Here is a 60,000-nt window from a genome sequence, read left to right as displayed (position 1 = left end):
TGTGTGTGAGAGAGAGAGAGAGAGAGAGAGAGAGAGAGAGAGAGAGAGAGAGATAGAGAGAGAGATTCTGTGTGTTTATGAGTGTGTGTTCATTTGTTTGTGTGCTTGCATAAACATACCACTGCAGATGCTCAAGTATGTCACAGGATCACACACAGGATCACACACACACACACACACACACACACACACACACACACACACACACACACACACACACACACACACACACACACACACACACACACACACACACACACTCTCTATACACTCTCTCACACTCTCTCTCACTCTCTTTCTCTCTCTCTCTCTCTCTCTCTCTCTCTCTCTCTCTCTCTCTCTCACACACACACACACACACACACACACACACACACACACACAAAGACATACATGCTGCACACACAGGGACTCACAATCTCTCTCTCTCTCTCTCTCTCTCTCTCTCTCTCTCTCTCTCTCTCTCTCTCTCTCTCTCTCTCTCTCTCTCTCTCTCTCTCTCTCTCTCTCACACACACACACACACACACTCACACACACACACAAACTCTCTCTCACACACACATACACACACGCGCACGTAGTAATAATAATAATAATATGTTTCTCGTTTGCCCATGTGTTGCAGTCCTTATGGCCCGGCGTGTCCCTGAGGAAGAGCCGACAGGAGGACGCTGCCCCCTGGCGCGGAGATGCGGCAGTGCAGGAGAGTCTCAAGACACCTGTGTCCAACAGTGACACCAGGAGGAGAGATGTGGGACTGCAGGAGCGCCATCCCCAGGACACCCTCAGCAGCAACCCCCAGAGGAGAGATCAGGACACTTCCCACCACAGGAGAGATGAGGTGTCGCAGGACACTGCCCCCCAGAGGAGAGATGAGGTATTACAGGACACTGGAGCCCAGAGGAGGGATGTGTCCAGGCGGCCGCGGTGTGGCGTGCCCGACTACCCCGCTCAAAGAGGCCCGCTGGCTAGCAGGAGACCTGACACTGCCCCCCAGAGGAGGCGAGAGGTAGCGCAGGCTGGCAGGAGACTCAAGCGCTACGTGCTGTTCGGCGGGCGCTGGGAAAAAAACGACCTCACCTACAAGTAAGCAGCCAAAGCCAGAGCTCTCAGGCAGGGCTTGACACCGGCCTAAAACTTGGCTGTGGCTAGTAACAGTTTCAGTCTCACTAGCCATGTTGGCAGCAAATGTATTCTTTGGGCTGACAAATCACAGTAGTTGCATCAATAGTTTGTATTTAAATGCAAGAATATTCTAAAGAAAACACCAAAACCCTGCCTAGCAGAAAGGTTGAATGGCTAGTGACTCAGGAAAACCACTAGCAAAATTTCTGGTAAATTTCTTAAGCCATTGTGTGTGTGTGTGTGTATGTGTGTGTGTGTGTGTGTGTGTGTGTGTGTGTGTGTGTGTGTGTGTGTGTGTGTGTGTGTGTGTGTGTGTGTGTGTGTGTGTGTGTGTGTGTGTGTGTGTAGAATTCTGAGGTGCCGCTGGCAGATGGAGCCTGGTCAGGTGTGTTGTGTGTCCCCAGAGGCATATTCATGTGTGTGTGTGTGCGTGTGTGTGTGTAGGATCGTGCGGTTCCCCTGGCAGATGGAACCGGCTAAAGTGCGTCGTGTCTTCCTGGATGCTCTGCGCGTCTGGAGTGACGTCACACCTCTCACCTTTACTGAGGTCACCACAGCTGAGGCGGACATAGTCATCGACTTCGACAGGTAACACACACACACACACACACACACACACACACACACAGCCCCACCTTAATATCTTTGTGGGGTCCTCCCATTGACTTCCATTCATATTAACGTGTGCGTGCGTGTGCGTGCGTGTGCGTGTGTATGTGTTCTGCTGTGTTCTCCTCATAGGTATTGGCATGGGGATAATCTGCCGTTCGACGGGCCGGGAGGAATTCTGGCCCATGCCTTTTTCCCCCGGACACATCGAGCTGGTGACATCCACTTTGACTACGACGAGGCCTGGACTGTCGGCAACGACATGGGTAATAAGACATGAATAAGACTTTAAAAAATACCATTAATAACACCATAGACATGAGTACCTTGTATAGACCTTGTAACAGGTATAGTATTGCATGTTGCCGTGCATGAGCTTGGAAGTGTGTTAATGTGAGGGTGTTGTCTTGGCTGTGTGCGCGCGTGTATGTGTATGTGTGTGTGTGTGTGTGTGTGTGTGTGTGTGTGTGTGTGTGTGTGTGTGTGTGTGTGTGTGTGTGTGTGTGTGTGTGTGTGTGTACAGGTACAGACCTATTGCATGTTGCTGTGCATGAGTTTGGTCACGTTTTGGGGCTGCAGCACTCTCTGGAGCCGGGAGCCGTCATGTCGCCGTTCTACAATTTCTCCTACCCATTGGAGCTCAGCCCAGACGACATCCAAGGCATCCAATACCTGTACGGCCCTCGGCCTTATGTCCCGCCCCCGCCACATCCAGGAAGTGTAGAGACCAATGAGCTGCCACCCCATAAGGTACACAAAACAAACATGGCTACAGTGCTGTGCAAAACTACTACGTGCCCCCTTACGGATTTGTTTTACCTTTTTGCACATTTGTCACACTTAGCCTTTTCATATCACAAATGTTAACAGTAAGCAAGGATAACCCAAGTAAACATAAAATAGTTTTTCTCAGTGATTATTTCATTCGTTAATAGACAAATCTCATCCAAACCTGAATAAGCCAGTGTGGAAAAAGTAATTTCCTCCCTTGTTAAATGAGGAGTTATCTGTGATTGATCATATTATTTTGTACAACTGAGTTATAGTATTTCACAGCTGCCCAAGTCTTACTGCTACCAGACCTTTCAAATCAAGAGATAATATGAATAGAACCTGTTTGACAATGTGTAGTAGTTCATATTGAACCTGACATCACACTGTGATACATGAACATTCAGGAGCAGATTATAATAAAAAATAATTAACATGTCTCTGACTGTAAAAGATTACAAAGCTATTTTTAAATCGTTGGAACATCTGCAAACCATGGTAAGAGCCATTACATCATCCACAAAAGGAGAAAGTATGGTGCAGTGGTGAACATTTGTAAGAGTGGCTGTCACACTAAAATTACCCCAAAAAGACAGTGATGGTGAATCTAAGAGTTCAGAATTGAACTCAGAACAACATCTTACCCACTGGATGTGTTAATTGCCTCCAAAACTGCAAATCGAAGTGTTCATGACTCAACGATAAGAAAGAGACAAACGTTGAAAGAGGCAAACATTGCATGCACGTCGGAGTTCCAAGACCAAAGGCGCCTCTGACAAGGAGAGCATCACGGCTTGTCTCAAATTTGCTAAAATTAAAAAAAAAAAAACATACATGAATCAGAAACAAAGAAGTCCATTCAATTAGGTAACTCAACAGACTGTGTGAACAAATGTTCTTGTAGTTAACTTGGTTTGAGTTAATAAAAAACCTTTGGTGAAGGGACAGTTGCGATGACGGTTACTGACACTGCCCAGACTTTATTTTAGGTAGCCTATGTTAGACCCTGCTGTGTAGGCCAAACTGAAATAACAAAGGAGACAAAGGGCTGTAGAAATGCTCAGCAGTGCAATTAGACATCTTGTCTCAAACATACTATATGAATGTGTTATTATAACACACACACACACACACGCACACACACACACACACACACACACACACACACACACGCACACGCGCACACACACACACACACACACAGGTATACTGTATATATATGGGGGTCAGCCCTTTTATTGGAGGAATTTGGAAAAACCCTCGGGGACTACAATAGCGGACTGCAATAGAGGACCAGAGGACAGAGCTGGTTTCGAAAAACCCTGCCCCCCGGAGGACAGAGCTGGTATTGCAAAACCCTGCCGCCAGGACCGAGCTGCACTCTTCATATGTACGTGTGTGTGTGCATGGCCGTAACTACCTTTGAGGACATAGAGGTCATGTCCTCTGTATTTTTTTTTAATAATGTAAAATGTATCTATGAAGTAAATCGACATATGATCAACAATGATAAATTCAGTCTGTATACGACACCCCCATTTATCGGCAAGGCATTGATTAATTAAAATTAGGAGTTTGACTGAAGTGTTTGAAGCATTCTAAATGTACACTATGCAGTACCGCACGCAGTATTTGACCTCTGTATTTGAAAATGTCTGGTTACGGCCGTGTGTGTGTGTGTGTGTGTGTGTGTGTGTGGCTGGATGTGTGTCACTCAGACTTTGACGGTGTAATATACTTACAGTATATAGTATAGTCATAATACTGTATGTCTATGTGTGTGTGTGTGTGTGTGTGTGTGTGTGTGCGTGTGTGTATAGCCGGACGCGTGCCACTCGGACTTCGATGCCGTGTCTGTGATTCGTGGCGAGCTTTTCTTCTTCAAGGACGGTTGGACGTGGCGTATCCGTGACGACCGGCTGCATGACGGCTACCCAGCCCTGGCATCCCGCCACTGGAGAGGAATCCCAGAGCGCATCGACGCCACATTTGAGGACAAGGCGGGAAACATATGGTTCTTCCAGGGTGCGTAGAGTACTTATCTGGTAACATTTGGTTCTTTCAGGGTGCGTACAGTACTCATCTGGCAACGTGTGCATCTTCCAGGGTGGGTAGATATCTGGCATCATGTAGGTCTTTAAGGGTGGGTAGAGCTCTGGCGACATGTGGGTCTTCCAGGTTACAGGGTACAGACCTGGAAACATGGTAGAAATCTGGCAACATGTGGGTCTTTCAGGGAGGGTAGAGGGTACTAGGGCCTTCGAGGGCAAGGCTGGCAACATTCTGTTGAAACTAGAGGTTCACATACATTTTATGTAAGGTATGAATATAGAGTGCACATATTTTTGACTTTTCCTCTGACTTAAAATCAGATCAAATCTATCCAGTTTAAGGCCCCCTCATATGTCTTCCTGTATGTCCACTCTAGGTTGACTGGCTCTAGATAAAGGCTTCTGATTGGCTCTAGGAACCCTTTCTTTCTACATAAAGGCTTCTGGTTAACTGTTTGCCCTCTCTCCCACTACATACAAGCTTTTGATTGGCTCTAGGTCTCCTCTCCCACGACATAAAGGCTTCTGATTGGCTGTTTATCCTCTGTCCCGCCCTGTAGATCATCTCTATTGGGTGTTCGATGCAGAGCAGCAAATCAAGGGCCCTGATTGGTTGCAAAGTTTGGGGCTGCACGACACACGTGTGGAGGCGGCGCTGCGCTGGCGTGAGGGGGCGGGGCATCATATCTACTTCTTCTCAGCCGGCAGCTATTGGCTCTTCGACCCGACGCAGAGCCACATAGACCCTGCCTTCCCGCGCCTTGTACGCCAGGACTGGCACGGCATCCCCGAACACATCGATGCAGCCTTCCAGGACCAATATGGTACGTCACACACACAAATACACACGCACACGAAAATGCTCTGCTGTGCCCTGACCAAAAAACATGCCTAACTCTAACCTGTCAGTTAGGCAATACTTTTGTCAAGAACAGCGAAGAGAAATGGCGAAATTGTGCCCAGACCAAAACCATCCCTAAACCTAACCTACCACATAAATGGACTAAATGGACTGCATTTATAATAGCGCATTTCCACACACACAAAGTTGTCATGCAACGCGATAGACAGTTCAAGTTGGCGTGTTATGTTAACGCTCTGGTATTATGCCATGTTGATATAGCCAGGCTGTGCCCTCCTAGTGACGCAACACTTTCAGCATTGCAACTAGTCAGGTCAAGAGCAATGCAAGTACTTTCTGAGGTCCCGCAAATATAGAAACTCCTCCCACTTTGTCGATAAGCAAACAACCAAAAGCAAACCAAGGGAGGCAGGTCAACCATGCCGTTTGGGAAACGTTAATTGTTATGCTCTTGGTCAGACCAAGTCTCGAAGAGATTTGAACATCGATGATAATCAGGCTAATGTTGATATGTCTCTACAGGTTATGCCGTGTTCATTAGCGGTCGCCACTACTGGAAGTTGGACCCGGTGGGCCGGCGGCTGTTGCCTGGATACCCGCGCCTCGTCAGCACCGATTTCTTCGGCTGCCATGGTGGCACCTAGGCTCCAGGATGGCAGGAGGACATCAGTAGCACATGTGCCTCCCTCACACACACACACGCACGCACGCACGCACGCACGCACACACACACACACACACACACACACACACACACACACACACACACACACACACACACAGTGACTTTTTCATACACACACCCACTCATTTCCTCAACAAATGCCTCCACCACACACACACACACACACACACACACACACACACACACACACACACACACACACACACACACACACACACACACACACACGTTGACCTGTCTCCACAATGTGGCCCTATAGCCACCAGTCAGGTGCAGTTTGGGTGCTTGCTCTGCAATTGTCACAATGTAATGTGTTCATGCTTGTTAGTAGAGAAGTACAGTATTTCATGTTTGTTAGTGGAGTAGTACAGTATTTTGATTAAGATGTAACATTGTTCTCCTCAGTTTTCATAGACTCAACAGACTTTTTTTTCACACACACACACACACACACACACACACACACACACACACACACACACACACACACACACACACACACACACACACACACACACACACACACACACACACACACACACACACACACACACACTCTCTCTTCATCAACTCTTCAAGAATATTCCGCAGCTTTTTGTCCTTTTCAGGATCCCTCTACACTACAGTGTGGCCTGCTACATAAAGTGTGCGTTCCAATATGTGACCTTGCTTCCTCCACTTGTGCTTGTGGCCTCGTACCAAGAAGTAATACGCTGTGATGATATCACTGACAACAGCATTATATTTCAATATCTCGTAAAAGCTCACTTATAAAGTCATTTTCTCATTTGCAAACTGGATGGTGAATGAAGAATAGTCTCCCAAAAATTGTTGTGGCTATAGGCTGACAGTGGGGAAACGTAATTGTTTTCTCCACTGAGGGCATCAGCAAAACGTGAGGCCACAAGCACAAGTGGAGGACGCAAGGTCGCATATTGGAATGCACACAAAGGCTTCTGATTGGCTGTTTAATCTCTCTCCCGCTACATACAGGCTTCTGGTTGGCTGTTAATACTCTCTCCCACTACATACAGGCCTCTGGTTGGCTGTTTATACTCTTCGGCTACATACAGGCTTCTGGTTGGCTGTTTATACTCTCTTCCACTACGTACAGGCTTCTGGTTGGCTGCTTATACTCTCTCCCATTACATAAAGACCTCTTATTGGCTGTAGCTTTGTGCACTTCTCAGGACCCCTCTACAGTGCAGCAGCCTCCTGCATCTTCCTGCCAGTTTTGCCAGATTGGGCAGTTTCTCGACAGTTGGGCTGCTTAGGATGATGTCTGCCGGTAAAAGTGGGCATTTTGTTGTTTTTTTCTGCATTCTGATTCATGGCCATAGAAATCAATGGAACTTAGTTCAAATTGGGTGGGATTTAGTGCTTTCAAGTGGGATTTGAGCATTTATTTGGGCTAGAAAAATCATCTGGCAACCCTGCAGTGTGACAGCCTGTGTAGACAGTTTGTGTTCATATATGGCCCTTGAAGGAAAAGGTTCCCCATCCCTGTTCTACAGTACAGCAGCCAGCTGTAGCCTCCTGCAGCCTTTAAAGCAGTGTTTCTCGAACTATTTCAGACCGAGGACCACTTTGTTCCCCCCAAACATGTTCAGGGACCAGCTGTCAACTGAATTGACAGTTGACGTGCTAATTTGACACTGCTAACTTTGATGCAGATCGCTTACTTTTTATTCACATTAGAAGAAGCCTGTCTTATTGTGGTGACAACTAGCCTAGCGCAGCCAGACCCGTACAGCAAAAAGCTGTACCAGGGTCTAGGAGGGCTGGGCGGCAGTGTGGGCGGGATAAACGGTTGCTTCAGCACTCAACGTCACGCAATAGGATGGTGGAACAACCAATCCCCACACACTTCTGTGTAACGTCACAGCTGTCTTTCACAACGTACACGCGACACGCCCCTTTGTAGGTGCAGCGGCAACTTCGAGCCGTCGTAGCAGTGAATTCGTGTGATGACCACAGCCACAAACAAGTTTCCTAATAAATCGTGTTTTCACTTATACAGTTCAAAAAAGCATCGTTTTCAACCACATGGCCCTAATTGATCAATCAGCGAAATGTCGAGCAATGTGGGGCTTGTTAAATGGTTATATTTATGATTGTTGTCAACATGGCATGTTCGGTGTCAGCTAGCTAGCTGTATACCCATAACTAATACATGGCTAGCCGCTAGCTCGGTAGACTAGATGTCATTCCCATCTATTTAGTAAGCGACTTACAGACTTTCAAAGCTCCCAAATGTCTCGTTTTTAATGACATGGATCTTATTAGAATTTGGGGCAGGCATATAATACAAGGCTGGATACCTAGCTCTGTTATTGACGACAGGTTAGCTAGCCACTAGCGAGGGCCTCTTTGTAGGTGAAGCGGCAACTTCCAGCCGTCGTAGCAGTGAAAGCGTGTGATGACCACAGCCACAAACAAGTTTCCTAATAAATCGTGTTTTCACTTATACAGTTCAAAAATGCCTCGTTTTCAACCACATGGCCCTCTATGATCAATCAGCGAAATGTCGAGCAATTTGGGGCTTGTTAAATGGTTATATTTATGATTGTTGTCAACATGGCATGTTCGGTGTTAGCTAGCTAACCCATAACTTTCCCTGATTGCTCCCAACGCAGGACGCTCCCCGGTCAGCTCGCTCCCACTAGCCAGACTATCGATCCCATCTATTTAGTAAGCTTTTCAAAGCTCCCAAATGTCTCGTTTTTAATGGCATGTGTCTTATTAGAAATTTGGGCCGCAATTTCATTCTACACCTACAGTAGTGGTCTGATAATAGCGTGTGACTATCTGGTTCTGTAAAATGCTCAACTTAGCTTACCGAGCTAGTTTAAAACATCGAATGATCAAATGGTAATGTGTTGAGATCTATTTGTGCCCGATAATTTCATGGTGTATTATTACATCAATCCATGTCAGCCACGAAATGTATTATCATCCAGGCTTTTTAAACACTTTCGTGCTGTACGTAGCACGAACGGACACCATGCTTCTTCTTAGAAAGTTTCCTGTTTACTAGGTAGCCCGGCCCCCCTCGCGATTTGATTGGCCCTGTCATCGGATAACTTTCAGCCTCGCAAAACGACCGGGGTCCGCTAGACTGCCCCCGGGAGCAAATTCAATTTGCGGTCGCTAGGGGCGTCTAGATTTCTAGGCTAGGTGACAACATGACTTCAGCTATGTTTAGCTTTGTAATAATGTTACCAATATAGCCTACTGCCAGCTTGCCTTGGAACAGTAGACATCCCCTCACAGACCACCTGAGCTCTGTTGCGGACCACCAGTGGTCCCCAGAATCACTGCTTTAAAGGGTTAACAGCCTCCTGCAGCCTTTGAAAGGTTAGCAGCCCCCTGCAGCCATTGAAGTGTGATAGCCTCTTGCGGCCTTTACAGTGCACCTTTTGCCGCCTTTAAAGGGTTAACAGCCTCCTGCAGACTTTGACGTGCACCTCTACAGCCTCCTAATGCAACCTTTAAAGGGACACTGTGTGAGATTTTTAGTTGTTTATTTCCAGACTTCATGCTGCCCATTCACTAATGTTACCTTTTTCATGAATATTTACCACCACCATCAAATTCTAAGTATTCATTATGACTGGAAAACATGCACTTTTCATACATGAAAAGGGGGATCTTTTCCATGGTCCGCCATTTTGAATTTCCAAAAATAGCCATTTTTAGCTGCAAAAATGACTGTGCTTGGACCATACTAGAAAATATTTGTTTATTACTTAGTAAACTTTCATGTAAACATCAAATTTGGCAATAGGGAGCCCAGTTAAAATGAGCAGAACCTTTTTTGACCATATCCTGCACAGTGTCCCTTTACAGTAAAGTGTGATAGCCTCCTGCAACCTTTGAAGTGCACCTCCTGCAGTCTCAGTGTGGCAGCCTCCTGTAGCCTCCTTTGTTTATCACCTTTGTTTGAACCATTTTTAGTGAAATGTTTGTCATACTTTCGGTGAACACGTGTTTCACATGTGTGCACTTCTGTAAATAGTAGCCTATGTAACAATCTATTATACACATCCTCCAATCCCTGAATCCTAACCTTATACCCTAACCCCATCCTCCTATCGCTCCCCAAAAGGGAGCTGATATTGTGGTGCTACAAGATAACCGTTCAGGAGAGGTTAGGGTTAGGAGATGAGAGGAGGAGAAAAGCGTGGAGAAGGGGGAAAATGATAAGAGAAGGGGGCCGGGAAGGGCAGGAGAGGATTGAAAGAAGAGAAGGAGAGGAGAGGAGATGAGATGAGAAGAGAACAGGAGAGGAGAAGAGCAGAGAGAACAGAAGAGGAGAGGACAGGAGATGAGAAGAGAACAGGAGAGGAGAAGAGGAGAGGACGGAGAGAAGAGAACAGGAATGGCGAGAACAGGTCAGGAGAGGGACAGGACAGGAGAGGTCAGAAGAGGAGAGGAGAAAAGAGGAGTGGAGAGGAGAGGTACTTCTGATTATCAGTGCTGGACACTGAGTGTGTGTGTGTCCGTGTGTGTGTGTGTGTGTGTGTGTGTGTGTGTGTGTGTGTGTGTGTGTGTGTGTGTGTGTGTGTGTGTGTGTAAGTTGTGCCTTTTGTATGGAATTCTTGTTCTGAATTGTTTTTATACTGACCTCGAAACTACTCCAGCTTATTTCCTTGGAAAATAGTATGGTGATAAATAACTGTCGTATATTTGAATGGGATATGGAATTGGGCATTCAATGGAACAATCTTGTCACTTTTAAATGTGTTTTATTGATTATAACATTTCATGATGGTTTCAATGTGATTCATATTTACTATGTAAATAAACATAAATATTCTGTACTTGATTGTGGTACAAATAAAATGTGTATTACACAAGGCAGAAATTAGTGTATTTGTCTCCAAGATCAATCAAAACTCTTTACAGACCAATATCACATGACATACTATGGGGGCACACTTCATAGCCACCAGGGACTGGGGTAGAGAGAGAGAGAGAGAGAGAGAGAGAGAGAGAGAGAGAGAGAGAGAGAGAGAAAGAGAGAGAGAGAGTCGCACAAAACACAACACTTACATCGGACAGAATGGGCACATAACACAGAAGTAGGCCTACATGACTTGATGGCAATTGTTGGGCGAAGATACACAACATATACACAGCACGTGTATACGTGTATATTTACACAGCTCAAATGCTACATAATGCCATGCTAATGATTCTTCCAAATGAGTTTATCATAACCAATGAGTTACACTTTTATCATTAGGGCCCCTCAATGAAGACTATTCCAGGTTACCTTTTGTGTTTCATCAACCGAGTTGAGTTCACAGGTAATAAAGAATAACATCGAGAGAGAGAGAGAGAGAGAGAGAGAGAGAGAGAGAGAGAGACTACCCTCATCCTATAGCCTCACAGCCAATTCCCCTTAGTCAGTCACCAGGGCCACATGTATATAGGGGGCCCACACACAGTCCGGTTTATGAATATGGCATTCCTGCATTGCATTCCTCCAGCATGAATTCAGTACATATGCTACATCATGAAGACGGGGAGACCGGGTATGAAAGTAACACTTTTTGGAAATCCCCTCAAACTACCATTTATTTAAAAGCTACAGATCTAAGAATTTTTGACACAGCACCCACATTTGTCTATTACAATTACTTAAATGTCCTCAATTATATCACATAACTTGTCAGATCATGTGAAATGCAGAGTGTACCTTTGTTACAACCTACCAAACTACCGGGATGGTTGCAACACCTATTTGGGTAGGTTGTAACATCATAGAAAACAATGGAACTCTATGTGATATTACAATTTCTGCATTAAGTTGTAAAAATAGATTCACCATCATGCATCTCATCCATTCCTCTCAAAGGCAATTAACAGCATGTTGATATTATAAAAAGATTTGAAACACAACATTAAAAAAACACAACATTTGTACTTGTTTAACAGTATTGATATGCAATGCTAATGCATTTTCGGCCTATTGGCTTGTATGGGAAAGAACTTGTTACAACCTACCCCACCACTGTCATCCATGTCTTAACTGCTTGTAGTGGCAGGGTGCTCAGATATTAGCAAGGGGCACAGCAACCGTTATTATCTAGAGGAGCTGCAGTTTTACCTGATATACAACATTATGAATGACAGTAAAAACAGTAGACGAAAAGTAAAAAGAAATAAAAAATTACTTTCTTGACTCAGAAATGATTTTTTCCCTCTACCTCTAAAATTATTTTTATATGCCTATTAACTTGAAAATGTCCATGAGAAGTCATAAAGTAAGTCTTGTGACATTGAAAGTGTATCTTTTTCCTAACTGGTGACATTAGTGGTGTTACAACCATCCCTGAGTTAGGCCTACTTTCATACCCGGTCTCCCCAAACTGGAGGTTGTTGTTGGTCTGGTAAACCAACGCCTGGTAGGCTACACGTCTGTGTACACACTCTTTTAGTGTTTCTCAAAGGGGGTGGTACAGCCCCCCTGGGGGCGTTGGGGAGACCTAGGGGGGCGTTGAGAAGGTTACTGTTGAGAGGCGTGGTGCTTAGTTTATTAGTCCATTTAAAAAATGTTATAGTGAGGGTGGGCGATGGCAGGCTTAGGATAAAGTGCAGGGGGCATTTGTCCAAAAAAGGTTGAGAACCACATGGTGCAGCTATTGGTACAGTACTTTTTAAAATTTGTTTATTTAAAAAGAAAAAGTTTAGCAGAGTTTACACCTCCTGATTGAAAAGACTCCTTAAGAAGCTAGATCCGTTATGATTCTCCTTCTACTTTTGGCCTACATTGTTGCCCAATGTCATTATGCACTACGCAGAGGTGGTCAAAATGGACTGACAGAGGAAAAAGTCATTTTCCTCTCCTTTCCTTTGACCTCCTCCAAATTCTACAGACAGAACAGACACGAGGACAACTCGCGAATCGAGCCTGTGTAAGGTCAACGGAATGTCTTCATGAACAGGTGCAACGCTAATGGCGAAGGGCTAATTGGTACTAGCCAGCCAGCTGTCAGTGATCAGGGCTTGATTAGTATAGTATTAGCCAACAGCGTTCAAAGAACAAGGCGGATAATGCAGTCAAGGGCAAATTCATTGGTAAGATTTAGGTGTCTTTAACTTGCTGTGGCATACTGTATGTGTAATTAGGCCAATAACTGTTACAGTTACATAGTAGCTATCAAACCTCTCCTTTGCTAGCACAAAAATGAAAGAAAATGTCCACCAGGACATCAAAAAGACAGGCTACTGATGGACATAAACAGAAGTGTTAAATTATCTGCCTATAAAACTCAAGAATAAGAACATTAAGCATGATTCCTGCAAACAACTGCTACTTGTTCAACACTCCTTCTAGAACTAGTCTAGCCGAATTTATCAAGCTATTAGCCACTGGCACGTAACATTGTGATTATACATGAACTAACTCATACGTGACTTTTTCAAAACTAGCTTCTCTTTTCAGTGTAAACTGTATCTCTCTGTTATCGACGATGTCATCGAAAATGTCCGAGAGCTGTTTCTTGACGAAGGAGTGGATGAGGGCGTCCTCACTGAACTTCATCAGGTTTGTTTTTGTTTTGACAGGAAGGAAGTAGACTGACCAAGTAGTAACATTGTTTCTTCAGTTAATTTGTAACGACGTATTCTAGGCATTTGATACTTTGATATTAGGCTATGCCGTGAATGCCATCGCAGCCCTTGATGAAAAATAGAGCTAGCTACTGTTGTACAAATTTAAATTATTATTTTTTTCCGCACACCTCAACACCTTGCTGTTTTGACAAATTGAAGTGGCTGGTTGTCAGCCCAGGCCAATGAGGTCTACTGTATCATTGACCCAGGCCCATTTAGATATGTTATATGAAGTGAATCAAGGCCAGCCTCTGACAGCACTGATGATGTTAACTGTAAATAACATTCAATTTTATTTTATTAGTGTTATAAAGGCTTATTGGCACCAGTCCTGCCAACTGACCATGGCTGTGTTTCCCAAAAACTTAGTAAAGCTTAAGTAGTACTTAAGTATGAGGGACCCATTAGCAATACATCAGAAATAGGTTTCACATCATTACTAAAAGTTTATACATAAACTATTTTACCTCACACATGCACTTAGCGCAAGCATTTTTATTGCATGTACCAGAACAAAACATTGTATGTAGGCCTATTAAATTATTGTATGCATATAGCCTAGCGAGCCAGACCCGTACAGCAAAAAGCTGTACCAGGGTCTAGGAGGGCTGGGCAGCAGTGTGGGCGGGATAAACGGTTGCTTCAGCACTCAACGCCACGCAATTGGATGGCAAACAACCAATCCCCACACACTTCTGTGTGTAACGTCACAGCTGTCTTGTGAAGCGGCAAGTCCGAGCCGTCGTAGCAGTGAATGCGTGTGATCACCACAGCCACAAACAAGTTTCCTAATAAATCGTGTTTTCACTTACATAGTTCAAAAATGCCTCGTTTTCAACCACACGGCCCTTCTTGATCATCCAGCGAAATGTTGAGCAATTTGGGGCTTGTTAAATGGTTATATTTATGATTGTTGTCAACATGGCATGTTCGGTGTTAGCTAGCTAGCTGTAATACACGGCTGGATATTAGCTCTGTGTAATTGACGACAGATTGGCTAGCCGCTAGCTCGGTAGACTGTAGGTGTCATTCCCATCTATTTAGTAAGCGACTTACAGACTTTCAAAGCTCCCAAATGTCTCGTTTTTAATGACATGGATCTTATTAGAATTTGGGGCAGGCATTTAATACAAGGCTGGATACCTAGCTCTGTGTTATTGGCGACAGGTTAGCTAGCCAGCGAGGGCCCCTTTGTAGGTGGAGCGGCAAATTCGAGCCGTCGTAGCAGTGAATGCATGTGATGACCACAGCCACAAACAAGTGTCCTAATAAATCGTGTTTTCACTTATACAGTTCAAAAATGCCTCGTTTTCAACCACATGGCCCTCCTTGATCAACCAGCGAAATGATGAGCCATTTGGGGCTTGTTAAATGGTTATATTAAGACTGGATAGCTCTGTGTTATTGACGACAGGTTAGCTAGCCACTAGCTTGGTAGACTATGCCATTCCCATCTATTTAGTAAGCTACTCAAAGACTTTCAAAGCTCCCAAATGTTTCGTTTTTAATGGCATGTGTCTTATTAGAAATTGGGGCAGCAATTTCATTCTACACCTACAGTAGTGGTCTGATAATAGCGTGTGACTATCTGGTCCTGTAAAATGCTCAACTTAGCTTACCGAGCTAGTTTAAAACATCGAATGATCAAATAGTATTGTGTTGTGATCTATTTGTGTCCGATAAGTTCATGGTGTATTATTACATCAATCCATGTCAGACACGAAATGTATTATCATCCAGGCTTTTTAAATTAAGTGCACTTTCGTGCTGTAAGTAGCACGGACGGACACCATGCTTCTTCTTAGAAAGTTTCCTGTTTACTAGGTAGCCCAGCCCCCCTCGCGATTTGATTGGCCCTGTCATCGGATAACTTTCAGCCTCGCAAAACGACCGGGGTCCGCTAGACTGCCCCCGGGAGCAAATTCAATTTGCGGTCGCTAGGGGCGTCTAGATTTCTAGGCTAGTATGCATAAACTTTTAGTGATGATATATTTCCTAGGTGGCCCCTCATACTTAAGTACTACTTAGGCTTAAGTGCTACTTAAGAGTTTTTGGGAAACGCAGCCCATGCTAACTTGGTGAAACACTTGTTACAGTGGCCAATGAACAACAACAAAAACATAATTAACATGTCAAACCCTGATAAGTAAATCTGTAATTAGTAAGTCAGTATTATTGGAATATTATAGGCCTAAGTAGGCCGAATGATGAATATGAATTAAAATGAATCGTATAGTGATGTGACTTTGGTCACGTTTTTCTAAATCTGCCTTTAGTTGTGGGTGACAAAGGTCATGCAGTCTAAAGCGGTGGAGGGCTTCCGGAAGGATGCGATCAACCCTTCAAACTTTTCCCTTCATCTGCCAGCCAGCTACACACAGGCCCTCCAAAAACAAGCTGGTGTGTAGAGTTATTTTGTCCTGTCTGCGTTCTTAATTCACCCATTTCTCCCTGGCCACTAAATAGTAATGAAGATGGCAATCATTTTTGTCCATAAGGTATATGAGAATTATGAAAAATTATTTTTAAAGACCCATTACTTCATTCAGAGCATGGTGTTGCAGTGAAATCAGAAACATTTGTATTAAAATGTTCCTGGCAGTGCATGGGGCACCTAAGTCACGCCCTCTACTTCCTGGTTCATGGGGCAATAAGTTGCAAAAAATTGAATGGAAGGGAACGAGGCGAGTCGTGGTGGATTTGTGGTGCATAGGTGGAGGTCCAAGGTTTGGATTGGTGTCGAAAAACCACTAATTTCAAGCCCAGTAATTATTTTTTGACTCCCCATGCCCCATAAACTAGGAAGTAGAGGGCGTGACTTAGGTGCCCCATTGTTCTTCAGTGGCTTCATTTACATGGTGTTTTTAATTCTGAATTAATAATATAGAATTAAATAGTTCAGTGAAGTTTACATTGCACTTTCATTTAATTGAGAATTGTGAAATGTTTACATGATGTTTTCAAAGCGGAATTAAGGTTTATTCAGAATTAAATTGAGTTAATTCTGGATTAAATATCTCATGTAAACTAGTCAAGTGTATAATTTCAATGTCTCTTGAAACATGATTGCCATTGTTTTTCTTTGTTCTATAAAAGGAGCCTCTATCATCCTCCCACCTGGCCAAAGTGTGCAGAGCTTTACAGCAAAGACGGTATGTTATGTGCATTGCTGCACAACTGTACATAAACTTGTAGCATATGCACAGGAAATGAAATTGCGTGTGTATTCAGTGTAGATAAATGGGTTGTCATGTGGGATGTGCCATAGAAGGGATTGAATGGGATGTGATGGTTGGTGGTGGGTTGTATCTTTTGCTTGTTGAGCAGCAGTTTCAGTGGAATTCATTGTATGTGGGTGTGTATGTGTGCATGTTTACATGAGTCCAGTTGAGTTCATTGAACGTGATACTATAACTTGCGCACGTGTGGTGTGCAAGTCCAGTGGGTTCTGACTTGCTGTTAGCCACGGCCTCTTTAGCATGCTAACAGCTATGTGAGGCTTCTACTGTATGTTGTGTCTGTGGGGAGCAGGAGGCAGGTGAGGTCAGTGTGACACTGTATTAAACATACAAAAGGAAGCAGCACCACTTAATTTAGATATAAGACGCAGGCTGAAAAAGCAGGGCGCAGGAGCAAGCGAGGGAGAGAGGGGAGGATGAGAGGGAAGGAAGCAAAAAAGAGAGCCAGGGAGAGATGACAAGGATGAATTAGGCCAAGAATATCCTCCATTTGTGTGAGAAGGGATGGTACACATACTGTATACACACACACACACACACACACACACACATAGACAAACTAATACGGAAGCTTCCTTGTCGCACACCTCTGAGGCTGTGTCAATGAGCACTGTTTTGTTGAGAGTGTGTGCTTGTTGTGGTGCCCCTGACCCCACGGGTCTGCCCTCGCTGATCATTGTGTTTCTCAGTTATAATTATGCGGCTGGCTGGTGACTCCCAGCCGTATATTACTGCTAGTCACTCACTATTGTGTTGTTGGATGATGAGTGTCATGACGTTTTTTTTCTGTTAGTGTTTGGCCTGATGAAGCATACTGTGAGGGGTTGCAAAAATAACAACCTGCCCCTGCTCGTCATCACTGTGCAATGAGTTAGGCTGGCCCCTAGGTGGGGCTGTGGTTGGGGAATGGCACTGTTAAGCATTATGGGGTACGGCCACTGACACCGATTTAGTCTACTGCTGCAAAGAAGTCCAAAATGCTGAAGTTAGAATCAGGATGTTGTAAAAGGTGCTGCAATGTTCAAAGAGTGAATATTCTGATTGTCAGTGAAATCGGTTGACGAATAATAACATTCTGTAAAATTCTGTTCTTGCTGAATGTTTTTTTTCCATTATTATGGTAATGTAAAAGGCACCTGTGCATACTGAGAGGAGCAAGTTGTATGCCAGTCAGTGCAACTCAAAGGAGCCTACAGGTATGATCAGGCAGTTTTTAAATTCACTGTTAATTTGCTTATGCTGTTGGCAGCTACAAATTGCACTGTGGGTGTGCACTGTGTATTAAGCCTTTGCTTAGTAGGGTCTTGGGAGTTGATACAGATAGATTGCACGCAGCCTCTTGTTGTCCTGTTGTGTACTAAATCAATGTGTCCCACAGTGCCAGTGGCAAGAATGTGGGTGGTCTCTTTCTTGCACTCTCATCCAGGGCTGAAGTGCCCTTGAGCAAGGCATCCAACTCCACATTGCTCCATGGACTTTGCCCTGTACATAAATAACAAAAAGTAATAAAAATGTCTGCTAAGTAGGGCCTCGGCTGTGTCTCAACTAGTGAAGACAACATACTGTTACGCTGGTCTTTGGCTGGGCCTTTGATTTTGTCCAAAGGCTGTTTCCCGATCCTCTCCCATCTCTGCTCACTCCCACTCACTTCCTGCCACACTCTCAAACTGTCCTGTATGAATAAAGGCTTACAAGCCCAAAACATATGTTTTTAGAAATGTTATGTGGAAAAATGTTTTTAAAAAATGCTAAGCGTAATTGTCTCGTAATTGCTAAGTGTAATTGTTACTAAAGTGTCTTGTCATCTGCTAATGCGTTCCAGAGTGGAGGTGGTGCGGTGACTACTTTTTCTCTCCCGCCTGGAGTCACGTATCCAGTTCACATCCCAGCAGGAGTCACACTTCAGACCGCCTCAGGTAAGTGACAGAGCCGTGGAAGTTAGCCGGATAATCATCGACTTTCAAATCTCTTCGAGAACCAATATTTGTATTGGTTTTGGCCTGACTAGAAGCAACGCTGAAGGTGTTGCGCCACTAGGAAGGCACGGTTTAATGGAAGTAAGAGTTAGGCTAATCCCATTGACTTCAAAGATGGCAGCTCAAGGAACCTTTGACACACAAATCTCCATTGACATAGTTCCAAAATACAGTGCCCTCCATAATTATTGGCACCCCTGGTTGAGATGTGTTTTTTAGCTTCCAATTATTTAATTTTTTTTCTAAATAATATGGGACCTTAATGGAAAAAAAGAGAAAAATCCAACCTTCAATACAAGTGCATTTATTCAGTGGGGAAAAAATCCCACATAAAGAAATAATTATTTGACATCAAATAATGTGTGTCACAATTATTAGCACCCCTGGTGTTAATATTTTGTACAACCCCCTTTTGCCAACAAAACAGCACCTAATCTTCTCCTATAATGTTTCACAAGATGGGAAAAGACATAAAGAGGGATCTTCAGCCATTCCTCTTTGCAGAATCTCTCTAAATCATCCAGAGACCTGGGTCCTCTCCTCTGTACTCTCCTCTTCAGCTCACCCCACAGGTTCTCAATGGGGTTGAGGTCAGGGGACTGAGATGGCCATGGGAGGAGCTTGATTTTGTGTCTGGTGAACCATTTCTGTGTAGATTTGGCCATATGTTTAGGGTCATTGTCTTGCTGAAAGACCCAGTGACGACCCAGCTTCAGCTTTCGGGCAGAGGGCAACAGATTTTGATTTAAAATGTCCTGGTATTTCAAAGCATTCATGATGCCATGCACCCTAACAAGGTTCCCAGGGCCTTTGGAAGCGAAACAGCCCCACAGCATCACTGACCCACCCCCATACTTCACAGTGGGTATGAGGTGCTTTTCAGCATGCGCATCTTTCGTGGTACGCCAGACCCACTTAGAGTGTTTGTTGCCAAAAAGCTCAATCTTGGTCTCATCTGACCAAAGCACACGGTCCCAGTTGAAGCCCCAATACCGCTTGGCGAACTCCAGACGCTTGCGTTTATGATTGTGAGTGAGGAAAGGTTTTCTCCGTGCATGCCTCCCAAACAGCTTGTTGGCGTGTAGACAGCGCCTGATGGTTGATTTGGAGACTTTGTGACCCCAGGATGCTACCATTTGTTGTAATTCTGTAACAGTGAGCTTTGGAGATCTTTTGATTTCTCTTACCATCCCCCTCACTGTGCGTGGTGGCAAAATAAACTTGGGTCCTCGTCCAGGCTTGTTTACCACTGTTCCAGTTGTTTTGAACTTCTTAATTATTCCTCTCACAGTGGATATGGGCAGCTGCAGTTGAGTGGCAATCTTCTTGTAGCCTCTGCCTGACCTGTGAAGGTCGACGCACATCTGCCTCACTTGTATGCTGTGTTCCTTTGTCTTTCCCATGTTTAAAGGGACAGTTTGGTCAATTTCAACATGCAGTTGTATTGCTCACGCTACCCTTGACTTGTCAGTACCTGGTGATGCCACATTTTTCGGCTCAGCCCTTTCCGAGATATGAGCAATTCTAATGGGGGCAGCGTTTGTTTACATTTTTAAAAAATGAAACATAGGCCAACTCCAAATATTTTCCCAAAAGGTACTGCTGTTTGCTAGTTGTCTGCTGATGTTTTATAACCTTTTGGATGTTTTTGGGAATAAATAAAAATGTTTTTTTGAAATGTAAACAAAGAGCTGCCCCCATTACAATGACCAGGATCTCGGAAACGGCTGAAGAAGAAGAAAAAAAAAATCTCAGGCACTGACAAGTCCAGGGTAGTGTGAGCATTACAACTGCATGTTGAAATTGACCAAACTGTCCCTTTAAGAGTGGATAAGAGAAATGGCCTCGGTGTCACGTCATATTTATACCCCAGGGAAACAGGAAGTGATGAATTACTAATTAAATGTTCCTACATACTCTGGTAAACTTTGTAAACTACTGTAGAAAAGACAGAAATGCTTCAATTATATTTATTTCCTGGGAATTGTTAAGGGTGCCAATAATTGTGGAACAGGTGATTTAATGAAAAATAATTATTTTTCAGTCAGGGATTTTTTTTTTTTCTTACAATTCATTTGAGTTGAAGGCTACATTTTCCTACAATTTTCAGTGTGACAGTATTCTTCTGCAATAAACACTGAATTTATTTTAAGGCTTTTAACACAACTCAACCAGGGGTGCCAATAATTATGGAGGGCACTGTAGTTCCACATAAAAAGGAATAAAAATGAGCACATGAATTGCATTTACCTTCACTGCACTTTCTGTTATCTTTACTTGTTATTATGTAGTGTTCTGTGTTAGTCTTTAGCAAAAAGACAAAAATTATTTGAATTATGTGCATCATGTCACCAACCGACTTCCTGTACCCCGGTTGTCACAACTCTGAATTCCATGGCTCTGAGGTGAGCGAGGAGGACCAAGGAGCCTTAACTGGAGTTTTAAATTAAATTCATGTATCTGTCTAACTCCCTCATGTCTTAAGGGCTCTGCATACTTCACGTGCGCACTTTGGCGCGTTTGGCGCGAGAACCATCAATGACGTCATCACTTGCGCCAGACTATTCATACTTCAAACAGGCTTTCGCTCGCATTTTCGGAAGTGCCCTCTGCTGTTCATGAGAGAAACTGCAGTATCTTTCGCAACTCGCAGCGTGGGTTCTATGGATGTATAAAATAGAAAGCCAAACACGGCTGCTGTAGGGCTACTGAACGTCTGACTTGTGACTTACCACATTGAAACATAGATTTTTGTTGTAGCCTACATTGCCAGATCATTCCAAGACCATGTGAGAGCATTGTTCTGGCGGCAGAATTTATAAATAGATCGCCGAACACAACGTGCTTCTGAACAAAGTAAATAATTGTTTCACTGAACAACATTTAAGGGAGAAGATAAAATAACTCTCTAGGACATTTTATTATCCTCAAAATGATGCAGAATCCATTCTGTAGTAGCCTACAGTAGCTGTAGCCTCTCTTCGCAACTCCTGCTTTGTCTGCCTACCTACATGGTCGCTGGTGGCGCACGCCAAGTTACAAAAAATGTAGGGTGCACGAACTCGCGCCACGGCAGCTCGCGCCACGGCGTGTGACGTCATTTTGGGTCACGTGACGGCGCGCGCCATCGTCGCGAGTGAAGTATGAAGGAGGGTAGCGCCAGTCACGCCAAGTATGAATCCCCCTTTAGCCAGAAGCACTGCATGAGAAGATGAAGAACTTGTTCATGTTTTATTAACACAACTTCATGTGTCTGTCTAATTCCCTCGTGTCTGTGTTGACTCTGATCGTCGTTCATGCTGAGAAACTCCCCAAAACCAGAAATGGATGCATATTGCTCTGTTTTCATCATGTAATTTTACAAACCTTTGACCAAAATGCTGACATGACGGATACATTTACATTTGTGATCCATGCCACTGACTTTTATTTCTCGGTTTTGAAATCCATGCTTGACTGTTACATTTCCTTATGTTGCATGCTAGGCCACTTCTACAAAGTGAATGTACCGGTGGTGGTGACCCAGGCCCCCAGAGCCAACCGCGTGGTCAATCAGGCTTCCGCTGTGCAGAAAGCAGCCGCCCCGCCAGCGACTCCCAGGCCACAGCCAGCCTCCACCCAGCCTCCACCCACTGCCCCTGCCCCTGCCACCCAGCCATCCCCCAGGCAGCTCGCACCAACTGGCCAGGACACTGCTCCTGCCTCAGCTGCCCCAGCCAGCAGCGCTGATGCCCAGTCTGGGCAGAGGAGTGCCCAGACGGACCAGCAGCAGGCCCCTGAGACCGCAGCACCCCCGGTGACGCCACCAGTGTCTCAGGTATGTCCAGTGTTGGGTTATCCGGCTTCAGATGTTACAATCCTGCACCCACTATTTGAGCACCCATGAACTGGTGGCATGAATGGCTGGAATGAGGTGGATGCTGGTGATTTCACAAATTAACCTGTGTAATGAGTGGCTGAATTGAAAAGTGGGTGCAGAACTGTAACTATTGAGGCCCGATTACCCAACTGTGAGTTTGTCTCATGCTTTTCTAGGTCAGTGATGCTTCAGCAGTAGCACAAGTCAGGGTGGCACAACGACAGCCAGTGCCACTATTGTATTGATTTTTTGTTGTTTTTTAGTGGACTATCTAACAAGCATATTCATTGCAGCATATCAACCACCAATTACTAAATAATTCATGGGCATTAAATCCTGTTACTGCACCTGACGTCTGAGCCCAAAAAAGCGTCTTTCACCCTTCTGTATCAAGTCTAGTTATGTTACTTCTTAGCATGCATCATTGAACTGGATGGTACCAAAACCTGAATGAAACCAACTGGTCCCATTTGGTTCTATTGATAAATCTATGCTACTGTAGTAGTACTTTCAACAGCATCAGGAAAGGTAAAACTCAAATTATTTGACTTGAGAGGAAGCGTAAAATAAGTATTCCAACATGAGCATTTCCAAAATGGTGGACTCTCAGTATGTACATGTCAGTCCTGTGTATGTCTATGTCCTTGCATGGTATAGAGAGAAACGTAATTTCATTTTCCTTTGTATTATCTGTGCATATCAAGAAAGTGACAATAAAAGCTAACTTGACTTACTTGACTGTTCCTTTAATGTTAGGGAGGTGGTCTTGGAGGATGGTTGTGGGTTTGAATCCCAGCCTTCCATGGCTGATACACTTCTGAGCAAGGCACCTAACTAATAGGGTTGCTCGATTATGAGAAAAATCAATATCACGATTATTTCAGTCAATATTGATATCACAATATTTTTAGATAATATTAATTGTGCTAAACAATTCACAATCTTCCCTCCCTTCAGCAGTTGCAGAAACACACATTGATGTTCTGCATGAGTGTTGGGTAGCAAGTCTGTTTTGTGCTCGCAATGGCTCAAGTGGAGGCGATATTATGAAATTTGATATTTTTTGACACCAATATTGATGTAACGATATTAATACGATATATTGCACAGCCCTACTAACTAACCACACTCAGTAGAACCACCTCCGTAGAACCAATACCCTGTGCCTAAATCACTTTGGATAAAAGTGTCAGCACAACTGTACTGGTAATTATATCCCCGAAACGCGGAGCGTCGGGGATGTAATGGTTTTGCGTGCACCGTCGTTATATCCCCGAAACGCGGAGCGTCGGGGATGTAATGGTTTTGCGTGCACCGTCGCCGCCGCGTCCGCCGCCGCCGCCGCCGCCGCCGCGTAAGGTCTTTCGTGTTAATGCGATAACTTTTGAACGGATGTTTGGATTTGTCCCAGATTTGGTGTGTGAATGCTCTAGGACAGGTTCATGAGCTGATTCGAGTTTGGAGGTCAACAATTTCAAGATGGCCGAATTCAAGATGGCCGAATTTTTGTTTGGCCCATTACTTCTGACCGGGTGGATGGATTTGTCCCAGATTTGGTGTGTGAATGCTCTAGGGTGGGTTCATGAACTGATTAGAGTTTGGAGGTTAACACTTTCAAGATGGCCAAATTCAAGATGGCCGAATTTTTGTTTGGTCCATAACTTCTGACCGGGTGGATGGATTTGTCCCAGATTTGGTGTGTGAATGTTCTAGGGTAGGTTCATGAACTGATTCGAGTTTGGCGGTCAACAATTTCAAGATGGCCGAATTCAAGATGGCAGAATTTTTGTTTGGCCCATTACTTCTGACCGGGTGGATGGATTTGTCCCAGATTTGGTGTGTGAATGCTCTAGGGTGGGTTCATGAACTGATTACAGTTTGGAGGTTAACACTTTCAAGATGGCCGAATTCAAGATGGCCGAATTTTTGTTTGGTCCATAACATCTGACCGGGTGGATGGATTTGTCCCAGATTTGGTGTGTGAATGTTCTAGGGTAGGTTCATGAACTGATTCGAGTTTGGAGGTCAACAATTTTAAGATGGCCGAATTCAAGAAGGGCCGAATTTTTGTTTGGCCCATTACTTCTGACCGGGTGGATGGATTTGTCCCAGATTTGGTGTGTGAATGCTGCAGGGTAGGTTCATGAACTGATTCGAGTTTGGAGGTCAACACTTTCAAAATGGTGGAATTTTTATTTGGCCCATAACTTCTGACTGGGTGGATTGATTTGCCCGGTAACTCCTTAATTTAATGGTTCACCATTTCAGTGAATCTACCATGTAGGCCTACAGTGTAATAACCAGTGTAACAATATTTAATACCATGTAATACTAGTGTAATACCAGTGTAAAAATAGGCAATACCAGGTACAGTGTAATAACCAGTGTAATAATATGTAATACCATGTAATACTAGTGTAATACCAGTGTACAAATATGCAATACCATGTAATACCACTTACACACAAATAGCCTACATGATATAAGTACAAAATTGGTACATGGTGTCACACTGGTATGACGTGGTATTAAATATTGTTACACTGGTTATTACACTGTACCTAATGTGGTATATCCACTGTAATAGTGAACCATTAAAACAGTGTTACCATTTGCCCCATTTTTTCCTTCATTTTCACAATAGTCATTTGGTTTTAAGCCTCTGCACGTCATTGATCTATGTATATATGTGGCCTGCGTTATCTCTTTACCGTAATATTTTTTTATATTTTTAATATTTTTAAGATGTTTAGTGACTACGCCACTCTCATTTGTAAGGGTGAGAGAACCCAACCATCAAACACTTGATTTGACTTTCCCCGCAACAGGTTAGTGAATAACAAGAGATACAACTGTCATACAATTCAGAGTTCTTTTTATTTTCTTTCTTTTCGTAATGAGTCTCTGTATCTGAAAATATGCCTCACGGGCTCAGTCAAATATCAAATCAGAATATGAAGCTTTTACAGTATCCTTAGGCACGTCATCTCAATATACAAGAATGTGCAAATGTGCTAGTTATGCAAAAGTGCTTATGACAATTGGCATTTGCACGAGGGGTAGACCAAATAACAAAAATTGCACGGCAAACAAAGTTAGTAAATCAAATTGTAAAAAGAAAACAAACTGCCAAAAGGGCAAAATTGGTAATGGCCACCACACACACACACAAGCCTGTTAGACACACGTCTTTGGTCTCCCCCTACAGCAAGTATAGGTTCCAAAAGGAGTCTGAGATTTAAGATACGTCTCCCAGTAATACTTCAGTGTTCATACCCTAATCATATACACAAGCTCCGTCTTGGCGGTTACTAAGTAGAAACTTACACGAGCCCCTTCGTCTCGGATGTTAGAGTGAAACTTACACAAGCCCCTTCGTCTCGGACGTCAAAGTGAAAAGGTTGCACAGGATGAATCACTCACACAATAGGACAAAACAAAACAAAAGGTTGGGAAAAGAACAGTGATGCCCCCCTTCTCTAGTGACACTGCATCAGTGTAGTCGAAGGCACCAACTCCTCCTATGTACATTTAACGAGAAAGTTACCATTAGGCACGGCATTTATAACTCGATTCAACAGGAGTTGTGTATTGTGGAAATGTGGGCGCTCCCACAGGTGCAACCACGACACCACAGCGCGATATCAAAGGCACCACGCTGCCAGTCCCGCCATCACACCTGCGGAGCACCCCCACTCCCACCCCACACAACTCCCTACACACGTCAAGTGCTAAGCGTCGAAACTCTTACAGAAAATGCCGGCATTACCTCTGGTTCTCTCGAAGCGGCATGCAAGCAGTCAACCACACAGGACACAAAGTGGAAGAACATCACCAGCGACACTGTGATAGAGTAACACTACATCAGTCACAACAGAGACTACGTTCGCACACACGAGAGAAGCGTACAGAACGCATCTTTTACCTTGAGTTTGCCCAGCTCAGCACACCATCCCAGAACAGCAGCCGACCCCACGCCAGCCGCCGATGGACAGGGCTACAATTAAGTTAAATGGTGTCAGTAACCAACAACTAAGTACATTACAATGCACCAAAAAGAGCAATAAACCAACCGAGAAGGACGCCTACCTTTCCTGTACGGTGGCTCAACCACAAACAGAGGGACAGAGAGAGCGGTGTGCCCACGCTACACTCGACAGCATCAAAAACACGGCGTCTTTGCTAACTAGCTACCACCGCAATGATTTATGCTACACACCTGAAGGAAAGGGGAGTGTCGTTATCCCGTCAGAATAAAAGTTCGGGATGACCACCGGTTACATACACCCCCACTTTAAAAGGTCACCGTCCCGGTGACACTCCGCACTCGCACACATCCCCGCACACGCGTACACACACACCCAACAAGCACGCACGCACACACACACACACACACACACACACACACACAAGCACGCGCATCGCACGCGCATCCAACGAGCGCAACCACACGCACACTAGAGGCCCCCCAGCACATTAACCATCAACAAAGTACACATGCACATAATCATACACAGACACTGCATTATGATCCAGGATGGAGTCACGCCAGGCTGGATGGACATGGACGTTCTTCTTGGACGGTTACTCTCCAGTCCACTACATGACAGTCTGCGGTTGGAGGCCTGCCCATTGCCCCCTGAGTGGGCTGTCGGCGAAGGCTGCCGCTGCGCACCCACAGAGGCCCGTTGCCCATTGCCCCCTGAGTGGGCTGTCGGCGAGGGTTGCCACTGCGCACCCACAGAGGCCCGTTGCCCATCACGGTCTCTCACTGGGTGCCCCAGATGCTGGCTCCCCCACGTGAAGCTAGCCTCATGCGACATGGACGTTCTTCTTGGACGGTTACTCTCCGGTCCACTAAATGACAGTCTGCGCCTGCGGTTGGAGGCCTGCCCATTGCCCCCTGAGTGGGCTGTCGGCGAGGGCTGCCGCTGCGCACCCACAGAGGCCCGTTGCCCATCACGGTCTCTCACCGGGTGTCCCCGATGCTGGCTCTCCCACGTGAAGCCAGCCTCCTGCGACTCCGGTTGAGGTTGAGGTTGCTGGGAAATGCCCAGCCACCTTGACAGCACATCCAGCTGCCCTTGCTGATGCGCTGCCATCTGCTTCAACTCAGACAGTCCTTCCATGCTTCTCTCGCAGCTTGGCCGTCGGCTATGCCAGCACCCCTGCCGGTGATCTCGTCGGTGGGGCCCTCCGCTGGCTGGGGGTAATCACTGTTCTTTTCCCAACAAAACAAAACAAAACCAAATGCATACAAAACCCACCACTAACAATTGTAGACAGCTGTATCCACTTAGTTATCCTTTGCCGACTACTGCCAAATGTGGCCTGCGTTATCTCTTTACCGTAATATTTTTTTATATTTTTAATATTTTTAAGATGTTTAGTGACTACGCCACTCTCATTTGTAAGGGTGAGAGAACCCAACCATCAAACACTTGATTTGACTTTCCCCGCAACAGGTTAGTGAATAACAAGAGATACAACTGTCATACAATTCAGAGTTCTTTTTATTTTCTTTCTTTTCGTAATGAGTCTCTGTATCTGAAAATATGCCTCACGGGCTCAGTCAAATATCAAATCAGAATATGAAGCTTTTACAGTATCCTTAGGCACGTCATCTCAATATACAAGAATGTGCAAATGTGCTAGTTATGCAAAAGTGCTTATGACAATTGGCATTTGCACGAGGGGTAGACCAAATAACAAAAATTGCACGGCAAACAAAGTTAGTAAATCAAATTGTAAAAAGAAAACAAACTGCCAAAAGGGCAAAATTGGTAATGGCCACCACACACACACACAAGCCTGTTAGACACACGTTTTTGGTCTCCCCCTACAGCAAGTATAGGTTCCAAAAGGAGTCTGAGATTTAAGATACGTCTCCCAGTAATACTTCAGTGTTCATACCCTAATCATATACACAAGCTCCGTCTTGGCGGTTACTAAGTAGAAACTTACACGAGCCCCTTCGTCTCGGATGTTAGAGTGAAACTTACACAAGCCCCTTCGTCTCGGACGTCAAAGTGAAAAGGTTGCACAGGATGAATCACTCACACAATAGGACAAAACAAAACAAAAGGTTGGGAAAAGAACAGTGATGCCCCCCTTCTCTAGTGACACTGCATCAGTGTAGTCGAAGGCACCAACTCCTCCTATGTACATTTAACGAGAAAGTTACCATTAGGCACGGCATTTATAACTCGATTCAACAGGAGTTGTGTATTGTGGAAATGTGGGCGCTCCCACAGGTGCAACCACGACACCACAGCGCGATATCAAAGGTACCACGCTGCCAGTCCCGCCATCACACCTGCGGAGCACCCCCACTCCCACCCCACACAACTCCCTACACACGTCAAGTGCTAAGCATCGAAACTCTTACAGAAAATGCCGGCATTACCTCTGGTTCTCTCGAAGCGGCATGCAAGCAGTCAACCACACAGGACACAAAGTGGAAGAACATCACCAGCGACACTGTGATAGAGTAACACTACATCAGTCACAACAGAGACTACGTTCGCACACACGAGAGAAGCTTACAGAACGCATCTTTTACCTTGAGTTTGCCCAGCTCAGCACACCATCCCAGAACAGCAACCGACCCCACGCCAGCCGCCGATGGACAGGGCTACAATTAAGTTAAATGGTGTCAGTAATCAACAACTAAGTACATTACAATGCACCAAAAAGAGCAATAAACCAACCGAGAAGGACGCCTACCTTTCCTGTACGGTGGCTCAACCACAAACAGAGGGACAGAGAGAGCGGTGTGCCCACGCTACACTCGACAGCATCAAAAACACGGCGTCTTTGCTAACTAGCTACCACCGCAATGATTTATGCTACACACCTGAAGGAAGGGGAGTGTCGTTATCCCGTCAGAATAAAAGTTCGGGATGACCACCGGTTACATAGATATTAAATATATTTATTTTATATTTTGTATTTATCATAAACGTTCATGAAAAGGTGGACGGGAGTGGTAGGAATGATTGGGGACTGGAAGCGTCGCGTTTCGGGGATATACCTTAAGCAGTCGAAGGCGACTGCACAGGCAGTCTAGTTTAAATATGTTGACACGTGATATTTTTGCATATTTTTGTTCAATGTGTGTCATGTATGTGTACAGTTTGCTGGACACCTTCATGCCCCTCGGGATCAATAACGATATTGTTCTCCACACTACACAGACTATCCCTGCTGATGTCCCCGCGCCAGTGGGTGCAGCAGTGGTGGCTCAGAAGAACACCATTGTTGTTGATCCAGCACCAGTGTCCCAGGACCACTCCACTTCCAATGAGGTCCCAACAGCGGCACTAGCCTCTCGGGGCCTCTTGGCTGGGGCTGGGGCTGGGGCTGGTGCTGGTGCTGATGGACCTCAACCGTCTCCGATGCCCGTGGCGGAGAGCCCAGGGGACTTCAATCTGGACGGCATTGACTTCAGCCCTCAGGTTGGCCAGGAAAGCCCCCTGAACCTGTGCATACAGGTGGATACACACACACACACACACACATACACTCACCTATGCACAGTGCAGGCAGACCAGCTGAAAATTCTCTGCATGTCATTCTTCCACATATTTTGCTATGCATTTTGTCGATTTAGGAATTTTATGAATGGAGGAATGAATAACTGACTGAAAGTCTCAAACATCTTTATATCCCTGTTTGTTTCCCTACATGCGCACGCGCGCGCACACACACACACACACACACACACACACTAACTATCTATTGATTTGTCTGTGTGTGTGTGGGTGTATATGTTTAGACGCCCCAGAACATGGAGGTGAAGCAGGAGCAGGGGCCGCTCTCCAGCTGTCCCATGAGCGGGGACTCCATTGACCTTACCTCACCTCGCACCTCCGACTCATCTAAGCTGAAGGAGGAAGCCAAGGAGGAAGCTTCCGATGCGTTTCCTGTTTCCTGCGATGGCTCCGCCTTTAGCAGCTTGGGCAACCAATTGGATGAAGCGATAAGGGTAGGGGGACATTTCTTTTTTTTTTCTTTAAAAGGCAGTGTGTGTTTTTTTTAATTTCTTTCTAGAATGTATTCTGCCCTTTCACCAATGTCTTATTTTTAATGGATATTTACTACCACCATCAAATTCTAACCATAAACGATTATCAAAAAGATAGATTTAACAAATCATGGGGTGTATCGTACAATAGGTCAAAAAACGTGACGTGAACTGAATCGTGACAGCCCTAGTGGTTGCCCTGTTGAATTACAACGAAATGGTATTGTGTTGTCATCCTAGTAGTGTGAGCTGCCAGGTCAATTCTACTGTACTGCGCTGTGTGTGCGTGCCTGTATGTGTCAGGCTTGAACGAAATTCCGAATGGCAAGGATTTCAATTCAAAGTAATGCCATAATATGAACACTAGGTGGTGGTGTTCTATGTACTTTCAATGGGTGGTGTAGATTAAATTCAAAGAAATTCAAGGTAATGGCAACACCTAGTGTTCGTATAATGGCATTATTTTGAATTGAAATTCTTTCCATTCGGAATATCGTACAAGCCTGGTATGTGTTGCTGATCAGATGGAGCTGATGAAGGACTTCAACTTCTGCGGGCTGGAGGACCTGGTGCAGCTGGACGGGGCGTGCGACGGCAGCTCTGACGAGGAGGAAGAGGATGGTGATGATCGTCACGAGGAAGAGAAGACGAAGATGGAGCTAGAGATGGAGATGGAGATGGATGAGGTCCCGATGGGTGAGAACGACTTCCTGAGCCTGATCAGTGCCGAGGCCCTGGACGTGCTGAAGGAAGCTGGCAGCAGCGACGACGAGGGCAACGCCAGCAGCGCCAGCAGCGACACCGAGCAGCCCGTCATCATAGAGGAGGTAGGACACCTCACACTGGGTGGATTCCAATATGCTGACTCCCGTCCTCGGTCTGTGCTTGTGGCCTCTCGTTTGCTGATGCCCCGCCTCTGTGGAGAAAAGTTTCCCCACTGTCAGCCTAGCCACAACTTTCCCCACTGTCAGCCTAGCCACACTTTTCTTGTGTTTGGCTTAATGTTGAATTTGTTTCTTTGTCTTTGTTTTTTTTGTTTTTGGAGTGCAGCCTCTGTCATTGGCACCCTTGGGTCATTGCAGTCACCACCCCCTTACGCACCTGTCAGGTGCTTCTGAAAGTTTTTTTTAAGCACCACCTACCCAGGTTTGCCATATTGACTCTGAAGAAGACGTGTGAACGTCGAAACGTTAGTCTTGGCGCTTGCCCAATAAAACAAGTTATTTTCCACATCTGAAGATACTCCGGTGATTTCCTTTATTCCCCTGCATTTACAAAGTCCTTTCCCGAGACGCACCAGATTGTGAAGTGCAGGAGCACGGAGGATATCTCTCTTTGCTATATGTACTTACTGCGCTTTGCCTGCGTAGGGCAGTTTAGCCTAAGGGCTGTGGGACATGTTAACCCAGCCCTGCATGTTAACACACACCTATAAACTCCATGTTGTTTTTGCATATAAACTGCTTACCTATCTGTTTTGTCTTCTGTCCATCACAGGACCCTCTAAACTCAGGAGACGATGTGAGTGACCAGGATGTCCCAGACCTGTTTGACACAGAGAATGTGGTGGTGTGCCTTTACGAAAAGGTATACTCCATACGCTTTCTGCAAGGGAAAATGTCACTCTGTATGAGTGATTTTTCAGACCGTAATTTCTGGACAATAAATCACACCCTGGAGCTAACTCCCTTCACTTTTTGCTTGTAACATGTAATAATCTATCTATAATAGCCATATCATGGAATATACCATAAGCCACAGGGTTCAAAGCATGAGAAAAAAGTAACTACAGGTGTATATTAGGTGTATATTAAACTACAGGTGTATACAGCTCTTGACAGGAAATCTAAAATAATAGTCTTATCATTGACATTATTATTTGTTACTTCATCAGATTCATCGCAGTAAGAACAACTGGAAGTTCACCCTGAGGGATGGCGTGATGACGTATGGGGGGAAGGATTATGTTTTCTCCCGGGCCATCGGGGAGGCGGAGTGGTGAGGTCGGCGGTTTCTACGGCAGAAAACGTAAAAGTCACGTAATGTGTCTGGATATCAGAAACAGGAGGAACATTTCACTGACTATGTTTCAAAAGATTTCTGTTGTCTTGTAAATGGGCATAATATTTCCTTTTCATGTTTTGATTTCATTTAGAGTTATTCATTTATTTTACTTATTTATTGGTCTGTTTGAGTTTGTTTTTGTTGATTTAGTAATATCATTCAGCTGTCTCGAGTTTATTGCGCATTGACTGTGACTGAAACTCAAACGCATTGTTTAATTTTTTGAAAGCTGATCTGACTGAGATTGAGTGTTTTGTTTATTTATTTAAATATATTTATTTGAGCTGTACAGTACATACGCTTACATGTGATTGACATGTAATTGGGAAACAAGTTCTTCAGTTCAGTAAAGAAAAATGCATCGAAACTGCTCCTCATTGTGTACGTGTGTTTTGAAAAGGCCATTCATCACACACTTCAAATGTGTATATTCATTCATTCTTTCTGTCATTCAAAAAAATAGATGCACACATGCTTTTTCAAACTTGCATCACGTCAATTTACCCTGCATTCAACTGAAATTAACTAAGGTTTAAATCTGGCATACAGGGCATTCCCTGGTGGGCCAACGGTCTTCAGGGGTCGAGCTACCATACCATTACTCTCCTGTTCCTGTTCCCCTTGCTTTAAACTGGGAGAGAGACATTATTTTTCCTCAAAGTTGAATGAGCCATGACTTAATAATAATTGGTTGGCTAATAATAACAACAACAACAATAATAATAATACCAACAACAATAATAATAATAACAATGATAATATGGGCGAAACTGAAAGTTAATCTGAAGCGGAATACATCATATTCAATTAAACCCTGTAAGCTTTTTCACCAATCGTCTAGGTAGTATGATGTGATGATCACGTTGTGATCACGGATGGGCCTAAGCCTATTGCGCTTGCCAGCAGTAGGAACGCTTCCTAATTCGTACGTCATAACCATTGACAGTATTCTATATACTCTCAATGGGTGTCCGCCATGATTGTTCTTCGATTCACCGGTGAGGGCGAGCTGACGCACAGCATTCTGGGTCATACGCTCAGCTCGGTTCAGCTGGCCGAAAAAACTAGGGTTTTCCAGCTGTGCCGCGCCATACTTAACTAATCGAAATGGAATAGGCGGTGGCCGAGTCATGCTGTGTCACACACAAAAATGTTGTGTTTTAGCCCCAGTCCAGCCCTGTGTGTGTCTGTGTGCACGTGCACATCTCTGAGTGTGGATGTGTGTTGAGCCAGTCCCATGAGTCTGACCATGAGCCCTGAGTGAAGTTGTGCGTGTATGTGTGTGGCGTCCCTGACAGATTAGAGTCAGTTTGGTCAGGCTGCCCTGCTGTATCTCTCGACTGCCTGATAGTCTCTCTGACACCCGCTGCTGCTGCTGCTCTTGCATGCAGGAAGTCTGCCCCTTCCCCTACACCTGTGACCATTGTTTGCACTTCAAGGAGGGACATGTGTGTGTGCATGTATGCATGCGTGCGAGTGTGTGTGTGTTTGTGTCAGTCATATACACAATGAGTGTGTGTTTGTGTGTGTGTGTGTCATATGAACCATGGGTGCTCTGTCTGTGTGTGTGTGTGTGTGCTCGTGTGTATGCTCTTGTGTACATCTTCGTGTGTGCCATTGCTGCACTACAAGAGGTACAGCATACATGGGTCAGTGTGTGCGCAGCATTGTGTGTTTGTGTGTGTGTGTGTGTGTGCACACACTACCACCTGATTGGATAATTCATCTTTCAGACGCAGACTTCTAAGAATACCTCTGTCGGAGGCAAACCCCCTTCCCATTTTTTTCAATCGCTGAACTGCTAATTTAGCTGTGTGCAAATGCTTGCCTGTAAGCCCTCAACTCCTTCTAGGAAGGCAAGGTATTTGAAATGCTTGATTGAACTTGCTGCCGTATTTTGGTTTGGAAAATTTGATGTAATGATGTCAAATTAAGTGAAGTGAAGTGAAAGCCCATTGGGAAACTCCAACTCCCATTGTCATTGTGACACAACACTCCACAGCACACAAGTGAACACTGCACACAACAAAATTGCATTTATGCCTCACCCGTGCAAGGGGGCAGCCCTCAATGGCACCCCTAGGGAGCAGTGCGGTGGGACGGTCCATGCTCAGGGTACCTCAGTCATGGAGGAGGATGGGGGAGAGCACTGGTTGATTACTCCCTTACAACCTTTAGGCTACAAGTGTGACGCCCTAACCGCTTACCCACAACTGCCCTAATTATGGTCAAATCACCAAGTTGATGTTCTAAAAGCATGTACTTGACACTTGTAATTCATATTATGAAACATTTTAATTTATAAAATACACAGGATGAAATAAAATCTTAAAAACAACATTGTATTTACAGCACCGTTTGTCAGAGAGAAATGTCAGCTTATTCGTACGAGCATGTAAGTCCCAGTGGGAAAGTCTCATTGTGGTAGTGATGCAGCAGACCACGTCACGAGGTCTGAAGCTGCTGTCTATCAGTGTGACACCAGCAGTTTGTCACGTTGTCCCTTTGCTAAGCAGGCACCCTTGCATCTTGATGTGGTAGGCGTAAAACTGCAAAGAGCGGGCCTTCTTAGAGGGAGCCTTACGTTTGGGCGGCTTGAGTTGGCCGGGTGGACCAAATCCCTTGGCAGGGAAGAGCCCACCCCCGACCCCGACCCCGACCCCGACCCCGTCCTGGCAGCAGCAGCCGCATCGTCCGAGCAGCTGCCAGATGTCCCGTCGAAAGGCCCTGGTGAAGATGGTGTAGAGGAAGGGGTTGCACAGCGAGTTGATGGGGTAGAAGAGCACCAGCAGGATCTTGGAGTGCGAGACGGTGATGAGCGGCATGCGCAGCGCCGCCGAGATGGCGAAGAAGGAGATGGGCGCCATGCACAGGAAGTCGGTGAAGATCAGCACCGCCATGCGCTTGGCCATCTTGGCGTCGCCGCGGCGACTTGCCACCGACGGGTTCCGCACGCTGAGGTAGATGCGCACGTAGCACACGCACACCACCAGGAACGCCAGCACGTTGAGCAGGAGCACCATGACGACATAGCCCTGCGCGGCGGGGGTCTCGATGTCCATGGGCAGGCAGATGCTGACCTTGCTGTAGCTGCTCACGCCCAGCAGGGGGAGCAGCGCCACCAGGAGGGAGAAGAGCCAGCCCACGGCCATCATGGCCGCCACGTGTCGCAGCTTCAGCCGGCGCTCCGCCTCCATGGCGTGAGCAATGGTGTGCCAGCGCTCCAGCGTGATCATGGTGAGCGTGTACACCGACAGCTCGCTGGCGAAGACGGTCAGGAAGCCGGCGACGCCGCACCCGGCGCCCGTCTGCCAGTCGGTGGCGTGGTTGTAGTACTGGCGGCGCGAGCGGTGGTCCATGGCGGCGATCAGAAACAGGTACACGCCCATGCACAGGTCGGCGAACGCCAGGTGGCACATGAGGAAGCGCGAGATGCTCAGCTTCTGGCGGCTGGACAGCAGCACCAGCAGCACGGCCGAGTTTCCCGCCACCGCCAGCGTGGTCACCACCCAGGTGGCCGAGCGCAGGAAGCCCGAGCCAAGCAGGTCCTCGCACGGGTTGAAGTCGTCTGGCTCTGGGGTGCACCTGAGAAATTAAAAAGAAAAAGAACGAAAAAACGGTAACACGTTAGAATAAAGGTCCCTTAAAAAGCTTTGTTAACACTTAATTAACAATGAATGAACTTATAGTCCAGCGGATTGGTGAATTGATCATGCACTTTTGAGTAAAAGCATGAAAATTGGTACACATATACCTCTTCCTATGCTTATTAATATGGCCAACCCAAATTAATGAAACTACCTGACACGTTGTTGTAAAAGCATGAAAATTGGTAAATATATCCTTCTTGATATGCGAATTAATATTAGCATTGGAGGCATAGCGAAAAATGATGAAATTTCAAGATGGCCGCCAAATCCAATATGGCCAACCCATATTAACGAAACTACCTGACACTTTGTAGTTAAGACCTGAAAATTGGTACACATGTCCTTCTTAATATGCTGATCAATGTTATTGTTGGAGGCGCTGCGAAAAATGCTGTATTTTCAAGATGGCCGCCAAATCCAATATGGCCAACCCATATTAGTGAGAAACTATCATGCACTGCGTCATAAATGCCTCAAATTTGGTAAATACATACTCTATGGTGTACCTATTAATGTTAGAAATGGAATTGTTGCGTACAACCAAAATTGAAATGTTCAAAATAGCCACCAAATGAAATATGGCCGACCCATATAACAGGAATTGTATAGCAGATGAGTGAATCCATTATGCACGTAAAAGCATGAAAATGGTTACACATTTCCTTCTTTTTCAGTGAAACCACCATGCACTTTGTAGCAGGAGCATGCAATCAGCACACATATACTTAGTGATGTGTACAATAATCTATAAGGGTTCACGTGAGAAAGTTTGTGCACGCACACAGACACACACAAGTAATAGTCCTAAAAAAGATTACTCTGAAAGTGATCCTAACATAACCTAATTTCGAAACATCAAACCCTAGCCTACTAATGTTATATATATACAGTATATAGTTATATGTAGTGTTACATTTTGTGTTACAGTACATTAGTGAAACCAGGGCACAATTTGCCGTGAACGCATGAAAACACATGTATCTTTTGATTGTATTAATATCATCAAAAAATAAAAAGAATTTTCAGATGGCCCCGCATCAAATATGGCCAACCCATAGATGCATAAATGGACATAAAATATCCTATATCTATCTCAGTATACATTTTTCTGTACTTGTAGTAGAAACATATAATAACATTTGTAGTCTTTGATGAGTCAATAAATATTTTAGTCACATTTTCAATGGATTTGAGCCATTTATCATCGCAATAAAGTGTGCACAACCATCACTCAAGTACTGTAGGTAACAAAACAAAATCTTGTCCCCCCCTCAACATGGGGGTTAAATCAAATCTTATCAACTTCACCTTGCATATGACGCATAGTTTGCATACCTTGAACTACAAATACAGAAATGGAGGTTCACCATGAGCCAAATCTGGCACACCATTATTATAGCCAAAAAATGAATCCTAATACTGTACAAGTAAACTTTCACTCAAGGTTACTCAAATTTACATACCCTGAGTTGACTTTGCACCAACTGTGCCATTCACTATTCATTCAAAGTTCGTGTGTATCTTTTAATTACGCATTATTGGCAGTTTGAATGATGTTGGCCATAGGATATACCACAGCCTGGGGAATCCCATGCTGCTTTGCGCAATCGTTCTGATCTGAAAGACAGCATGGATTCCATCCCTTAGCAAGGGTACCACATCTTGGGCTCCATTCAGAGAGCGGGGAAGGGTGGACAGGCGATGACTGCAGTTTGTTTGAATAGATACAACTGACACGATTGGCTTTGTGCTATGCATATGCCAAATGAAACATTCGTTTTGCCCAATTAACGGCCATGGGTAATTTTAAACCACACCTTTCCTATGAGAAATTGCATATGTAACCTCCAGAGTATCTCACTTGTGAGATCAACTGGTGTTAACCAGGCAAGACATACCCATACAACATGCATGGGACAGGATTGCAGTTTGTTTGAAAACTTTGTAGTAATTAATGATTGGTTTCTTTTCTTAACCATGTCTTAACCATGTCCATGAATTGACAAATCAATTGAACTTTCTGTCTAGCAACCTTGAAATCTTGATCCTTTTGAATTTGTAGTCATGAGAGGCATATTAAACACAAGGCCTATGCAGGCGCCACTAACTGCTAGAGGTACTGTATATCCCACAATGTGTCTGGAGGATTAATTAATATGGATTGGCTACATTTGATTTGGCGCCATCTTGAAAATTCGGGTTTTATCAGCTATGCCTCCATTTCAAATATTAATCAGCATATCAAGAGGTAAATGTGTTCCATTTTTCATTCTTTTACTACAAAGTGGGTGTTAAATTCAAATTCAATGGTCTCATTAATATAGGTTGGCCAGATCTGATTTGGCGGCCATTTTGAAAATTAAACTTTCTTGCAATGCCTATGAAAGCATATATGCCTATGCAATGAATATAAAGAAGTAACTGGGCACCCATTTTCATGTTTTTACAACAAAGTGTGAGGTAGTTTCATTAATATGGGTTGGCCATATTGGACGTGGCGGCCATCTTGAAAATACAACATTTTTCACGGCGCCTTCAACGATAACATTGATCAGCATATTAAGAAGGACATGTGTACCAATTTTCAGGCCTTTACTACAAAGTGTCAGGTAGTTTCATTAATATGGGTTGGCCATATTGGATTTGGCGGCCATCTTGAAAATTCAGATTTTTTTGTGACGCCTCCAATGCTAATAATATTAATCAGCATATCAAGAAGGATATATGTACCAATTTTCATGCTTTTACAACAACATGTCAGGTAGTTTCATTAATTTGGGTTGGCCATATTGGATTTGGCGGCCATCTTGAAAATTCTTCATTTTTCACGACGCCTCCAACGCTAATATTAATCAGCATATCGAGAAGGACATGTGTACCAATTTTCATACTTTTACTCAAAAGTGCACGATTAGGCCCTTTTGTGTGTCTAATCCGCCGGACTATTATTAAAAAGACAAGGCATTAAACATTTTTAAAAAATGAGTTAATGAGTAAAATCCAAACTACGGCTACACAGCGGAGTGAGAATCCTCCAGGATGAGGTTGATGTGTGTTTGCCTGCCTCTCTTTTGCTCTTTGGACGACAAACTTCCAGGACTGTTGCGACTGTGTCTGCAATGTTAACATAATGTTTCTTACTCATTTACAAACATTTGTAAATGTTTTGTTGATCATTAGTTAATTATAAATATGTGCTTAAAGCTTTTTAAAGACTGTTATTCTGTTCTTGTGTCCTGGCTTCCCCCTTTTCCATCCACTGCGCTTTGTATACATGGGTTCACTGTGTTTATAAACACAATGTTGTGAGGAGGGGCGAGACACTGGCAGCCAACCATGTGAGCTTATTTTTTGACAGACAGCGGTTTGCAACAATCAGAGGATGAGTTGTGCACAGCCAGTGTCGCGCAGCCAAGAGAAAAGTAAATTTACTCTAGCAGGGTTATCCTGGGTAACAGATATTTTGTCAATATTCCAGTAGCTTTTTTATACTAATATGCTCTTTTTGATTTACATTTAAAAATATCAACATGATGCAATTTTCAGTGGTATGCCAACTGATAGCTGACTTGGGGTGTACCTCAATGGGGCGCTGGTCCCACACAGGTCCACCAGGTCGGGGTAGTAGTCAGCCATAGCTCCGCCACTGGTGGTACCAAGGTCCCTGTTGGAGAAGTAAATTATATGAAATCACACATCTACGTCTATTAGACATCCCAAACATTTCCAACTGGGACCTTCTTGTTTGATCTAAGAAAAGAACTGCGGTCTCTTTTCCCCGTCATGTCCCACACACAAAACATTTTTTGTCTCTATTCATATTGTTAAACTTTTAGTTAAAAGTATTAATACAAGTCATCAACCCATGTGTATGGGTTTCATCCACGGCATTCCCTTCTCTCTGTGACCCCCCTCCAGTTCCTCCATGACCCACCTAGGGGTCCCAGCCCTCAGTTTGGGAACCACTGTCTGCTATAGAAGTTGGCATGTTTTTTTGTTAATTATGTTTGTAGTGATGTCATGTGGAGCAGTCTCAATGCTTTCCTCTGCTCTCCCGTGGTGAACGTAATTGGGTTCATCGAGGAGGATACACTGACCTACATCTAAATATAACACACCACCACACACACCCAGGTGCACCAGACGATCATTATTTTACTGAATGAGTGAGAGTGATGGGCCAGAAAGAGGTCAAATACACAAACACATGCACACACGTACGCACGCACGCACGCTCACACATTGGGCTCACAGCTTTGGCTGGACCCTGGGACATAATCGTCTGAAAGGGCCCCCCAAACAATGCATACTATGTAATGCGGACCCAATTCTGAGCCCCCTCCCTCCCTGGGCCAGGGACAACTGTGACCCCTTTGCCACCCACAACCCTGTCAGCTTCGCGCCCGTGCGCACACACACACTCTCATAGAGCCTATGAGCAGAGTCAGACACATGAGAAGAAACACATGTTCATCTATTGTGTGATCTTTTTGTGGGGGGAATATGAGCTAACAAGTATCCAGATCTTATAATGTCACCTACGATAAAAATAAATGGCTTACATCGTCTCTGCTCCCACACCTTCGTTGCAGAGCCATGTCAAGTTGACAGGGTTTTGTCTGAGGGGAGAAGAGCAAATTGGGAAAAAAAAAGTATTAAACAAACGGTGAAGAGTCTACATTAGTGTCATGCAAAACTGCCCTTCCCCCTTCGCCTTGGTGACAGTAATGTGAAGCGTAGCATGTGTGACTGACAGCCCAAACAAAGCTGTAGCCTTCAGATGAGGTAATGAGAGGCCCTTTTCGGTTACACTTTACTTGACGTCAGAGTAATACATGCACATGACATGACAGTGTCATAACAGTGTCAAAGCAGTGTCATGATACAGTCCTGAACGAGTCATAGACATGGTGTTAATGTTAATAAAGTTTTATGGTAATCAAAAGTTGACATTGTTTGGGCTATCTTTACCATAACCGTATGTCAATTAATGATAACAGTCATAAAATGTTCATGACATTGACATAATATTTGACATATTTATGACTCGTTTCGACTGCATTACGACACTGTTGTGACACCGTTATATCAAACCTATGACGTCGATTTCAAGTAAAGTGTTACCCCATTTTCTCTGCAGTTCCAAGAATCATAATGCAGACAATGAGTGTACACTGTATCAGGTGTACACTGACTGCATCTAATGCCATAGCAGTGTTTCCAGATGTCAAAGGAACAGCAGTGTTTGGGCTTGGTATATTTCTTGAAAGCGAAAGTGAAAAGTGAAAGCCCATTGGGAAACTCCAACTCCCATTGTCATTGTGACACAGCACTCCACAGCACACAAGTGAACACTGCACACTGCACACAACGAAATTGCATTTTATGCCTCACCCGTGCAAGGGGGCAGCCCTCAGTGGCGCCCCATGGGGAGCAGTGCGGTGGGACGGTACCATGCTCAGGGTACCTCAGTCATGGAGGAGGATGGGGGAGAGCACTGGTTGATTACTCCCCCCACCAACCTGGCGGGTCGGGAGTCCAACCGGCAACCTCTGGGATGCAAGTCTGACGCCCTAACCGCTCACCCATGACTGCCCATACATACATTTCGTCAACACATTACATGACAAGATGTAGTGATATGTACTACACTACTATGCTATATAACTTACTATACTACTCAACTACATTACATTGTAATATAGTACATTTGGTATACTTTGCAGTGGCCTATGCAATTCTTGCTATGACGAAGTCATAAAATGTTTATTATATTGACATAATGCTTATGACACACTGTCATGACACTGTCACTGTCATGACTCTGTCATGTCATACGTAAAGTGTGCTACCAAACAGTCTTTCCAGGTGTGCTCAGCTCAGTCTATGCAATTATTGCCATGACGAAGTCATAAAATGTTTATTACATTGACATACTATTTATGATTATGACACTGTCACTGTCATACACTGTCACGACTCTGTCATGTCATACGTAAAGTGTGCTACCAAACAGTCTTTCCAGGTGTGCTCAGCTGCCTCAGCTCAGCTCTCTCCAGGTGTGCTCAGCCTATGCAATTATTACCATAATGAAGTCCTAAATTGTTTATGACATTGACATAGTGTTTATGACACATACATGAGTGCGTTATGACACTGTTGTGACCCTGTGTTACCAAACAGTCTTTCCAGGCAGTCAGCTCAGCTCAGCTCACCTCTGCCATGTGTGGAAGGCACAGCAGTGGCTGGGGTAGGTGAGGTGCGTCTCCACCAGGCTCTGCAGGCTGTCCAGGGGCGGCAGGGTCTTCAGGGTGGGTGTGGAGCGCGCCGTCAGCTTCTGCACCTGCCTCAGGCCGCGGGCAGGTAGGGAGCTCAGGGACGTGGAGGATACGTCACTGTAGGAGACACAGGTGCACATAATGCAACATTATGGCCAAGAGACACAGGCGTCAAAAACACACGTTACGTACACAATGCATTAGGCATACTGTAGGTGTTACACTAACAGGCAGGTAGAAAGCTCAGGGACGTGAAGGAGATGTCAGTGGGTTTAAACCGTTGACCATATAACCATGAGATGGGTGTTTACTGTACACACATACACCGCGCATTACACACACTGTATGGGACAGGTGGTGAGCTCAAAGAGGTGAAGATTACTGTATGTCACACATTAGACTGGCCCTGTTAGGCACAGATGCACACTATGCACTTTATAACCAAGAATCGTGGGAAAAGTGCCTCTTCGACCAGAGTTTTGGGTAATATTGAAGTTTGTTTAGGATAGATAGGTGTGACTGACGAAAAGCAATAAAAAAGCATTCTAATCACATCAGCTGTGCAATCACCTTGCATGTTCCCAAAATATTATTACTTAAAAAAAATATATATACATAGTATATACTGTACTAGTAATCTCAAAGCAGGATTTTCTGGGGTCAGAAAACCTTCAGACTTTAGACAAAAGCAGAAGAGAAATACAGTGGCGCTATCTTTGTATGGCCATGACCAGACCATTATTGCCCACACACACACACACACACACACACACACACACACACACACACACACACACACACACAAACAATGACAAGAGAGAGTAGAGAGCGGGTCTTGAAATGAGACCTTGGCACCTATCTATGTGTAGATAATATGAAGTCAAATACAGATATCACGTTATAACAGGGTCAATAATATTTTCAGAGTTCACACAATTTGAATGTGAAACCAGTTTCCATTTGAAGACAAGAAAGAAGAATTTACAAACTTAAAAAATGTACACATTTTAGTGAGTTTCCACCACCACCATTGGTTGCGCCCAAATTTGGTCAAAGTTTTCTGGTCTGAATAGCCTACCAGAGGTGGTATCCTAAGAACATAGTTAAGTGATAAACCTACAAAAAGTGGTAAACCTGCTAATAGATAGCCCACAAATGGGCTCTTCTATTAAATGACTTACCACTACCTCAAGATTAACTTATCCTGGTTTTGTATTAAGCCAGGCTGCGGATACTCCAGTGTCTTGCTGGTTTAACATAACACTCAGTGCGAGTAGGGTTCTTGTAGGGTGATTGTATGCAGAGTGGATAAAAGAGTGTTCTTTAGGCCCAAAGCATGGACATCTATACCAAGTAATCTGGATCCAGATGTTGGATGAAAAACTAGAGTATGAAAAAGGAACCGGAGCACAGATTGTGACATGAGAGTGCTTCCTCAAAAAGTTGTGATAGGTGCATGTCTAAAAGCTTTCTCAAATGACGGTGAGTTGCTGACTTTTTTCTGTTCTCTGACGAGACTCTGACGAGACTGTTCTCATTTTGGATCATGCATGCACACATGCACACACGCCCGCATGCACACACGCAAACATGCGCACACAAACACACACACAAACACACAGTACTTACAGAGCTACTGGACCGATCGTGCCCTCAAATGCATCGCTGTGGATTGTGTGAAGGTACCAATTGCCTTCTAAATTCCTGGAGCAAAGACACAAATCACATGCACTTGCCATGAATGCACTTCAGTATTTGACCTCTTTTAATTATCTGTCTTTTTAGACATGATTATACTGGCTTTTCATTGAAATGATAAGTGGAAAACCAAACAAAGTTCAAAGTGCGCTTTCATATCATATCTCATTTCTAAACAATTTCGGAGCCTGCTCGTGACTTTTCAAATGGTCTTGACCCTTAAAATTTCAGATTGACAGGAGCCAAAGTTAGTGGTTTGGTCTATGTTGTTTTGTGCGGCGGAACACTGTGTGACGGAGATAAATGGAAACTCATCAGTCATAATGAATGACACTGACAATGACATTTAAGGTGATGGAGCCAGTAGGTCTAGCGATGCGATGGGCGGTCACTGATAAGGACCGAAAGTATGTCATGGCCAATGGCTGCCTACGGGGTGAGCCTGATCTCAAAAGGAATTGTGTCCAATTTCTCACGCAAACCAACATCCGAAATTGCGTCCAGATACAGACGCTTTCCCTGCTGTCTAGAGCACATCTGTGGCTTCTGATTGGTCTCGCTTCAAATGCAAAAATGTCCTGCTGTGGCCTTACCAAAACCATCCCTAAACCTAATCTGTCAGTAAAGCAAATGTTTCTGAGTTGTATTGTGCCCTGACCAAAACCCCTACACTTAACCTGTCAGTAATGCAATGTTTCTGAGGTGTAAAATTGTGCCCTTTCCAATACCATCCCTAAACTTAACCTGTCAATAATGCAATGTTTCTGAGTTGTAAAATTGTGCCCTGACCAAAACAATCCTTCAACCAGATTGCCGGTTCAAATAGGCAGGGTTATCATGAAGCTCGACCAATCAGAGGGCGAATTTGTCAATCTGTGTGCGCCAGACCAAAGGGAATGCGTCGCAATCTGGATGAAAATTCAATTTTTGGTTTGTGTGAGAAAACAGACACAATTCCTTTGAGATCATGTAGTACAGGGTGCCCCCCCCACCCCAAATTATACACACTTCAAATTATTGTAAAGTAGGTTGTAAAAGTAGAACAGAATTTAGAGACATCAACGTATTGTTTTGTCACTGTCTATTCTCAAACTCATGTCTGAGGTCTATGCTATGACACCAGCATAAGTAACTGGAAAGTGAAGGCCCACCCGGGAAACTCCTATTGTCATTGTGACATACCTGTAGCACTAGCACACAACAAATGGCCATTTTATGCCTCACCCGTGCAAGGGGACAGCCCAAAACAGTGCCCCAAGGGAACAATGTGGCCGCACGGTACTACACTCAGAGTGCTTCAGTCATGGAGGGAGATGGGGTAGAGCACTGGTTAATTACTCCCCCCACCAACTTAGCAGGTCAGGACTCGAACCAGCAAGCTTTGGGCTAGATGTCTGACACCTTAACCTCACCTCTTACCCATGACTGCCAATGTGCAGTGAATGCAGCCATTGAATCTGAATGCACAAAAATTCCAAGTGAATTATGACTGACACATTGTCAGCAGCAGAGATGACACCAAGTCACTAATTTGCAAGTCGCAAGTAAGTCTCAAGTCCTTCCAATCAAGTCCGAGTCAAGTCACAAGTTACGACACATTTGACCAAGTCAAGTCCAAGTCCAAGTCGTGCCAAAGCCAAATCAAGTCCAAGTCCAAGTCTTGTTTTTTCCAAGTCTTTAACAAGTCACCTTGTATTCTATGTGCAATATTGACAATTACCTTTGGTCATAAATGCATTACCTCTCCACACTGCTTTGCATGTCCCCCTTCGCCAGTCATGTCCCGAAAATCGACCATGGTATACTATGATTTCAGTTTTTTGAGCATGGTTCGGCATTGGTTTTTGGTTTTACTAGGTTTAACTATAAATTGAACCATGGTTTTACGCTTAAAACTAACCATGGTTGTACCACGGTTTATAATTATTAGAGATGCACCGGATCCTGATTTTTAGGATCCTGCCGGATACCGGATCCACTGCTTAAGATCCTGTCGGATCCGGAACCGGATACCGGATCCTACGAAAGGGTTGAAAAACATATTCTACTCGCACACATGGGCCCTTTTTATTACGTTGGCTCAAACTACGTAAAAAATAGAGATGCACCAGATCCTGATTTTTAGGTACCTGCCGGATATCGGATCCACTGCTTAAGATCCTGCCGGATCCGGATCCTGTGAAAAATCCTATTATCCTGCTGGATCCGGAACCGGATCCGGATCCGGTGCATCTCTAATAATTATTCATTAAATTACTTTTATCTTTTATCCAACGCACATATTGGTGACAGTCCTTTGAGCAATATGGGGTTAGGTGCCTTCCTCAAGGGCACTTCAGTCATGGATGGAGATGTAGGGAGAGGTGGGTTTAAGGGTGGGATTCAAACCTACAACTCTGTGATCTTCAGCCCAACTCCCTTTTTTTGGGTGACCATGCAACCCACAATTGATCATATATTTTTTAGCATGGTTTTTGACTATGGTTGAAGGTAAATCATTTATTTTTTCTTTCTTTCATGCATTTTTTTCACACACAAAATGCAAAAAAATATATATTCATTGACTTGGAGCACAATTGCAAGTCATTGCAAGCTAAAACTGTCAAGTCGAGTCAAGTCTCAAGTCAATAGCGTACAAGTCGAGTCAAGTCACAAGTCACTCCTAATATTGGCAAGTCAAGTCTCAAGTCGAGTCATTTGTGACTCAAGTCACAAGTCAGTCCGAGTCACAAGTCACAAGTCACAAGTCCACATCTCTGGTCAGCAGTGTCTGGACCAGAATGAACAAACAGGTGGCGACAAAACATTGAAATGATGTCTGTAAGTTCTATTACACTTTAGAAATTACATGAATTTCAATAGACCACCTTCTCTACAATTATCTGTACTGTATAACAACAAACAGTCCATGAACAGAACTGATCTCGAGAATATTTTTATCCGCACTTACAGTGTATTCACTTGCGTTCCGTTGAAGGCATGGGACTCTATTTCCTTGAACCCATTTCTGACCAGATTCCTGAAATCAAAGAACAGATGATAAAATGAGAAAAAAATAAGAATAAAAGAAGTTTAAATATCTATGTGTATGCACCTTTATATTGTATTGATACTTACAAAGTTACTACATAATTGATTGCCAAATATCAACAATAAGCAAATATAATTCTACGCAAAGATGCTGTGGTTAGCCTTCATGTGCACTTACATGTTCTCATATTGTGGTATTCCCACGAAGGCGTTGGATGGGATGCCTTCCAGCCTGATATTGTCCCCTATCTCTCTGTAGAAACAACAAAGTGTTATTTTATTTGGCGCTATCACAATGTTGTTGTTACATTATCGACATGTGAGTTTTATCTAGCTGCTGCTGATATGTAGGCCTACCACAACTACTACCCAGAGTGAAGCACAGTGAATTGAGTACAGGAACAATCTTCCTGGAGCAATGGGATTTTAGACGTCTTGCTCAAGGGCATCTTATAGGTAGCCTTGAATGAGGGCCTGACTCCTTAATTATTAAAGCCATAGTAAAAGCTCATCTTTCTTAGAGCTTCATAATGACTGTTTATCAAATTAAAGTATGGCCTGGACAGACACCACAGTATTGATCAACTTATTTGGTGAACAGAACAAGTCAACCAGTAAAAAAAAATGCAGTGTTAATTCAACACTTAAGGAGAACCTTGGGACACATATACACTCTAGAACAGTGGTTCTCAACCTTTTTTGAACAAACGCCCCCTTGTTCTCATCATAAGCCTGACAATGCCCCTTTAGTATTAAAAAATTAAATGGACTAATGCCCCCTAATGGCAACTAAGCAACACCCCATCTCAACTGTATCCTTCTGAACGACCCCCTACTGCCCCCCAACACCCCCTGGGGGGCTGTACCGCCCCCGTTGAGAAACACTACTCTAGAAGATGTTACATCAACTCTCTGAGTACATCAACTCTTTGACGGTGTACTTGGTGTCAGTCATAGAGCCCGGTGGAATGTGAAGGCTGCTGGGATGGCAAGGTTCTTACACTTGGCTGAAACACATGATGAGTGGGTGGACTTGGTTGGATGGAGGAGTGGGTGGACCTAACAGTCAGCAGTAGAGCTTTTGTCGAATCTTCAAGTTCCGGGTGCACTGTGGTGCAGCCCGCTAAGCCCTCCACATTTGGGCTTGCACGCCCATGGGGACCCCGGTTCGAGTCCGACCGGGTCATTTCCCAGCCCTGCCCAGTATCTCTCTCCATCTCATTTCCTGTCTCCTCCCACACTGTCCTGTCATAATAAAGGCCCAAAAGCCCCCAAAACATTCTTTTAAAAAAAATAAAAAATTCAAGTTTCTTATTTGAAGTTATTTGAAGTTTCTTTTGTTTCAGACATGTTAAGGTTTTACATGTCTGATACAAAAGAAACTTCAAGATTTCTTATCACTTTAAGACGAAGATACTGAACATCTTACATATAGAAGAGCTTTTGGTACTCACAGAACGGTTAACTTCAATGAATAAATGAAGGAAAGATCGGGGAAATGTGTTATTCCTGTGTTGCAGATGCTCCTGAAACAGCAACGAGAGAAACAATGCGAAAGGACTATTTGTCAAAGAGTATGCCATTGCAACATTCAAATCAAATGACATCAGTTTACTAAGGTGTAAATACATGTTGTTGTTGTGGTGTATTTTCAAGACAAGTACCATGTTTTGTATATGAAGTCGAATCAATTTGATGTAGTCACATTCATTCATTCTGTAATATCAGCACATACATTTTTGTGTTAAGTGTGTTTTCCAACTTTAAAAGTTTCTATAGGAAAAAGTGTCAATTGTGAGCACTTAAAGAATGTGGTGTAGGCTAATAACAATAACACACACAAACAAGGAAATCACTGGTTTAACATATTAAAACATGTTGCCGTAGCGTACTTACAGATAGCGCAGCTGGGGTATGTCTGTAAAGGCCCCTGTCTCGATCACCTCAAGATTTTTGATATTCTGTATGGCACTGAAAAAAAAACCAGATACCTTAAACAATCCACATAAAAATAAAAGTTTACACTTAACTTGACATACAGTGACATAGCAGTGTCGTGACACGATCATGGACAAGTCATAAACAGGATGTCAATGTCATAAATGTTTTATGGTCATGAACAGTTGATATTTTTAGGGCTGTCTTTACCATAACTGAATGTCACTTAATGACAACAAACATACAATGTTTATGACATTGCCATGTGTTTTGACACATATTGACACATTTTGACGCATCTGACGCCGTCGTCAAGTAAAGGGTTATCCAATAACCACATAATAATAATTCCATACGGGTGACACCATCCTGCATGATCAGTGGTGTGTGAGTGATACACGGTGTTCAGTTTTCGTCACATTGTTACACTGATCAAGACTCCAGTGCAAGTGCCAAAAAAAGAAACATAGTTAGACAACTTTTAAAAGTATTTATTACTTTCGTCGAAAAGGGAAAAAAGTATGCAACACTTACATTTCTGTAACAGACTTCAGGGATAGGAATGCCTGGCGTCTGATCCTTTGAAGCGAGTTGCTTTGGGATATTTCTCTAAAGTGAAAATACAAGTGAAACATTTCAGACAAAGGGCCATAGCCGACAAAATCTTGAACATGCAACTGTATCAACTAGGCCACAGCTGGTTAAAATAACACATTTACATTGTAGTGTTTTGTTTGTGTGTGACTATTTTCAAATAAGATTCTGGTGATACCTCTGCCTTTTGTGGTATACACTGTCATTAACCAAAATGATGTGCAGATGGAATAGGAGACTTTCAGTACAGTGATGGTGATAACAACTTTGATGATGAATCTACAACTATGACATCTGTAAAGGTGTGTAGAGTAATAACCTGCGTACTTCAACTGAGCGAGCGAGAGAGAGAGAGAGAGAGAGAGAGAGAGAGAGAGAGAGAGAGAGAGAGAGAGAGAGAGAGAGAGAGAGAGAGAGAGAGAGAGAGAGAGAGAGAGAGAGAGAGAGAGAGCATACTCTGTCATCTTTTCTGATTGTAGGCCTACTTAAAAATAGACCACCACTCCACTTCATAACTAGCACTCTCGTAGACAATTAACATAATTCTTGCTTCTATTCTGCCCCCGATGTTCACAGCCTATTTTATTTCACTTTTCTCTCCGGACTCTCCTCCAGTGCTCAGTACAATTACTGTATGGCAATTACCTTTTCCTAAGAGCACCATGAGAGAAAACAATTTGGAAGGGGTGTGTGTGTGTATGTGTGTGTGTGTGAGGGGGGGCACAACAAAGTCTTACTTTACGTCACAAGAAGCGACCAGTGTCTGTGCCACAGTGACAAGCTAGACTGTTGCTTTTTTGTAAACACCTCTAGGATGTAGCCCATCGCATATCTGATATGTTTGATACAGCAGGCTACTAATTTTGTGCGAAATTTTCTAAGTACTACAGCCACACAGCATAGGGTAGCACAGACATGGGTCTCTCTTGCCATCACATGCATCATGCATCTACTGTGACCTTGATAACCCTCCCACCCCCACCCCTTAAAAAGTGAACAAAATACCAACCGTGAGTATACCTGAAGCTACAAACACACCTTGACATAGCCTATTTAACGTCAGCATAATACGTCTTAAGTAGCCTAACATAATCTGTTGAAGAAGATATTCCTTTGCGCACCGGGTTGATGCTGTGCGTAAAGGCGCGCGTTTCAGCGTTATCACCGCTGTCAGTCCTTGAAAATATCGGCAACAGATAGCGAAAGAGTCCGTCTGAGCGATGAAGCAAAATACCACAGCAGCACAATTAATAACTTTTTATATGAACAACGACGGGGTAACGCCTGCGCACTCCGTGAGTCGGTGGATAGTATATGGGTACCACTAACAACGAGCTCATTTCTTTCCCATTCACCGTTATCCAACACACTGAAATGTGACTAAAATGGGAACAATAGGCCTACGTTGAACATACTGAACATTGTCAATGAATCAAATGATCAGTGGCAGAAGTCGTGCGGCTGACAATATCCAAGACAGCATTTAACACTTACATTCTTGATATGTTGACCAATCTTTTGAAAGAGCCGCTTTGGATTTCCTTTTGAGGCAGTTGGAAAACCCACCTAGTAAACACAATAAAACACAGCGAGGTGTACCACACTCATCACAATGTACACCTTGTTTCCAGGCTATAAACATCTTTTAAAAGTAGAAGTATTTCGGTCAGTGAAAAGTCAAAACTTACAAGGGCCGCGATGATGGAGTCGGGAGTCTCTCCTGTGTTTCTCTGGTGCAGGACAGACTATCCGAGGTACATTGGCAGACCGATGGACAGTCGAATGTCCAGGCAGTGCTCACGTGTTGGACACTCCACAGTAGGACCACCAACACAGCAGTGCGCAAAGGCATACTGAGCACCCCCTAGAAGTTTTTCCTTCACAAATCTTATCAAAACTGGCACAAATTTCAGCCCCCAGAACTTCAGAGAACTCAGCGTCCGTACTGGCTTTCCTTGCCCTTCTCAAAAAAAATAGCCTTCTCGCGCGGCAAGCGCGACGTCACCAAGCACACTACAAGGTTACAAACTTGCCCATTCAGTCAGTGCACCGATCAAATGATTGCCATCAAATAACGAGCGCAAAGTTTGCCTTCAGCATCTCTGATCACTTAAAATTGTTGGGCTCGCCGTGGTGTTCTGCTGGTTCTCTTATCAAAGTGAAGATGTGCACTCGTACTGTGCACCTCGTGCCCATGTCTGATCAACAACACGAGGTTAATATGACAACAATCCCAAACAGTTGGAATGGAGCCAGGACGCGTGGTGCGAACGCAGAATAGCCAGTGCTGCCATTGAAGTTCCCTCCACAACCAACCCCCTTCAACACTGAAGAACTCACGAACCTCTGTGCACTTGACCTCATAGCTTTGATTTGTTTGGGCTTCGCCATGAAGGCAATCGTATCTGCCGAAGGATGACTTTGTGCGTGTCCGGGCGACCCATAGGCTACAGTCAGAAGACACGCGCTTCTGTAAGCGCATCATGCATATTAATATTAGGCGGACTGGGGATGTGCTTTCAGCCGCTCAGCTCTGATCTACCCGAATACATTCTCTTTATTTCTCAGCGCATATTTAAGTCATTTGGAACTGCAAGCAGACAATTGCAAAAGTATGTGTGGAAAAATGATACACCGAACAAAACAGGATAGGCCTAAATAGGCTTATTAATGGACTACCTACATAAATAATACGAATGTACAATAGTGTAAGGATGTTAAGTGTGTGAACACACACACACAGCGAGAGAGAGAGAGAGAGAGAGAGAGAGAAGAGATAGAGAGAGAGAGAGAGAGAGAGAGAGAGAAGAGATAGAGGATGGAGAACTGAGATAAACTGTAGAAAATATCACAAGTTTACCAGCTGCCTCAGAATTCCAGGTTAATTTAAATCCCTATTGTGAATTGTGTGAGGCATGGAATTGCAGCTTTGAGTTCAAACAACACACAATTTACAATACAGATACAGTTTAACTGAACTTGGAATTCTGAAGCAGCTAGTAAACTTGTGAATTCAAGTTAATCTGGGTCTTTATGGTAAGTTGTGTGGGGGTATGGAGTGTTGTTTTAACACAAAGCTGCAATTCAAAGTTTCATTCAACTTACAATAAGGATTTAAATTAACTTGAAATTCTTTGGGCCCTGCTGTGGCCTAACGGTAGAGCACAGGGTTACACCTGCGACCCGGGTTCGATTCCAGCCCGGGTCATTTACCGAGCCTTCCCCGTCTCTCTCTTCCCACTCATTTTCTGTCTCTTCCACTGTCCTGTCAAAAATAAAGGCTAAAAGGCCCTAAAGGAACCTTGCAATTCTTAGGCAGCTGGTAAACTTGTGATTTCAAGTAAAACCATGCTGATTATTTACAGCATATAGCAGAATTAGTTAACTATATAAGTTATCATGACTTATTAACTAATATTTTTACAGTGCGTCAACTCACGATTCGGTTCGTATCACAATTTTTTACCTATACCGTTCGAGACGACCCACAATTTTTTAATGTATCTTTCTAATGATTGTTTATACGTAGGTAGAAAAGGTTACAACGAGCTACTAATAATTTTTAAAAGTTTAAAAATAATAATAATCTTGTTTTGATGCTTGGAACCACTATCACGTCATATCCTGTGGTCGTTTCCTTTCCTGCACTAAAGGGTAACAGAACTTTGAGAGGCTGTATCACGATACAGTATCCTGACTCTGCGTATCGCGATTTCTCGGTTCGATACAATATCGTTACAACTCTTAAAGTAGCGAACACTGTAAAAAATTATGTCAGTGATTAGTCATGATAAATTATAGTTGATTTTATTCTGCTATACACTGCATTGGAAACAGCAGTTCACCAGCTGCCTCAGAATTCCAAGTTAAATCTTTTTTGTAAGTTGTGTGTGGAGTTGTGTGTGTTGTTTGAACACAAAGCTGCAATTCAGAGCCTCACACAACTTATAATAAGGATTTAAATTAACTTGGAATTCTGAGGCAGCTGATGTTTGTTACAGTGAAGTAGGGCAGAGGAAGGGGCAGGAGGGAGGGAGGGATATACGAACAGGTGGACAAGTTCAAGATCAAGATCAAGGTGACACTCGCTGAGGCTGAGACACGCTTTCCAAGAAACATGGCAGCGTTCCCAGGAAAACTGGGAACATTTTAAACAGGAGAAGTGTGAAGAAAAAAGGAGTCGCACAGAGGAGCTTAATGCTGTTCAGTGAAACTGTATTAAAAGCTGAAAAATAAAGAGAAGCCAAAACAAAAAATGGGATGCAAACGTTTCAGGTCTAGCCCATCATCAGTGTTCCCAAAATCAGAAGCCAAACAGAAGAAGTGTACAGTACACTTTTTTTTAGCAGGAAAGACAAAGCATTTGTAAAGTGGAAGGCTAGAGGTGGTGAGGTGGAAAGTACATGAAGATGGCGTGGATCCAGATAACAAACAAACAGACTTCATCCACAGTCGTTAACATGTACTCACAGCACTCGGTGTGGGAAAAAAAAGCTTTCCTGCGTCATGCCGTTTATTTTCGAAATCACCAAACCCCTCCACAGCCACTTGTCTCCCCAGGACCGTTGACAGCATTGCCTGGGTCCGGGACAGACTCAAAACACCTCTCCCCCCTACCCCCCTCAATACATAGGGTGGTGGACCCAATTCTGCCACCCCACAGGGCCCAGGACAACAGGAACCCTTCACAGACCCACTCCCCCTCTTCAACCTCTCCATCATGTGCATCCATCCATCCATCTGAGTGTGTGTGTGTGTGTGCTAAAATAGAAAAAAGGGCACACTGACCGACAGCAAACCATGGCTGAACCACTCAGGTGACAGGAGAAGGAGGGAACCTGCCGTCACAAAAGCTTGACATGCAGGTAGCCTTCTAATGAGCACAGCTGACCCTGCCACACACACGACCCTGCCACACATACGTACACACACATGAACATGCACACAGTCACATACACACACACCATACACACACATGAACACGCAGTCACACACACACACACGCAGTCACACACACACACACACACACACACACACACACACACACACACACACACACACACAAACTGAACATGCACACATACACACACACAAACACATGAACATGCACATGGACACACACACAATCATGTGACCGTGGAACCTCTCCAAGACCCCCCCGTGGAGCATGGAAACGTGGAACGTCGGAGATGTAGGCCTAATGATTTTGTGTGCGCCGCCTCGTCTGCCGCCAAGGTCTTTCGTGTTAATGCAATAACTTCTGAACGGATTGATGGATTTGTCCCAGATTCGCTGTGTTAATGATTTTGGCCTACACTTTCAAGATGGTGGAATTCAAGATGGACGAATTTTTGTTTAGCCCATAACTTCTGATAAGTTGGAAGAACTTTTTATATGCTTTATATGAAATATAGTATGCATGTGTTAGTTCTTTTATATTTTTTATTTAATATACACATTTATAAATAGGTGGACAGGAGTGGTGGCAATGGGGGACTGGAAGCATCGCCTATAAAGTACCTTCAGCAGTCAGAGACGAATGCATGCCTAGTTAAACTTTCTTTTCTGTGGTAAGCTTCGCAGATGCAAAAAAGACTTAGAAACATAACAGTACAGCTATCATTCAGAAAAGCAATCAAGAGGTTTGAAGGCAACAGTGCTTGAGGACATGGCATTCTAAAAACGGTTTTATCACATTATTATAGTATCATTAGTATTATCATTATTAGCATTTTATTTAATTTCATTTCATTTCATTTTAGTACTTTATTATGTGAAGTATACCAAATTAGCAAAAACCCTGAACCCATTGTCGTGGACGTAACTTGACTAACCTAAAAAAAACTTCACTAAAAACTAATGGAACCACAAAACCGTGCATAATATGTTAAAAGTCAGGGCTTTCTTCTACCCACTCCTACTTTGACCACTCCCATCAATCAAACTCACATCTCTGTCAGGCAACTCAGTTCTACTTTAGTGTTATCTTGAAGGTCACAGAATGGGTGCCCTACATGGGTCAACAGCCAACCGAACACACATGTATGCACGCACACCAGCTCTAGTAACCTCCCATCCTGCTCGGCAAACAGTCCCTGACCTCTACCTCCTCCACTGTGACCACCCAAGTCATTATTACAGACCAGAGGTATGGACTTGTGACCTAGAGTCGAGTCACAAATTGATGACTTGAGACTTGATTTACTAGGACAATATTAAGAATGACTGGCGACATGATTCGGACTTGCACGCTACTGAATGAGAGTTGGACTTGACTTGGCTTTGGTATGACTTGGACTTGACTTGGTCAAATGTGTCTTGACTCGGACTTGAATGAGACATACTTGTGGCTTGTAAATTAGTGACTTGGTTCCATCTCTGTTACACACTAAGGACCGTTGAGAGGTTCACTCTCTACCAGGCCTGACAGGTGTCTTGCTTGCCAATAAATTGGGGGTAAATGTGTCCCAGTCAGGACAAGCAAATAGGCTTATGCATTATTATGAATCATGAATGATTAAGCAGACTCATACTTCTGGTATGTCACCTTGAGGCTGCCTTTGGCATATAAAAACAGAGAGAGAGAGAGAGAGAGAGAATGAGAATGAGAGTGTGTGAGAGAAAAGAAAGTTAAAGGGAAGTTAGAGAGGGAGAGGGAGGAGGATCAGAGGAGGATGACACCACGTATCCACCCGCTAACTCCATGTTATCTAGTGAGGAATCTCGATAGCCTTGGACCTCCCCACAGTGCCGAGGCACACACATAATTTTACAATTACATGCGGACCCCCTGCAGTACCTCCGCAGCCCCCTAGTTTGGAACCTATTCCTCTGTCCTCTGCTCTTGTTGTTGACTTGGTTGAGGTGAGTTTCATATTGGATATTCATCTAAGTGTCATTTCACTGAAAGATAAATCTGATCACTTTTTTTGCAAACCAACTTTGACACATTTCATCATTCGCCAAAAGGTTTAGGCCTAATTCCTTTTCTATATCCCATTTGCAGTTTGTACAAACCCCAACTCCAATGAAGTTGGGACGTTTGGTAAATAGTGAACAAAATCAAAATGCTATCATTTTCAAAACATTCAATCTATTCATTAGATGGAGAATAGTGAAAAGACAACATATTGAGAGTTAAAACCGAGAAAAAATATTGTTTTGGGGGACATATGTACTCATTTCTAATTTGATAAATCCAACACGTCTCAAAAGAGTTGGGACAGGGATCAGTGAAATTTGGTGAACATCCAAATAAGATAAAACAACAAAGAAGAACATTTCAAAATGAATTGTACTGACGGACAATATAGGTGTCCAGGTATAAGATCATCACAGAGAGGCTGAGTCACTCAGAATTAAAGATGCAAAGGGAATAATTACCATAGTTATTACATACATTTTTGAATTCCCTTTGATTTACCACGATTTAGTGTATATAAGACATATTTTTGTTAATAAAATCATTGTATAGGTTCATGACATCATGAAATATATATTGGCTGTAGTCTCACTCTAGCACTCCAGGAACTAGAGCTATTGAAAATTGACCATATTAAGAATGCTTAATGCATGAAAATGATACAGGGGTGTAACATTCTCCTAAGCACCTGAGCTCACTTGAAATAGACCCAGAAGACATGGGAAACTGTCCTTTGCTTACAGAAGTCAGCAGAAGTTGTAGAAGTCCATTCTTTTTGACAATAATAGAGCATTGCACATCCTGTGCTACAGTGAAAATGGACCATCCAACTTGTGTTAGTGCTAGCTTCAAAAGTCAGCCTCCATGATGGCATGGGGGTGCAGTAGTGCATTGGTTAAGATGTTCTCACTCATCTGTAGAGTTAAATACAGTGCTGAATGGTATACATGGGTTTTAAACAGCATGAAAAGCCACTCATGCATTATATTTTGAAGGGAGATCTTCGATTACTGCCACATAGTAAGGTCAAATTGCATTCTCTACTATGTTTTAACAGTTTGGCTCCATCATAAGGACCAGCAGGTGATAAAATGGTGGGTTTTTGGTCAAGACCTGTCACACTGTAAGCACTACAGAAAGGAAAACATTGCAAAACATGACAAGGAGTACACCCACCATTTAAGCTGGTGAAATCATGTCCAAGATAGGAATTAACACTGTTTTTTATATAAAATCATCTCATCGGTTAATGTATTTAACTGTTAAGTGTTGTCTTTTGTTTTGTTTTTAGTCTTCCTCGACATTTGCTGCCATTTATTGTCCCCGTCCCAACTCTTTTGAGACGTGTTGGATTTATCAGATTAGAAATGAGTACATATGTCCCCCAAAACAATATTTTTTCTCGGTTTTAACACTTAATATGTTGTGGGGCATAGAGCATAGAGCGAACCTGATGACGCATTGGGCGAAACGCGTTGTTCGCTCCAAGAAATAAAGTTAAGAAAAGTAAGCAGTGTGCGGTGTCTCTTGACTTTTGGTTTATTGATTCACCTCCTCCTGCCTCACACCTGCACCTGCATTGAGGGGCTGTGCACAAGGACTCTCTTGTACTTAATATGTTGTCTTTTCACTATTCTCCATCTAATGAATAGATTGAATGTTTTGAAAATGATAGCATTTTGATTTTATTCACTGTTTAACAAACGTCCCAACTTCATCGGAGTTGGGGTTTGTACATTAAATGTATATCCAATGTAAAACCGAAAATGAGAACAGAGGACAGAGGAAAGGAGGTGAGTCTGGAGATGAAATGACCTCCGAAATGACCTGCAACCAGAGTGTGGGAAGTGTTAAGGTTCAATGATATGGCTCTGAAGAACCAAGAAAAATAGCTTTACATGTTGCCAGTGCAACAAAGAGCGATCAATTTAGGGGTGTGTTTCTCGAAAGCGTAGTTGCCAATTGGAAATTGCACTGCAACCAACAAATTAGCTAACAAACTTAGCAACTATGGTTTCGAGAAACACAACCCTGGTGTCCTAAAAGGGCATGACTTTTTGCTTTTTCCCCATTGACCTCCTTTCATTCTGACCTCCCGCTACCTCCTGAAGGGGCATCGCACATCATAGACATGTAGTTTAGAACTTAACAGTGTTGCCAGATGGAAAGTTCTGAAATATATTTTCCTGAAATATCTTTATCGTTTTTGGGGGCTTTTTGGGGAGGAAATTACCGTCAAAGATAATAGTTGTTTCAAGGCAACTAAATGAACTGAATGAAAACCCTGAAATTATCATACATCATGTTTTTGTTTATTGCACAGTGGACAAAATGATGGTACAAATACGATAATTATTGTACATCTGGCAACACTGGAATTTAACGTCATTGAATCCGAAAGCAACTCTTTCTGAACCATGGAGGTAGTATAAGAACTGGAGAGAGTGAATAAGTCCCCCCTAGTGAGGCTAGTGAATTCAGCCAAAATTAAACTAATTTTTCAGCTTCAAAGATGGAGTTTCATGGAGCTCATTTCTGCCGACAGTTTACTCAGCCAATTACGTGCCACGTTACCAGAGAGGACGTTACTGACCAAAGAAACTCAACAGAAGAACAATCTCTTGGGGGGAAATGCATTGGCCACGGTGTAGTACGGGGGCGTTGCCTGAGGACACGGATGGATGGAAAATTAACTCCCTTGCGCATGGTTATTGGTCAGTGGGTGCGATTTCGTACTCCCTTGCACATGGTCAGTGGGGGCGACACCATGATGGATAATTTGTGGCCAAATTAACGGCAGCTGTTGGTCAGCAGTAATTGCTGGGGGTAATTAAGGACAGCTGACAAACATTCACGCTGTCCTATGACCTGTTCCACTCCGACCCTCGCGGAAGTGTCATTGCATGCTTCCCAGGTGCTTCCAATACTGGCCGTAGAAGAACAATACAATTTCCGTACTCCCCTCGCCATCATTTCGTACTACGCTGTTATGACGTG

General features: G+C 43.8%; 4 protein-coding genes and 1 long non-coding RNA gene across 7 annotated transcripts in view; 2 read left to right on the top strand and 3 right to left on the bottom strand.

The window, feature by feature from the left end:
- LOC134441311 (stromelysin-3-like) overlaps positions 1 to 6,108 on the top strand; it is a 29,238-nt gene extending 23,130 nt beyond the window's left edge. The window contains exons 2-8 of the mRNA XM_063191581.1: positions 629 to 1,089; positions 1,573 to 1,716; positions 1,870 to 2,003; positions 2,261 to 2,487; positions 4,329 to 4,533; positions 5,120 to 5,383; positions 5,944 to 6,108. Of these exons, the coding sequence (XP_063047651.1) occupies positions 629 to 1,089; positions 1,573 to 1,716; positions 1,870 to 2,003; positions 2,261 to 2,487; positions 4,329 to 4,533; positions 5,120 to 5,383; positions 5,944 to 6,065 (1,557 nt within the window). The 3' untranslated portion in view covers positions 6,066 to 6,108. The remainder of the gene's footprint in view (positions 1 to 628; positions 1,090 to 1,572; positions 1,717 to 1,869; positions 2,004 to 2,260; positions 2,488 to 4,328; positions 4,534 to 5,119; positions 5,384 to 5,943) is intronic.
- Positions 6,109 to 13,023: 6,915 nt separating this feature from the next.
- Positions 13,024 to 33,264, top strand: gtf2a1l (general transcription factor IIA, 1-like). 2 transcript variants are annotated; one of them, XM_063191059.1, is made up of 11 exons: positions 13,024 to 13,192; positions 13,560 to 13,661; positions 16,006 to 16,129; positions 16,826 to 16,881; positions 18,791 to 18,884; positions 22,430 to 22,761; positions 30,000 to 30,296; positions 30,581 to 30,790; positions 31,354 to 31,656; positions 32,327 to 32,416; positions 32,724 to 33,264. In XM_063191059.1, the coding sequence occupies exons 1-11, from the start codon at positions 13,052 to 13,054 to the stop codon at positions 32,829 to 32,831; spliced, it is 1,857 nt and encodes a 618-aa protein (XP_063047129.1). In that variant the 5' UTR covers positions 13,024 to 13,051; the 3' UTR covers positions 32,832 to 33,264. The 2 variants fall into 2 exon arrangements, with proteins under 2 accessions (XP_063047129.1, XP_063047130.1); XM_063191060.1 differs by having other exon boundaries at positions 13,026 to 13,192; positions 13,547 to 13,661.
- On the bottom strand, positions 25,600 to 27,116 carry LOC134440908 (uncharacterized). Of its 2 annotated transcripts, XR_010033056.1 has the most exons (4): positions 26,893 to 27,116; positions 26,729 to 26,800; positions 26,573 to 26,646; positions 25,600 to 26,324 (listed from the first exon to the last, which is right to left on the bottom strand). It is a non-coding gene; the product is annotated as an uncharacterized LOC134440908 (long non-coding RNA). The 2 variants fall into 2 exon arrangements; XR_010033055.1 differs by having other exon boundaries at positions 25,600 to 26,646; positions 26,893 to 27,084.
- Positions 27,198 to 29,644, bottom strand: LOC134440907 (uncharacterized). The gene is made up of 4 exons (XM_063191061.1): positions 29,530 to 29,644; positions 29,366 to 29,437; positions 29,210 to 29,283; positions 27,198 to 28,961 (listed from the first exon to the last, which is right to left on the bottom strand). The coding sequence occupies exon 4, from the start codon at positions 27,930 to 27,932 to the stop codon at positions 27,261 to 27,263; it is 672 nt and encodes a 223-aa protein (XP_063047131.1). The 5' UTR covers positions 27,933 to 28,961; positions 29,210 to 29,283; positions 29,366 to 29,437; positions 29,530 to 29,644; the 3' UTR covers positions 27,198 to 27,260.
- Positions 33,265 to 35,208: 1,944 nt separating the features above from the next.
- Positions 35,209 to 51,933, bottom strand: LOC134441645 (lutropin-choriogonadotropic hormone receptor-like). The gene is made up of 12 exons (XM_063192035.1): positions 51,770 to 51,933; positions 51,576 to 51,647; positions 50,022 to 50,096; positions 49,446 to 49,520; positions 49,004 to 49,075; positions 47,728 to 47,802; positions 47,470 to 47,538; positions 44,451 to 44,525; positions 42,759 to 42,938; positions 41,106 to 41,162; positions 40,124 to 40,207; positions 35,209 to 36,478 (listed from the first exon to the last, which is right to left on the bottom strand). The coding sequence occupies exons 1-12, from the start codon at positions 51,931 to 51,933 to the stop codon at positions 35,386 to 35,388; spliced, it is 2,091 nt and encodes a 696-aa protein (XP_063048105.1). The 3' UTR covers positions 35,209 to 35,385.
- Positions 51,934 to 60,000: the final 8,067 nt, after the last annotated feature.

The sequence above is a fragment of the Engraulis encrasicolus genome, chromosome 24 (genome assembly GCF_034702125.1).
Source record: "Engraulis encrasicolus isolate BLACKSEA-1 chromosome 24, IST_EnEncr_1.0, whole genome shotgun sequence".
NCBI classification, from domain to species: Eukaryota; Metazoa; Chordata; class Actinopteri; order Clupeiformes; family Engraulidae; genus Engraulis; species Engraulis encrasicolus.
This window is presented reverse-complemented; position numbering and strand designations above follow the sequence as displayed.

Bases quoted from the DNA above. Each gene is read 5' to 3' on its own strand.
- gtf2a1l (XM_063191059.1), top strand. From the start codon at position 13,052: ATGAACAGGTGCAACGCTAATGGCGAAGGGCTAATTGGTACTAGCCAG. The intron at 13,193-13,559 runs GTAAGATTTAGG...TTCTCTTTTCAG, and splicing joins AGTCAAGGGCAAATTCATTG to TGTAAACTGTATCTCTCTGT. The intron at 16,882-18,790 runs GTATGTTATGTG...AATGCGTTCCAG, and splicing joins AGAGCTTTACAGCAAAGACG to AGTGGAGGTGGTGCGGTGAC.
- LOC134440907 (XM_063191061.1), bottom strand. From the start codon at position 27,932: ATGGAAGGACTGTCTGAGTTGAAGCAGATGGCAGCGCATCAGCAAGGG.
- LOC134441645 (XM_063192035.1), bottom strand. From the start codon at position 51,933: ATGCCTTTGCGCACTGCTGTGTTGGTGGTCCTACTGTGGAGTGTCCAA. The intron at 50,097-51,575 runs GTAAGTGTTAAA...TTTTCACTTTAG, and splicing joins TTGGTCAACATATCAAGAAT to AGAAATATCCCAAAGCAACT. The intron at 49,521-50,021 runs GTAAGTGTTGCA...TTTTTTTTTCAG, and splicing joins CTGAAGTCTGTTACAGAAAT to TGCCATACAGAATATCAAAA.